Below are 72,089 nucleotides of genomic sequence, written 5' to 3' on the forward strand. Positions count from 1 at the left end.
CAAATTAGAGAAGAAGAAGGATAAAATTATTTTATTTGACTTTTTTGATATTTGGAATACAAATTTTCATTCTGATACTTAATGATTTGCTTGTGGTTTTCAAAATTTTGATTGATACTTTTGGCACTAAATTAACTCCATACAAGAGTGACATTCCACAGGATGCCTTTTCATTGGTTGTTGTGTTGTATTTTACCCAGATACAATAGTACTATTTTCTGATTGGCTATTGTGTACACCCTTTCTTTTTTTTTGATTGGCTGACAGGCTCTTGGGGCAAATCTTGTCCGACTTCAACGTCATAAAAGAGGCTTGTTTCCGACGGGAAGCGACGTTTTTCTGGACGTTTCGTGACGTTTTCATCCGAGTTCCGACTTGGAGAGAAATAGTCGAACGCACCATAATGTCACTCAACTCAACTTTCCGAGATCCGAGAGAAAAACGAACGCACCATTAGACTGTATGTGTTTTTAAGCCGGGGGGCGTGGCCTTATACGCATGCTGCCCGGACTGTTTTCCGTGTGAATGGCTGTGGGCGTGCCCTGCCTCGGGTCATTAGCAGATAATGAAGTGCGACAGAATTTCTGTGCCTCTCCTTGGTTTCACATGAATTACATAAACTGAAAATATTTATTTTTTAATTTAAATTGCTTTATTTAAAAGTAGACACTTTAAGCTTTCTATAGATATATTTCTCATGTCTGTCTGTGCAGTATTCGCGGAGTTTCAGTTCATTTTAGTGACGTGTTTCAAAAAGATTTTCACGGAGACAGACAGCTGAAAGCGCACCCTGTTTATTTTCTTTATTTTACAAAAGCACAATGTTTCGTGGATATTGTGAGTATACATGAATAAAAGTAGACCATTTACAGATTAAAATGATGTACTACACTTACGTGTATGATCAAACATGACGACGCATTTTAAGTTCTTTTCACGGTTCAGCTGGATAGGAGGTTCCAAACCGGCGAGGAGCAGCTGCTCGAGCAGGTGGGCGATAACCTGCGGCAGCTGAGGGAGAGAGAGGCAGTTTGGCTACCCCACCCGGGGTATGCCGCCCGAGAACCGCCCCCCGACTCGCTTCAGGCCACCTTTCCGGTCTCGAGAAGGACTACTCATCAAAAGCACAAAACTGAGCTTAACGCGGCTACGGCCGCTGAACTCCCCCGCTGTGGGGAACTGCCCTGGGTCCCAGAGGGCTCCGCTCACCCCCACGCAAAGAAAAAGCGCCGTGGAAAAGGGAAGAAAGCCGCCCCAACGCTCTTCCTGGGGGCGTGCTCGCTTCTCCCCGCCGGGGAAGACATCGCGGTCCCGCCTGTTACTACCGCCACAGCTCCGGGTAAGCCCCGCGTGGGGGAGAGGCCACCTCTGAGGGAGGCCTATAACTATCGGCCGGCAACTGGGACAAGGGGGAATGCGCGCTGTCTGGGATGCGATTCCTCGGATCCCCAAGGCCCTTAAAGGGGCAGCGCCCGTACGCCCGGCGCCGATCCTGGCGTCTATCGCGGACCTGCCTGCTCCGGACTTGCCAGCAGCACCGGCTGCTACTGACGCCGCTCTGCCCGCGGCACCGCCTGCAGCACCCGCTGCTACTGCCGCTGCTCTGCCCGCGGCACCGCCTGCTGCTGCTTCCGCCGCTTTGCCAGCGGCACCGCCTGTCCTGCCTGACGCGCCTGTCCTGCCTGTCTCGCCTGTCCTGCCGGCGCCTGATCTGCCTGTTTCGCCTGACCTGCCGCCCGCGTGATGGCGGTGCCTGCCGCGGCGCCCCCTGTTGGTCAGGGATTGGTGGTGCCGGCTGCAGCTCTGCCCGAGGTCCTGGCTTCACCTCCGCCTGCAGCTGAGGACACCGCTCTGCCTGCGGCACCCGCCGAGGCGCCCCCTGCTGGCCGCACGCCTGAGATGCCCGCAGAGGCGCCCCCTGCTGGCCGCACGCCTGAGGTGCCCACAGAGGCGCCCCCTGCTGGCCACGTGATGGCGGCGCCCGCCGAGGCACCCCCAGCTGGCCACACACTCGCGGCCCTACCTGAGGCCGCCTCTCACGTCCTGCCCGCGGCCCCGGTTCTGCCCGAGCCTCCACCCTCGGGGACCTCCCTCCTGACTCCCTTGCCCTTACCCCGGCAAGACCGATGCTCCCCAGGACCCCGCCTTTCAGTGTCCCGTAAGGGACGGGGACACAAGCGTCGGGCCTGGGTCCCGCCCGCCCTGCCCCCTGGCTTGCCCGTTCGGCCCCTGGCTGTGGCTCGGTGGCTGCCTGCGGGTCCTCCGGCTTGGGGTCGGCGGTCCCCTCCGGGTCCCCCCCTGGTTCCTCGGTGCCGGTCCTCGGTCCCGCCTCCGGCTCCGTGTCGGCCGCCTCCGGGCCCCCCTGCTCCGGCTTGGTGTCGGACGGCGCCTTCCCCGGCTCCGCCTCCGCCTGCCGCGGCTTCCCCCTCCTGCCTGCCTGCACCGGTGTTCCCTCCTGCTCCCTCCGTGTCCCCTCCGTCACTCCCTCGTCCCATTCCCTTGGCCCCTGGGTGGTCCCCTTCTGCTCCCTTCTCCCTCTCGCCTGCGACCCCACTGGCCGCTGCCCGTCGCCCGCCTGGGCTCCCTCGGGCTCCCCTTTGTCCCCCTTCCGTTCCAGTCTGGTCTCCCCTGTCTGCTCCTCCTCCCTTCGTCCCGCCTGTGTCTGTTCCTCGTCCCCCTCTGGTTCCTCTGTTCACTCCTGGCCCCTTCGTGTCGCCTGTGGGTGTTCCCTCTGTGTCCCCTTTCCTTGTCTGCCTGTCGGCATTCCCTGTTCTCTGTCGGGTCTTGTCTGTCTTCTTGTCCCTCGGCCTGTTCTGTGTCTCCGTTCTGTTCCCCGCCTTTGGTTGATGTTTTGCTTTTTGTCTTCCAGGTCCTGTTTCCTGCCCTCGTCTCGTCCGTCGCCTCCCCTCGGGCGTGCCCGGTGTGCGCGCCTTTGGGGGGGGGTTCTGTCACGCCCGGCTCCGTACGATCCTAGTGTGTGCCACGCCCCCTCATTATCAACGTGTGCTTCCCCGATTGTGCCCAGCTGTTTCCTGTTTCTTTTGCCTTGTCCTGTGTATATGAGTTTGCGTCTCCCTCAGGTTCCCAGACTTGTCATTGTATTGTCCGTGGATGTCTCTGTACGTCTGTCCTATGAGCAATAAAACCCTGTGTTCCCGAAGTTCCGGCTTCATTCGCCTGCTTCCCTGCTTCCCTGCTCGCCTGATCCCGAACGTGACACTAAGCATCCACATTTTAAATTCCTCAGTTTTTTTCTTTTGATGCTGCTAAAATAAAATTTCACTGAGAGCATTACGTGAAATTTAAAAAATCCTATTAGACCTACTTTGAATGAATGAATGAACAAATTTATTTGATTACCAATATTTACTTTATAGGCTTTTATACTTTAATTTACTTTATAGACTTGATATGCTACAACCATATAAAACTTGCTCACGTTTTGCTCTGGCTTCCGCCTGTTTGCGTAGCACTCTCATGTTTCTGTGAAAAGTGATTCCAAAGTGAATCTTTACTCACTGAAACAGATTCACCACACTGTTGTTCTTGCTCTACATTATTGTCATCTATACATTTGATAAGAGTAGTACACTTGTATGATTTATCAGTTTCCTTTGTGAAATACTTTGCGAATTCCATCTCAGCCAATTTGTGTAACAGTCTTGATAATTTTTTTCTTTCAATTATATTCATTATGTCTTAAAGTAATTATGACGATGCTATTTTTTCTTTTTTTATCAGACATCTAATTTTTTTAGGTTTTATTCACCTGACATGTTTCGACGTTCGCTGTCGTCTTCCTCAGAGTGTTACCGGATGTTATCGGTAGCTCATAGGTTATCAGCAGCCCGAGGACCATCAACCGCGATGAGGGAGCATACATGCTCTCACACACCTGGAGTGACATCCTACAGAGGACGAACAGACAGCTGAAGGCGTGACCGATCCGTCAATCCAGACGGGAAGGTCACGCCTTCGTGAACATCAGCTGATAACCTATGAGCTACCGATAACATCCGGTAACACTCTGAGGAAGACGACAGCGAACGTCGAAACATGTCAGGTGAATAAAACCTAAAAAAATTAGATGTCTGATAAAAAAAGAAAAAATAGCATCGTCATAGTCTTGATAATTGTACAGATGAATTCTAGGTCACGCCTCAGAATCGTAGTGTGAGCAGTATCAGAGCGAAATTGGAGTCAGACAGAGCGACCGCTCCAGCCTTAATTAAAAAACCGCTCGGCACTCTGACCAAATTCCACACTCTCTGCTCCTCACTCACGCTCCGCTCCACTCACATGCTCTGTAAGGCAGGCAAAACGGAGACGGACAATACAATGACAAGACTGGGGAAACAAACTGAAATGCAGACGAAATACAGAGGGCTAATGAAAACAACTAGAAACAGCTGATCACACGGGGATTCCACACGGGGTTAACGATGGGGCATGGCACACGGAAGGAGCAGACGATCGGGGCAGGACACATTGTTTGGATACATTTATTTTCTTACTTTACAAATTGCTGTTTTGATAAATGTGCTTTGATGTGTTTAGTACAGTATATGCTCTTCTTGTTTTATCCGGTTCATTTTGTGTTTAAATGCTAAAAAAAGCATATTTAAGTGTCATTTTTTGGGGCCGGGAACCAATTAATTGGTTTTCCATTATTTCTTATGGGGAAAATTCGATCAGAAAATGAACTTTTTAGGATTCGATCTGGAGTTCTGAATGGATTAAATTTGAGTTCTGAGGTACCACTGTACATTCGAAATGTAAAACAAACAGTTCTCAATCCGCACCATGTAAACAGTCGGCAACAACAGGTTCCTCACTGTTGGGAACCACACAGACTGACAAGGTGTGGCTTTCCCAGCACACTTTTAAAGCAGAGGGTCAGTACGCTGCCTGTGTTTTCTCTCCCTGCTCAACCAGAGAGCCCAGAGAATGACTGCTGCCTAACCCCCCCTCCCCCCGAATTAGCCTCCACAGCCCTTTGCTATCTGTTTCCTATGCATTTATTATTTCCTGTATTCCCAAATAAGCCTCACACCCCCGGGGCTTCTGGCACATTCTTGTCTACTGTGCTTCCTTGTTTTGTGTTCATATGAAACATTGCTGTAGGACTGGGTATAGTTGATTTTCTGGATTATGTATATTCATCTGTGTATTGAACAGACCAGCAAGTCAGAGTCACAGTTCTGCTGGTATTACCCCAGAAGTGTAGGCATTGTTTTCAAAAGAGAGTCCGTGATTTTAAAGAATGACCGACTGAAGGTAATTCGTTTTGAAACTAACCACTTTCAATGCTTTGCTTGCTTCAAAGCTCAAGATCATGGTTCTCTCTAGGAAAGAAATGTTATTTGCTTTAATATGAACTCATCATACTGTAAAAATTATCAGCAATGCTACTTGTCACAAAGTCTTAAGAAAGTTTCATACTTCATAGTTGACCTTCATTTAATCAGGCCAATCGTCATCATTTTTTTTTAGTATTTATTTATTTTATAACTAAAGCTTTAAATGTCTGGAAGTTCCATTATTTCCAAGTAGAAGCTGTCAGAATTACTTTTTTTTTTCAGAAATATTTACAACAGCAGCCGTCATTTATAGATGGATAAAATACATCGCATTGCATTGCAGGTTAGTGCAGCACCTTTCATATAATGCTGTGGTATATTTTAGAATCAGCATGTTATGGTTTTTGCAGGGCAGAGGTACTCATTCTGAAATATTCTGCAGGGTAAAATCAGGAGCCACTTGTGAACTACACAACATCTTTATAGTGGTGCCTCAGTACATAAAGAAAATATCAGATGCTGAACCCAGTGATCAGATGCAGTCAGCAGATTTTATATTGTAGGGACTGATGAAAAGCAGCACAAGTTCAATACAGTTTTAATTTGTTTTGCAGCATGCTCACAGATGCATTATCAAGCCACAAAGAACAGCTGCAGTCTAACTTGTTTCCTTTAATTCAAAAACGGACACAATATCAAAGCAAAGCAAACTCTTTGAAAAAATGGAAATGAATCAAACCTAACGCAACATCACCTTGAGAGAGATTTAGTGAGCAAACACTACAGTTAACTTATAGTTATGGAAACTCTAGGAAGCAGGCAATATTACTGTTTTAAAGGCAAAGTCTGCCTCACATTGTCCTGGTGGAAGGCAGGGAGAAATGCGGTGAGGTCCACCAGTGGTCTCTGATAAGCCGGATTTATCCTGCTCAGGTGGTAATCAATAATGAAGGTTTAGCAGTTTTTTTTTCCTGGGAATGACTACCCTGGCAAGCAGTATTAGAAGGGGAGCACAACTGGTGACTTGGTGGTATGTACCATAATTTTTCCCAAGTGGCATGTAATAAGCCAAATGTGCAGCTATTTAAGTCATTTAATTAAAGTATACATCATTAATTGCTGTTAATTGCAGCCAGTAATAGAATTTAGATTTAATTCAGTCTTTCTCCTCTGAGCAACATTTCAATTTTATTTATACAGCCCTTTCAACAAGGATAACAAGCACTGTTACACTTTACAGAATCCCAGACCTGTCCCCATAGAGTAAGGCTGACTCAGCGGTTCAAAGGAAAAACTGAGGAAGAAAGCAGTCCCGATGGAACGCTCCTCTGGCCGTCATCGGGCAGTACTTTATACGTTTATATACACTAGTGTGAGGAGAATTTGCAGTGGGACAGGCGGGCAGTGGGTCACGTAGGCAGTTAAGCAGGTAGATGGGCATGTGAGGTGGTTTAGGCAGCTGGTGGGCAGGTGTGGTGGCATAGGCAAGTCTCTAGAGAAATCCTCCAGCCAGTTGTCCCAGACCCAGAAGGAACCAGGCAGTATCAAGCCCAAAGAAAAGGAAAAACTCTGGGAAGAATGCTAAGCCCCAAGCAAACCCCAAATGCCTGCAACCCCCTACAGAGGCTCTGAAATCCTAAGCGGCCAGGAAGAGACTGTATACCCCAATACCAGGCCAAGAAGAGCCCTTATTCGAGTCCCAAGTTCCCAGCCTAGAAGAAGCCGTATTCCCAGTACTAGGCCAAGAAGAGGCCTTAAGCGAGTTCCAAGTTCCTGGCCAATAAAAGGCTGCAAACCCTGTACCAAGCCAAGGAGAGACCGTATTCGAGTCCCAAGTTCCTGGCCTAGAAGAGGCTGTATACTCAGTACCAGGTCCAAAAGAGGCCTTATCCGAGACACAAGTACAAAAGCTGAGTCCTCAGCTCCAGTTTCCCTCACAGTTCCTCCGGTGGTTGTCTCTATAGCTGTTCCTTTGGCTGTAAGCCCTATCAACAGCTCTTCCAATGTCTTCCCTGCTGCTTCTCCAACTACATTCTCCCCTGCTGTCCAGCCAAATGCATTTTGTCCACAAAATGACATTCTTTCGTTCACAAAATGCATTTTGTTCACAAAATGAATTTATTTAGTTGATAAAATACATTTTGTGAATGAAATGACTTTTTTCTGTCAAAGAAATGCAAGGTACTGATATCAGTTCTGTTTGATTTCTGTGCTTGAAAGAAAGTGAAGTCTTTCATGGACAAAATGTAACTGGAGTTTTTCTTTCTGTGGACTAAATGCAGCAAGGCATTACTTGATTTCATCATTAAATAATGCCTTTTGTGGCACAGATGTATTTTGAGCATGCATTATTTATTCTTTGAGCAGACTGTTAATCTTGCATCACTAAGCATTAATTCTCCTTATTTGTTTGATTGTGTATATGAGAAAACCATTGATTATTTGCATAAAGTTCAGAAGTCTCATAAAGCATTACAATCTGTTCATGATTTATGATCAATGCAATTGTTCATTTAACATAGCTTTACTGGGAGAAAAGAAACCTCTGCTATTGAAACAAAAAATTGAAAAAAAAAAACAGTTTAACAGATAAAACCAATAAAACAAATACTAAGGGTGTTAATAATGTTTTAATAATCTAGCAAACATAGTTTTTATGTGGCCTACGTGAAGTTCCAGTGTGGCCGATCCACTAAAATGAGTTTGACACCCCTGCCCTAGCCCCTCCCCCATACCTTTCCCCATCAGTAGTCTGTGTAACGAAAGTCCTTACATCTGGTTCACTGTAGAGTTCCCCATTCTGTCTGTGTTGTCTGATTTACTGAAGTTCAACCTGTCCATCCTATTCCCCAACTGGTGTAACATTCTGGTTCAGTCTTTCCTGTTTTCCCCCAGGTATCATTAAGGTCTAGTGGTTGTCTCTCAGTTCCTCTTCTGTGTACTTTGTCTTGGGCATGGTCCTGGCAGTGCCTCTTGTGCCTTGAATAGAAGTGTGTAGAAGGGGGTACTGTCAGGATTGGTCCCTGCTTTCTCCCAGTCAGTCCTTTGTTTCCTTAAGCTCCCTGCTCTCCCCTGTTGGACAGCATGTTTTGCTGGTCTTTTCTGGTGTGCTTAGTCCATGTATTCTCCCAGTGTCAATGTCTGTTGTAGTTCTCTGTTTGGCCATTGGGTGTCATTAGTCATCCTGTTCTGCTCCTTGTGTTCTCATAGGTCTTGCCCCAATCATAGTCCTCACAGTTTCCCCTTTTCCATAGGCTTAGCTTGTAGCTGAGAACTATGTCGCCCAGACCATCGTGAGTTTGAGAGTGGTCAGTCTGTTTTTGAGCTGAATCATTACTCCTATCCTCAGTCTGCATCCAAGTCTTATATTTCTTAGTCCCTAGGGTTTCAGTAATTGTTAATAACCCATACCTGTCCCTCTTCTAGACCTTGTTACTCATGTATATAAATCCCTGTCTGGTCCTCTTTTCTTCTATTACATGTGTTTGCCATTAGATGTTCCCCTTTGTAAACTCTTTTCTGAGTCTGTTTGACTACTCTGAGTTTCCTTGTGTTCAGTTAAATCTTGGACAGTTCTGATGTTGCCAACATGCCTTGGTTTAGGCCCTCTGGTCTCTTTTGTTTTAAGTGTTTTGTGTTGCTTTTTAAAATAAAGTCCCCTGAATTTGAAAGGTGCCCAGAGGACTGTCACTACGTAAGGCCCGACATAAAAGTAATTCTGCTCTAGTTTATGTGTTTAAGTTCACAAATATGATTGGTGTTCCAGGGTGCATGTTTTTTATTTCCATCTTCCTGATACAATTTGGTTTGATTGATGATTTTTGGTTGACTTGTCACCCATTGACCCTGCTGAGAAGCCCTTGATGGCAGAATGAGGGAGACCAGCTGATTAGGCCAGACATACCTGGGGCTGCTACATTTTTTCAAAATGAATACAATACTTTCAGTGATCAGTGGTCATGATCCCCATAAGTATGTAAGCTAAAAAAATGTTTACTATTTAATGAGGTTTTATAATGACCCATTCCGCAAACACATAAGCACTTGTGCACGGCCCAGAACTTTCTCTCAATAAAGATTGTCACTAGTTTTTGCAGGCCAGCACACTAACAATGTTCTATTAGTAGGGCATACAAGATGACTCATGGGTGGGTCCTAGGGTCAGGTGTAAACCACGGAGGGGGTATTAGCAGTAAATCATGCAGGCCTGAAAGCTGACCTCTCTAGATAACAATGCTTGTGAAATAACATCTGCCACTACAGACTAGAGTTGGATGTCTCGAGACCACTTTTACGCGGTCTTGGTCTTGTCACAGTCTCAGCGGTCTTTGGTCTTGGTCTTGTCTTGGTCTCGGATCCCTCGGTCTTGTCTTGGTCTCACTGTCTTGGTCTTGCTGTCTCAGATCGACATAGTGGTCGGGAGATTTGGAGCGAAAAGTATCCATGACACACAACGTAACATTCGATAATACAACATTATTATTATTTCGCCTTTTGCGCCCTTCAAATGCAAGAAATCAATGACATACATGCATTTTATTGTGATTCAGACATTGGCGCTCATCCAATCAAAATACGCGTTATACGTGCAAAATAATTGTAGCGCTAGTTAAATGTTAGTTAAATGTGTAATCACATGCCACTGCAGACATCAAGATGTCAGAATCTTTTAAGCACTTGTCCTTATTGTTATTAATGCACAATTTGATGTGCAGTTAGTATTGGTATATACTATATAGTATTTGTAGCTTGCATTTGATTCATGTGACGTGTGCGCATGTCTTTATATTGTTTGATTACAGTATTTTACTTGAAATTGTGTTGTTTGACTAAATAAATGTGACCATTGACTTTTAAATAACATCTGCATATCACGTTGTGTTGACTTAATTGCCTAATCCATTTCAGGGAAGTTGATATCATACAGTGTCATTTGGCTAGTACTACTACAATGGGACATGATGCAATTTCAAGTTTATAATTGTGTATCTTCAATTTGATGTTACAATTTCATCTACAAATTAAGTATAATTGAAATCAGTTACATACTTCCCATCCTTTAGACCAGGGGTACCCAAACTTATCCGCAAAGGGCCGGTGTGTATGCAGGTTTTTGGGATAATCTGTAGGTCAGCTGTTCAAGCCCAGGTGTGAGGACTCTTTCAGCCAATCAGTCCTCTAATTAGTAATCTAATTAGGGAGTTGCAGCGAAAACCCGCATACACACCGGCCCTTTGCATATAAGATTGGCTACCCCTGCTTTAGACAGTTGTCCAGATGACTTTGGGACCAGTCAGTTCCCGTCATGTCAGTCCTCAACAGCACACAAAAGTTAAGGGAGTCTTTTTTTTCGGTCTCGGTCTTGGTCTCGTCTAGACTTTGTCTTGGTCTTGACTCGTCCTGTCTTGGTCTTAGTCTTGGTCTTGTTTTGGTCTTGGTAGTGTCTTGGTCTTGGTTTAGGCGGTCTTGACTACAAGTCTACTACAGACTACATTTTCTTCTGGAGCAAAGTATGCCAGTGACACAGACATGAGAGGATCAGTGGTAGATCTTGCCTTGATGCTTCTGAATTGAGGCCATCACAGAAACCTTAAATGTTTTTCCTTCTTTAAAACAGTAACTCAGTTACCTTCAGCAAAAAATGCAAATGAAGGAAAAGCAAACATGGATTTACACATTTCATAAATCACAGCAGTCTAGCCTGCATACATTCTGTGTACTTCTGGAATCATAAATCACCAAGTGGAACAGTACACTGTTTGTGGAACTGGCAGGGAATCCATTAATGCCAGCCTTTAAGGATTTGTGCAAATTTTAACTTAGAACTCAGACTAGCTCACACTACTTCAGGCAATACTCTTTCCAAAAAATGGCTTGCTCCCATCTCATAACATGATCAAATGAGCAAGGTCATTGATGAACAGCCCATAATGTAAAGTGTGTTATCTGTCCTCTTAATATATCTTCCTCTAAAGACAGATGATTGTCACTAGAAATGACAATCTGACCCATTGATCTTTTTCTCTCTGTGTGCTACTGCAAACAAATGCAGTAACTTTTAACACGGTACCATGAAAATACCTTTTTTGGCAATAGGAGAGAACTATATGCCTGGAATCATGCATATTCTGTGTTTTTTTCTCCAGCTAAAACGGTGTCTGTTATTTTATTCTGTACTGCATATAAGGGCAATGTGTTGCATTTTGAGCCTTGAGTCCGACCCCAGGATATTAGTATGGCTGGATCTCCATGAGCAGCTTACAATTTTATAGCACAGTCCCAGCAGGAGATAGAGGGTGATGCACGCTTGGAGTTCACCATCCTTTCACTTGTACTCACTCCCCCTCCCTCTTCTATCAGTTATGGCGGACCTGGGCGTTAAAGGGGCTCATTACCACCCTGACACAGACAGTGCCACTCCAGAATACCAATAAGCAGAATACCATCAATCTCCTTCCCGCTCCCAACAGTCATTTTGATGATATTCCATATTACCAAGACATGTCAGATTCAGGTACATTTCAAATGGAACAAAGGACCTATTATGATAATGTCTGTTTATATTTCTCTTGCCACTCTTTATGACAGAAGACATCTTGCAGTTGGACACTTTTAGAAAGTGTAGAAGTTTATAAAACTTCCAGTGCATTATTCACCCTTTTCTGATTTGAGCCATCCCTACAGTATGATAGACGTCCTACATTGGTATTGTGATATGTGCATTTGTACAGTTTTACATGGTTTAATGACCAGGCCAATAGAATAGTATTTCCCCATTCTTACTTCCTTAGTTAACCCAGTTCTCTGTCCTCTTTAGGAAGATCAACTCACTTCTGGAACTCTCTTTAGCTAGATTGCCACACCCATGCCACACCTTGGGGATGTGCAACCAGTTTGTTATGCAGCGAGAAGATTCCAGATGTCTTCCTCCAGAAAGCTGAAATCGAGAATTTCTAGAGGCCCCCGGCAGGAAAGGTTACTGTTTCTGTAGTCAGAAACTCCAAAACATTTTTTCAGAGTTTTATTAAAACTGGGCCTATGTCAGCATCTGTGGGACTTGAATGACACAGCCTACCTGCATCACTTAACACCATACCCCCCAAGGAAAGTGATAGTGCTGCTGATGGTTTTTAAATCTGCCTTTGTGCAGCATTTGTTATCAAGATAAATGACACCCATTCCGACTTGGTTTCCAAAAAGATACATTTTTCAAACAATACCTTTAACAGTGGAAGCAATTTTCTCTAGTGCTCTGTTATTGCACAAGCATTTGCATATTTGCTTAACATACATTTTCATGGGTAAAAACCTTCAAAACAAATATACAACATAGATCCAAAAGCCTAGTAGCTAGATTTCATGTGGAATTTCACTTTTGTGTGGCCAATTCTGAAAAGCAGATGTCAGTTCTGCATTTTAATCATACTTCTATGCTGGGTACATATTATAATAATAATTGATACCTGGGGGGAAATTTTCTTTATGCCTCCCTCAACTTGCTCTTTGGAGAGTAAGCTGTAATCTGTGAAGGGCAGCCACCTGATGGGGTGCTCAGGGAGCTGGGGGTTAAGGGCCTTGCTCAAGAACCTGAGGATGTGCTGAGACTGGGTTTGAACCAACAACCTTCTGATTAAAGGCATACAGACTTAGCCCACTGAGCCACCTACTGCCCCCTCAGTATGTTTGAATTGAATATTCACATTATAAAATACTATGAAAATAATTGTTGGGTTAAAGTGGAGCTCAGTGCATGTTACTACAGTAAGGATGTCCCAATCCCAATTTTTCTGTAGGGTCACCGATCTGATCAATTCAATATTTTTATCTGCCGATTCCAAGTCCCGATCCAATATTTAATATACATACACCTACAGTAGGCTTTGTACATTCTTTGTCTGAGTAAGCCTCGTGATTTCACAGTATTCTTCATTACGGTGTTTCTGCAAGGGCCTAATTTGATTTGTTGTATTAAACCAGGGGTGCTGAACCTGATCCATGAAGAGCCGCTGTGGGTGCAGATTTTTGGGATGACAGCTGTTCTCCATGGATCAGGTCCCCCACCCCTGTATTAAACCATGCTCTTTTGCTACTTCATGGCATCGCAAACATTGCAGGTAGCTGCTGGACTACTTTAAGTTTCCAATTTAAAGAATTTCCACATGGCTGACATCTCAATAGCTTATAGTTTCAAGCTACATGCCTCAAGGTTACTGCAGCGTATGACAGAACCTTATAATCGGCGCAACTCACGTAAACTGGGCGGACACAGGAAATTAAATAGATCAGGGTTTGGATCGAGCTGTGGGAGCTGATACCAGTCAATTAAAAAATGCCTGGATTGGCTCCAATTCCAATGTTTGATATGGACTCGGGAGATCACTGCATATTACCATGTGCTCAAACCACTAAGGCCGTTGGTGTAGTACTTGCCTTGGCTTTGTGTGTGGGGAGTTTCCTTGCCTCATACCCTGTGTTTCCTGAGGTAAGTTCCAGCCTCGCTGCACCCCGGTACTGAATAAGCAGATATGGAAAATGGTTAATCCTAAATATGTCTCTGGTACATCGGACCTGATATGTTCAGCTGTATTTTTAATCCAATCACCATCTGCTGTTAGATTGGTCAGCAGAGACATATATTGTACCAGATGATCTTACCTGTGTGATCAAAGGCAAGTCTGGGGCAGTTTAGGAGAAAACAATATAACAGATCAACCATCTTGTGTAAGTTAATTAACTTTTTATCGCAAAATGTAATTAGAAAATTGTAAATTCCTAGACTTAAAATTTCTGCCAATCCCTGAAGGAAGTAGCAATGAAAAAGAACGACATTAGCTGAGGGCTGACTGTGGAAGAATCAGTAAGCTAATGAATCAGTGTACAGTTTGCCACTGTGGGTAACTCTGGCCTTGATGCAAAGCTGTCGTACCGGTGGGGGGGTGAGGGGGAGGTAGCATTTGTTGAGAAGCTGATAAGAGAGATTAATGGCATTGTCTGGGTGCCTGGCATACCAGCAGCAGCTGCGCAACCCAAAATGTTACTGCAATCTACACCATCTGCATCCTGGTGAAGACGAGGGTTGGCAGAAGGACGTGGTGCTGCAGGGATACTAAAGCTATTTCAGTCATTCCCTGGGTCTCAGGGACGCAATAAGTCGTGTTTCGAAGGATCTGCCAAATGAGAAATGGCTCCAGTGTACAATGCTAACCAACTGTAGCACGAGGTATTTGGGACTCTGGTTAATAAAAAAGACTCTAAAATGATAATGCCAAAACTTCTCGTACTCTTACATCCACCTTCATACCTTAGACGGAGAAAGTGTATGAACTATATTTCCTGCCATTACCATAATATCGTAAATATCAATCAATAATTAAGAAGGTAACATTTCACTTGAAGAAAGCTGCTGCTCAACTTCAGTCATACTTGGAGACACACAACATACTGGATAGATTCTCGTAGGGCTTCCGTCCGGAACACGGTGAAACTGCCTTAACTAAAGTTATATATAACATAACAATGGCAAACGGTTGCTGACAATGCGACTGTGCTAATGCTTCTGGGCCTTAGTGCAGTCTTTGACATGGTCTACCATTTTACTCTATTACATAGACTTGAATTTGATATTGGTTGTGTGGAATGCTGTTGAAAAGGTTTAAATCATATTGGACTAATCGATATTAATATGTTCAAGTGTCAAATAACTGTAATCTGTGTCCCCAGTCAAATATGGGGTACCACAGGGATCAGTGCTTGGTCCTTTATTGTTTTCTCTCTACATGCTGCCATTACGTAATATAATGAGAAAACATAATGCTAATTATCACTCCTATGCTGACAACACCCAAATTTCAGTTACGCATATTGACACCGCATCTATTGTCCATCCACTCATCCGTTTTCTGCAACCGCTTATCCTATTCAGGTTTGCTGTCATCTTTTGTCACTTTAGCTAATTTCTTTAATGAAGCAATGACCTGGATGAGTGGAAACGTTTTTATCACTAAATGTGTAAAAAAACAAAGGTTCTGCTGTTTGGAGGCAAGTCCTCGGGTACGAATGCTATAATCTCCGTACTCCACTCTGAAGGGCTGAACTTTTCCTTCAGCAGCTCAGCCTGTAACCTATGTGTCATCTTAGATACAAACATTTTAGATACAAATATTCAGATCACATGTGGATGCAGTATCAGCAACAAACAACAACAAACAAATGTATTTTTGTATAGCGCATTATCACAACATCCCCACCCAAAGCCCCCAGTGAGTAAGCCATAGCAGACAGTGGCAAGGAAAAACTCCTGAGAAGGAAGAAACTTTGGGAGGGACCAGACTCATAGGGGGGAGCCCATCCTCCAGGGGCCGGCAGGGAGAGTCAAATAGGAGAGATGGCTAAGTGCCGAGTCATACTGTCCAAATCATAAAATTTGAGACACAACCGGGGAGCAGGGGGGAGATGAGAAGCCCGTGCCGACGCTCCCTCCAATTGCCAGGCAACCAGAAGTAAGGCAGCGAGTCATACATGGAAGATGACACAGGCAGAACGGCGAGCTGGATGCACGGACGTCATTAGTAGTGGCGACGTCACATGTAGCAGGGTGTGCTGGACATCTTGATAGATTGAGGTCTCCAGGCAGCTCCCCCCAGGAGGAGTAGGGGAAATAAAATGTGCAATTAGTCAAAGTAGGGGAGAGTATAGGCAGTGCTAACAGTTAGGTGAGTGCAATATGAAGTGCAATGTGCAAGCTCCGGCAGATATGGCTATGGCAGCATAAGTAGGAGGGAGAGGCAGGTGGGAATGCAGGTATGGGGAGTCCCTGAAATGTCAACACTCCAATCCCACAAGTGATTGTGAAGCTAGAGTGACAGCACTGTCAATTCAGTTTATCCAAAGCCAATGGCACTGATCCCCACCCAGCTCTACACCTCACATTATACTGTAGGTCTAATTATAGGCAGTGGTGGCTTGATGGTTAAAGAAGCGCACTTGTAATTGAAAGATTGCAGGTTTGAATCCCCGACCAGCAAAGGCACCACTGAGGTATCCTGAGCAAGGTACCGTCCCCAAGCACTGCTCCCCGGGCGCTGAATTAGCTGCCCCCTGCTATGTCACAAAAGTCACGTATGGGTTAAATGCAGAGAACACATTTTGTTGTGGTGTGTTGACAATGACCACTGATCACCAAATTCTAAATTAAACAGGTGTGTTTTTAATCTAAACTTGAATATTGAGAGTGAGCCTGAAACCCGCACATCCGGTGGAAGACCATTCCACAGCTGAGGAGCTCTATAGGAGAAAGATCTGCAGCCTGCAGTAGCTCTTTCTACCCTATCGAAGGTGTGCTTCCTACAGCTACGCAACATTGCCAAATTGCGATGATTTCTTACTATTCAAGATACTGAAAAATTGATGCATGCCTTTGTATACAATAGGTTAGACTCCCGTAATGCTGTATAATCTGGGAGCACATGCCGCATATTAAACACCTGGCATTCAAAATGCAAAAGCTCGAATTGTCACCAGGAACAGGAAGTTTGAACACATAACCCCAACTCTTAGTTCCCTACAGTGGCTTCCTGATAGGTTCAGGACTGACTTTAAAGTTCTCCTACTTACATATAAAGCAGTTAAAGGTCTAGAACCTACCTACTTAACAGGATTACTTCAAGTTGACAAGCTTTTGTTACTTTGGTCCTGGATGTGGTTGGTAGATCTTTTCAGTTTCATTTTCAGAATAGAAAGTTAAATTGAGAAAATCCACAGTAATAATGAGGGCACAAAATAGATGAGTTTTCTATGCAGTACTTATATGCCCATTCTGTCTTTTACCATGTGGGAGTTTGTTTGCTTAATGAAGGTACTCATTTTGTGGAGTTTTAATGTAGTAGACAAACCATCTTGAATTTAGTTCTGCATGACCTCCGTAGAACTAAAGAAACCACTTTGCATTTTCTCCCTACCCTGTGATGAAGCTCCCCCGCCCCCCCACCCCCCAAGTGAGGTGGCACCAAACACACACCCCTCGTCACCAGTGTTCCTGCAATGCCCCCCCCTCTCTAAAGCCTCAACGCACCATGCTGGGTTTTACATTTATATCCCCAGAGCCCTGTACTGATCAGCCAGATTTTTTGCAGCTGAACAATAAATTATCTGTCATGTAATAATAGTCTTTAATGCGAATTCTCTCATTGCTCATGGCCTCTGAGATCATGCAGTGCTTATGGCACTGAGAGCATCTGAGAAGTCAGTGGGGGGAGACGGGCGCCCCAACTGTCCAAACATGATTTCTAATCCTAACTTGTACATAACGTTAAACAAAAATGCTTGCTAAATGCATGAATATAAGTGGCCAACTTAAAAAATACCCTGCTTAATCCTATCAGAAGTAAGAAAATGAAATAGATCAGGGTTTGGATCGAGCTGTGGGAGCTGATACCAGTCAATTAAAAAATGCCTGGATTGGCTCCAATTCCAATGTTTTTTTTGGGGGGGGGGGTATATGACCTGTTGCTTTATTTGTTTGGGTTCTTTCATTGATCAGCTTATTTGCTTTTGCTGTTTCAGTTTTTCGAGTCTACATATTTTCCCCGATGAAGTATACTGTTTTTTGTTGTTGTTGTTTTTTTGTCAGCATACTAGGATGGTGAAAAGAGGAAGACTTTGGCAAATAGCTCATTTAGTGCTCCTCTGTCTGATAGGCAAAGCCCCGTTTTCAAAATCAACTTGAATAAAGGCTGTGGCTTTGAGTATACTGCATTTAGCAAGATACTATTTGGCAGGACACTTTAACCCATTTTTGAAGTGAAATATATACTGAAGAGGTTAGGGTTAAGTACTTTTAGTAAAATTACGACAGCGGTTACCCTTATGTTTATTTAAATAGAACTTAAAATAAATACATCTAAACGTTTACCTACATTGCCTGTGTTCAACAATGTAATGGGTCACAATGGGTCCCTTTGATGGAGTGTAGGTACCACAGGTGGAGGTACAGTTCCAAATAGAAGCTCAGTAGTGATCTCTCAGCCCTTTGTCAGTTATGGCTTTATCTCTGATATTCACCATAATGACATTTGAAATTGAAGTGCCATCACAATGACAATGGACTGTCTCAGTGCTGCAAGTGAGTGAATGAATCCTTCTGAGTGATCGGACCGCTTGCCAGACTGTCAAAGAAAGCTTGGAAAATGGATTTTTCTGCATCGACACCAACAGCACCACCCTGCACTTCCAGTGTTTACTCCTCATAGTCTGACTTCTGTACACATTAATGATTTCTGAAGGTGGAATAGTTTTGAATAACAACATTGTTACATTTTTCTAACCATCCTGGCTTTCTACAAAATAATTCTTTGCCAGAAGAATTAAAAAAAAAACTATGAATATAATTATAATATTTGACAATATAATATTTGAACGGGACATCTTTATGTGTTAAATATAATTTGTTCCCTAATCCCTGCAGCATTTATTAATATTTCTCATATATGTAGCATGTTATATTATTTAACATACTCTATTGTACAACTCAGATAAGCTTGTGGCTTAGGGGTTCTGGCCAGAGAATGGTGCTGATTACATTAAATAATAATTAATGCCCTGTTTTTCCCTGGTAAACAGAGTGGGAATTTTAAAGAATTGGGGTTAAATGCCCTCGAGTTGGGTCTGTAGAAAACATTGCTATGAAAGCCTCCTTTCCTATAATCTGTGTGACTTTGCTGTAATGGTTCTGTCAATGGTGGCACACTGAAGAATTTCTTTATGAGGGCAGCCATGACAGAGATGAAGGAGAGCGTAAAGATTAGCAATATCTCAAATAACCCATAGATGCATTAAAGGGTAAATTGCACTTATAATCAGTATGTTATTTATCGTATTATGCTAATGGTTGCATTGGGACTACACTGGATGTTGCATATTATTGCCGAGCCCGGGGCTAGCCAAATCACCTCTTCTGAGGGCAGTTTGTGGTTGTATGGGTTAGGATTCACAATCAGAAGGTCACTAGTTCAAATCCAGAGTGATGCCACTGTTGGACCCATAAGCAAGGCATTTAACCCCAATTGCTCCAGAAGTGCTGGACCTGAGCAACCCTACGCTGTGTGTCTCATGGAGAACAAGGCGTGACAGATGAAAAGACAATTTCCCTACAACGATGAATAAAGTATCTTTGTACAGTATCAGTCAAACACGCCACGCTGCCTATATTGCACTTGAGGGTAGTTAGACAGGCCTGTATGCTTCAGAGACCAATTTTCAGAGATAATTTGGATTTTTTTGGAGATACTGACTGAGCCCAGTTTGCATAAGATAGTTGACCATCTCCCTTTCTTTGAGTCCGCGAATACTTCTTCAAGCCGAATTTAGTTTGCTGGCCGGGTTATACCACTAAAGTATTACAGAGAGAATACAGGATTCCAGTAGCATTAATAATAGTAGCTGTAATAACTTGTCCCCCTTCATCCCCTTCACTCCCCTTCTCTCTACTTCTGCCGCTTCTGAACGGAAACCCAAACAAGCCTTGTGCTATTACCGCGGTACCTTGAAGTAATACTGACTGCTGTGGTGTTGCTTAATGCAGTGGAAACTTACTTAACAACTTTGGCTTGGCGCCTAATGGTAAAGCATATGAAAGAGGAGATGCATTTAAATGCTTTGTGCGTGTTTTTCTTTTGGACAGCGAGCTTGTCTATGTTCTAGTGGGGGGGGCGGTGATCTTTCCATGCTGTTCTTCTTTGGCAGGAAGAAAAGAGGCTGACAGGAGGAATTAAGTGGTATCAGTCAAAACCTGTGCTTGCTATCAAGAACAGATTAGCAAAGAAGAACTGAGCATGCCCAAACCCAAACATATTTACAGTATACTAGCATTCTGAAACAACTTTTTGTAGACCCATAAAAACACAAAAAAAAAACAGAAAGAAAACCCTGAGAAGAGTCAACGTATGTGCAAGTAAATACAAAGGCTCCAATCAGCTGCTGGTTTTCAGGCTGAGTGCCTCATTTAGCGAATCATTTATGTCCTGCCACAAATGCATCAGTAGTTCACTATTCCTGTCAGGTCTTAAGCTCTACTATGCAGTTTTATGGCTCATCACAAGTCTGTTTCTGATTGTTTGCTCAGAGACATTCACACCAGTGGCCTGCTGGAGGTCATTCTGTAGGGCTCTGGCAGTGCTCTTCCTGTTCCTCCTTGCACAAAGAAGCAGATACTGGTCCTACTTATGGGTTAAGTACATTGACACAGTTTAATTCCTTTATATGTAATTTGTCCATCTATCCATCAAGACGCTCATGTCCTATGCAGGGTCTATAACTTATTCTGGAAGCTATGAGCACAAGGCTGGGAATAATGACATTGAAATGGTTTTGATAGTTACTTTAAAGTCTGAGACCCACTTAGATCCTGTTTTGTTTGTGACAGGCCCTGAGCCATGGCACAGTCCACAGCTGGAACATCCAAGGATGGATCATAGCATGGATTGAATCCAACATTTGGTGCCTAGGAGTAGTGCCGAACGGTGACATCCAGGTGGCTTGGTGCAATCTGAATTAAAACTGCCAACAGGAAAGTCATAACCAGGAACTAGAATGAGATAGAATTCTAGAGTTGAAAGTATATCCATAAACTGAGGGTCAAAGGCTAGAGACAAAGTTCAGAACCATACAATGAGCTAAGATCGAGAAAAATGGATACGTCATGGATGTTGATGGACAGCTGCTAACTAGTGGCAATACTTAACAGTGGACTTCTGTAGGTCTTTTGTTTATGTTCTTGGTTCAAGTGGACACTTCCTCAAATATGCTGCCAGGGTTCCCCCTGCTGGGCAGAAGCCTAATAGTAGCCCTTCAGTGATAGAGGGAATAGATGTTATGAGGGAATAGAAAGCTCCTTCCCTGTAACATGATCCTCTAGGTCTGGTTTGCCTGGATGATCCTGCAGTTAAAAGGCAAGCATGTGGTGCTCCAGGCCATCAAGTTATCTGCAGACTGTGAAATACAGGGGTTGTGTATTTGTAGTCAAAGCATATATTAAACTATAGAATTGTTTGGATATCTTCCTAACTACAAAATGTCCTAGCCATACTGAACATTCAAGGCAATAGTAAGTGTGTTATTAGCTGGACAACTGCAAAAGTTCTTCCTCTTGCAGTGAAGGGAGAGGACATGCCAGCCCCTCCATGCATGCCAGAGCAGTCCTGAGGCCGCAGAAGTGATGAAACTTCTGCTCCACCTGACCTGCCTAACTTTATGCAGAGCAAAATTAAGGACTGTAGAGTACATCCCTCATCCGAACAGGCTAATTCTCTCATCAGGGAAATGAGGAATGAGAGAGGTTCCATTTCAACCCTTCTATCTTGATAAAGTCTGGTATTCCACTGCAAAATCTGTAGAGCAGCTAGGACTCTCCCAATAAGCAAGAAAATGATAAAGGGAATCCTGGCCCTTGCCATGGCCTGCTCCCACAGTCAGTTGCAAAAAATTTTAGCTAAAAACTAGATCCCCTTCCTAAGTTTCTTACCTGCAAATCCACATTGCTGTGAGGGTACAGTGTCCCAGGGAGGAGTAATGTTTCCTTGTGGGTGCAGAACTCTAGAATCCAAATCCTTTTAACAGTGTAAAGTAGCTGTGCTACCACTTTGAATAATATCTGATGATGCTGCTTCTGGTTGCCAAGCATAGATCCCTGTTTACTAAGGACCAAGTTGAACATTTAAGCATCCAATGGATCCAAGTTTCCTTCAGTGATATCTTCCTCAGTCTTTTTGGTTACAAACATTTGGATGGTTTTCCTTAGGGAAGTTATTCTGAAGCAGTAGTTATCTCCTTTTGGTCCATGGCTTCGTAAGGTTTAGGAAGAGGATGAGGGATGTACTCTACAGTCCTTAATTTTGCTCTTTGTAGCAATATTTTGCAGGATCACTTCTGCGAGCTCAGGGCTGCTCTGGCATACATGGAGGGGGTGGCATGTGGCATATGACTCATTGAATCAACTGAATTTGTCAGCTAATATTGATGTTGGAAGGCTTGACTGGCTTCTGACATTTGATATTGGAAATGAAACCTCAAAGACAAATGCTGCAGAAAAGTTTGTTTCCAAGGAAACATTCATCAAGTAATAAGATTGCATTGGAGGCTAAGGATGACGTTAAAAGTTTCTTCCAGTATTTTAACTCTAAAAGAGCTCTAAAAGCTGAAATTACTAATCTGCAGGATAGTAAGGGTCTTATAATTGAAAACGACATTGATATAGTAAATGAGTTCAATGATAGTTTTGCACGGGTATTCACTGTTGAGGACACTAGTAACTTACCAGTTCTTATTACTAATCCAGCATCGTCTATAACTAATATACACTTCTCAAAAAAATTAAAGGAACGCTTTGAAAACACATCAGATCTCAATGGGGGAAAAAATCATGCTGTATATTTATACTGATATGGACTGGGTAATGTTTTAGGAACAAAAGGATGCTACATCGTTTGATAGAAAAGAAAATCATCAACCTACAGAGGGATGAAATCAAAAACGACCCGAAAATCAAAGTGAATAAATGATGCGGTAGGCTGGTCCATTTTGCTGAAATTTCATTGCAGCAACTCAAAATCGTACTCTGTAGTTTGTATGGCCCCCACGTGCTTGTAGGCATGCCTGATAATGTCGGGGCATGCTCCTAATAATTCATCCCGATACCTAATGGCAGTCAAGGTGTCATTGTCTAGCCTGTAGAGGTCTGTGTGTCCCTCCATGGATATGCCACCCCAGACCATCACTGACCCAACACAAAAACGGTCTTGCTGAACAATATCACAGGCAGCATAATGTTCTCCACAGCTTCTCCAGACCCTTTTACTTCTGTCACATGTGCTCAGTGTGAACCTGCTCTCATGTGTGAAAAGCACAGGGCGCCAGTGGTGGACCTGCCAATTCTGGTATTCTATGGAAAATGCTCATCGAGCTCCACGGTGCCGGGCAGTGAACACAGGGCCCACTAGAGGACGTCGGGCCCTCAGGCCACCCTCATGAAGTCTGTTTCTGATTGTTTGCTCAGAGACATGCACACCAGTGGCCTGCTGGAGGTCATTCTGTAGGGCTCTGGCAGTGCTCTTCCTGTTCCTCCTTGCACAAAGAAGCAGATACTGGTCCTAGTTATGGGTTAAGGACTTTCTACGGCCCTGTCCATCTCTCCTATAGTAACTCTCCTGGAATGTCCTCCATGGCCTTGAGACTGGGCTGGGAGACACAGTAAACCTTCTGGCAATGGCACATATTGATGCACCATCCTGGAGGAGTCGGACTACCTGTGCAACCTCTGTAAGGTCCAGGTATCGCCTCATGCTACCAGTAGTGACACTGACCGTAGCCAAATGCAAAACTAGTGGAAAAAACTGTCAGAAAAGATGAGGAGGGAAAAATGTCAGTGGCCTCCACCTGTTAAACCATTCCTGTTTTGCGGGTCGTCTCATTGTTGCCCCTCTAGTGCACCTGTTGTTAATTTCATTAACACCAAAACAGTTGAAAATAAATAAATCACAGGGCCCTGATGGCATCTTACCTATAGTGTTAAAAGAGATGAGGGATATTATTTGCCGACCCTTAACTTTACTGTTTCAAAAATCCTTATCTGAAGGTGTGGTACCTTCTGATTGGAAGCATGCCAATATAACGCCCATTTTCAAAAAAGGGGATAGAAGTAATTTGTCAAACTATAGGCCAATCAGTCTAACTTGTATAACTGGTAAAGTTATGGAGGCTATAATCAAAGAGAAAATGGTAGATTACCTGGACTCAAATAACATTTTGAGGGATAGCCAGCATGGATTTAGGAGAGGAAATCTGTTGGAGTTTTTTGAGGAAGCTACTCAGGAAGTTGATGATAAGAAGGCCTATGATGTCATCTACTTAGATTTCCAAAAGGCTTTTGATGTTGTCTCCCACAAGAGGCTCTCACTTAAACTCAAAGCGACAGGTATTTTAGGAACTGTAGCGACCTGAATTGATAACTGGTTAACAGATAGGAAGCAGCGAGTAGTTATAAGAGGCACTGCGTTCATAGTGGGGTACCGCAGGGTTCAATTTTAGGACCACTATTGTTCCTAATTTGCATAAATGATATAGACACCAATATATACAGTAAACTGGTGAAATTTGCAGATGACACCAAGGTGGGTGGTGTAGCAGATACTGAACTAGCGGCTCAGCAGCTACAGCAGGATCTTGATTTAATTAGTGACTGGGCCGATACCTGGCAGATGAAATTTAACATAGACAAATGTAAAGTACAGGTATTTTATGGGACCTACTGAAATAAAGGTAGCTGATTATGAGAAAGACCTTGGTGTGTATGTTGATGCTTCCATGTCTCATTCTCGCCAGTGCGGGGAAGCAATAAAAAAGGCCAATAGGATGTTGGGGTATATCTCCAGGTGTGTGGAGTTTAAGTCAAGGGAGGTAATGCTATGATTATACAATTCCTTGGTGAGACCTCACCTAGAATATTGTGTGCAGGTTTGGTCACCATATCTTAAAAAGGATATTGCGGCCTTAGAAAAGCTGCAGCGTAGGGCAACAAAAATGATTCCTGGTCTTAGAGGAATATCATACAAGGAAAGGTTAGTTGAGCTAAATCTGTTCAGCCTCAAGCAAAGGAGACTGAGGGGGGACATGATCCAGGTCTATAAGATTCTAACAGGTTTGGATGCTGTTCAACCGAATAGTTACTTCAGCATTAGTTCAAATACAAGAACTCGTGGCCATAGGTGGAAATTAGCGGGAGAACATTTCAAACTGGATTTAAGGAAGCACTTCTTTACACAGCGTGTAGTCAGAGTATGGAATGGTCTTCCTGATAACATAGTGCAAGCTGAATCCTTGGGTTCCTTTAAATCAGAGCTAGATAAGATTTTAACAACTCTGAGCTATTAGTTAAGTTCTCCCCAAGCGAGTTCGATGGGCCGAATGGCCTCCTCTCATTTGTATAGTTCTTATGTTCTTATCAAGTGTTCGAAAAATATGTTCAGCTCAGTGTTACATGAGTTTCATCTACACTGATGTATTTACCAGACACCTTTGTCCAAAGTGATGTAGGACTACAGGTGAGAAAAACTTGGGGTAGGAGTAGGTGATCCAGCATCCAAAAGCCATGAAGCAGACAGGGTCAAAGTCCTTACTCAAGGGCTGAACACAGTAGTATGATATATTCTGCCAGCCATAGGATTGGAACCTACAATCTTCCAGACAAAGTTATAGATCCCTTACCTACTGAACTGTACACCATGAAAATACTCTGAAAGAAACAAAAAGGCTTCACTTTCAAGGTGATACTACTAAACATTTCCCCAGAATAATTTCATACCCACGGTCCTGTGTCACATATGCAATTTTCTGCATCTCTCATCCAAACACTGGGACTGTGTGTGTAATTTCATCTCCAGACTTAAGAGAACAATTAACACAAATTTTTCAGAAGACCTATATCCTCAGTCTGTCCATCCATGCTAAGGAGACAACTTACAGATGAAAGATATTATGATAGAGCGGTTAGCCCACTTTCATCATGCTGCATGGCTAACCCTGAACTCAGGTGTCCATGTGCCAGACAGACAGTCTGGGTCAGGCAGGATGTGAGCCATGAGTGACCTTCAGTCTTTGATACCGGTTCCCTCCTGCTCTCACAGATGTCACCCAAGGGCTAACAGGTGAAACCTTTCCATAAGGCTCTGGAGGAGCAGATTTGCCTGAGTCCTGCTGTAGTGTCTGTACTGCTTAAGTTAAGTGAAAGGGGACCTTTATCACAGAGTTTTATACATTAGCCATAAGCTCAAACGTAGACCCTGCATATACAACTGGCAAATTTAATTCAATGTCTTCATTCATCAAAATCTTTCAAGTGAGGACAGTGTTCTTTATAAATATTTCCATAAACGTTTATGCAATCTGTTTTTTTTTTATTTGCACAGTTGCTTTGTTAATTGGGTCATTGATCTAAGACTGCTCTTTCACAGTGGAAGTCATTCTCATGGCTCTTTTTTCATGTGCAGCACATTTGAAAAAGCTTACAAGAGTCTGGCGTTTAATTTCTGATATGGAGCATGGTGAGGAATATTGCACTCTTATGTAATTCATAGCAGTATCATTACAAAAGTTGTCTAAGACAAACAGAACCTGCACCGCTAAGGTGCATTTATGATGTGTTGAGGTGAGGCTATCACACCATCTACTGGTTAGAGTAGGAACACCTTGTAATCTGTTTCACTCCTCAGCTACAAAACCAGGGGTTCCACCAGTCAGTGCTGTGGTACAAAAAGCGTAACTGGTGCCATGATGGTGCCAGATGTCTTCTAGGATTTACATTTATGGCAAAACACACAGTACCACAACAATAACACAACAGTAGCCTGTCATGGTGCTGGAAAGGGTGATGTGTGGCTCAGTGGGTTACGTCACCATGCTAGTGCTCAGAAGGACACTGGGCATAAATTCCAGGGGAGCCCATCTGCAGGCTGTAGTGGGGAGGGGACACAATGACATTAACTTGTGCACTGGCTAATCTACAAGAGACACCACAGGTGACTCCTGACATTTTCCAACACACGCAGGCACAAAGATTTCTCTGTTCTTTGAATTGCTGAGCCACTGAGTTTGCCTGTTCAACTTTGCGATGATTAGACTGCACAAACTATGAGGATCCTAAAGTGGATAATTACGTCATCATTATATTTGGCCGTTTCTCTGAAATGAAATGCTCAACATAGTGCAACATGGAATTTTTGACAGAACCCATCTACAGTATTACAGGGTTTTGTAATTGATACAGAAATACAGCAATATTCTGATATGATGCCCCTTAGCTTGTCCTTGGTTAAAATTCTGATCCTGCAAAACCATATACATCCAACAGATGTTCTTTGGTTCTCTAAAAAAGATGACCCCCCCCCAAACAATTTGAATTCAGCCACTGAAGCATGACTATACTTCTAAGCAAATGAGTCAAGCTGCATTAGTTCATTTTTACAGGTCTGAGAACATCTGCAGTTTTTTTCTTAACTGAGCTGGCACACAGCCAGGGGACCAACAATAAGATTATTATCTTGTCCAGGTAAAGTTTCATTGGCAGCTGTAGAAGCAGGACACCTTACATCTGAACCTGTCACTGTTCATGCCATCAACGTCAGCTGGGCTATTTCTGCAGCGTCATGCTCAGAAAAATGCAGCAACTATGGTAATTACATGGTTGGCTAAGTAAGCCATGTTCAGCATTCAGCATGTTTTTGTTGGGAGAGATTGACAAGTTAGAGAAAGTCTTGGTAATTACTGCATGATTATTGGTCAAGCTGTTCCAGATAGAACAGAACAGGTAAGAGGCAGAGGTCTTTCCAGCACAATTTGAGTATGTTTCTGACTAGAGTATACATCTTGAAAGGCTCCAGGCAGTTTTTTATTGGTGAGGGATGTCTGCCCTGTCAGCTCTGCAAGCTGCAGGCTGTCAATGCTGGCTTATTGATTATGATATTTGCTCACATTCAATAATTACCTAATAGCAATATGATTAAATTGCTTGACCTTCAGAAGACTCTCTCTTACATATGCCAAATTTGTTGCTAAAAGAACAAATTTATGACACTTTTAATGAAAGCATATACTCTAATTTTTTTATTAATTGCTTTAATTATGGCTGTGAGGCAGGATTATATCATTCTGTATATTTATCTCTATTTCCTAGCCTGCTGACATAATTCACTATCTGCTCTGTAGCTGTCCCTGCATTTGCTTGTTCAGTGCCATATGGGGAAAGAGCCACTGAGCACTTCATAATCCCCAGTGGTCACAGTGCTTAAACAATGTAAACTGTACTGTCAGGGATAGGGTGCAAGGATAATTGCTGTGTCTATAAGTGCAGAAATTGGGCGACAACAGTGTCCAACCTTTGCTTTGGCAGCTGCTCGGTTTGTATTCGCTTGATTGCACCGATCTTTTGCTGCTATTTCTGGACAGCTACAGAAATCAGTAAGTTTACTATACCATATTGTTCCTTGTCATTGCGCAGATCAGTGGAAAATAGATTTCACACAGTCCTGCAGCTCTGCAAAGGCTGCTGCTTCAGTGAGAAAATCCTTTGGATGTGCTCTCTGTCGACCACTAATGTTAGGAGCCAGGGAGAAATAATATACAATTAAATATCTGAGAAGACTGCAGGTGCTTAGAATGCCTTATTACACAGACAAATCAGAGTGCTGCTAGGGGGGTTTAGGGAGGTTTAGCTGGCATATTACAATCTGAATGAATTCTCAGTGTCTTTCCATTCTTATTTTAGCAATCTACTGGCAGTTAAAGGTCACACAACTTAGCTGTCTCAGGGAGGAAATCCAAACTGTCCACTTGGCAGGGAAGGAAGGAAACGGTGATCTTGTGGGATTGTTAAAGACTGGCAAAGGATGCCCTTTTTTATTTTTACGAATTTCACACCTGAACAGCCATATGCAGGCCATTGGAAGCACTGCTGCAACATTCATCTCTGCAGTTTGAGTACTTACTCATGGCCTAAGCTTTAAGCATGTCTGCAGTTTAAATAAACTTGCGATTTCCCTGCCTGAGGTACAGCAGGAGAGCGTCTTTGCGGTGTTTAAAAGGGCCACTAGGTGACACCAAGGTGACACCACTATTCTTGGTCTGTTTTTTCCCCCTGAAAGTATGATTCTGGGTATATATTGCTAAGAGACAGGTACACAGTCCTGGGACAGTCATATCCTGTCCTCTGGCCTCTGATCCTCATTGGAATTGGCGCTTTGAACAAAAATGCCTGCTAAATATATATATTTTTAAATGGTACATATATTCACACTGGCATTATTTTTCAGTTTCAGTGGCTTTCTTAAAACTCTTTATTGGTCAGTGGAAAGGGTGTACTTGCTTAGTATAAGCACTATAGTGTTTACTTAGGGCGGCTTCACGGGATGAGAAGGGTAATACTTTACAGCTAAGTTGGCTCCTTAATAATTCTATTCCTGTGATTGCATCTGTCTGCTAAATATACAGATGTATATTTGTACAATGTAATAGAAGATGGCCTTATGTGGGCACATATGGTATTGTTTAATGCATTCCATTCCTTCTAGTGATGCCCTGACCGGCAGCCAATTTCACATCCCCTTTAGTAAAACAACTTTGTTTTATCGTGATGGATTCATATGTTCCCCATAGCAAGGAAAAATCCAACAACTAAACTAGGGAATATTTTGTTTCTTTGCTTAGGAAAAAAAATACTGTAAATTTGTAAGGTATCTCTCCTGTGTTGTTCTGAGTTAACATGCCATAAGTTCCTGCAGAAGTGAAAAAGAACAATGCTTTTTTTTTCAGGAATGACTCGGAAAGTGTTATAACTTCCTCTTCTTAATACGAGACACCAGAGTGCTAAATCAGACACAGTCAGCTGGTGCCTTGTTCCTTGCTTCATGGACATGCACAGCTGGTGTGCTGTTCTTAAGTTTTTCCATGCATGATGATTTTTGGTTGTGTTTCAGGCCCACTTTGTTTTTATTTTATCCTTGGGTTACTCACCCAAATGATTTTTTTTTGTCTGCCAAAGTATAAAATGTTAATAAACCTGTCATACTTCTATAGTAAGGCTATACAAAAATAAGGTGATTGAATTCCATATAGAAAAATTAATTTCTGCCATCTATTACCATAGAAAAAGTTAAATATTTTTTTGGGTTTAGCCTGATGACGTAAACTGTAATGTCAAGACATGCATGAGTCAAATGTCAGATTTGAAGAGGCAGCTTATCATATCATCAGTGAAATGTGATAATGGGTGTCAATTAATTTATCGCCCTCGTGGGCAGTTATTAACTTCAAAGGGTGAATCTGCTGACTGACACTGCCAAAATTGAATTCAATGATATGTGAGGCATGCTTTGCATATGTCAGTTAGATTGAGCTGTCATCAAAGGGAGTATCGAAGCATATGGGGCTTATACATCTACAGATTGCAGGAATTTCATTATCGCTCATGGGAAAATCAGCAAGGGCTGCAGATGCCTTGTGGTTTCGCTTCTCCATCGATGAAGAAAAAAATTCTCTTAGGCTGGAAGAATATCGCAAGGTTATTCGTGAGTGTTTGCCAGACATTCAGTGTCGTTGTCAATTTGGTAAGAGGTTCAATACAAACTTCAATGGACAAAAGAAAAAGAAAGATTTCTAATTTAAAAATAGGTAACAATTGCCTGTTGGTCACATCAACATATAGTGGGCAGTTCTGAAGTAGGACGAATTACCACTTTTATGAGCTCTAACCCAAAAGCAATCAAGCAAAAATTAAGCAAAAAACTTGAATTCCTTAGTTTAGCTAATAATACAGGGACTTGAATGGTGTAACTTCATTGTATCTGATAAGATAGAACAAGATCTCAGTTGGTTGGAAGTAAAATAACATCAGCATTGCCTGCCATTACAAATTCACACAGAAAACTTCCACATCCTTACAGTAAGAGGATTTGTCTCTCCTTTAGGTAAACATTCTCATTGCACTCTGAAATCTAGTAATCGAACTCCCTCGCTATCATTGAATGGTGGAGTCCCAAAGGCAAATAATGACTTAGAACCTTCGAAGGTAACAACCACTTTCATATGAAAGCGGACAATTAATTTCCATTATTATTCTGAGAACACATCATTATGCTGACAGCACTACCTTTCAGTTACATGTAATGAGAATTTCAACGACCTTCTTGGGAAACAATTTCAATTAAGAAAAAAAAAGGATAACTGAAAATGTTCTGTCACTAAACCCTAAAAAAAGATTCTATTACTTAAAAGTAATAACATAGATAAAACTGCATTATTATCAGCTCTGGTAGCTTAAATTTTTGTTTTGCTGTTTTTCCCCAGAACTTTTCAACTCAGGCATGCCCTTGAATACTGATGTTAATTGCATATCTAATTATTGTTTTCTGCAGCTTAGAAATATTGCAAAAATTTCTCTTAATAGAGAAAAGAATTATGTGCTCGCCTACAGCACACTAGACTGTAATTTCTTAGTCTCAAACTGGACAAATCATACCCTTTCTGTTGTACAGTGCATTACATAGTCTGCACTTGTAACCAAATATTCTGCACCAATAACCAAAAATACGATGACGTTACACCTGTAGACTTCCTGGTAAGTTCAAGGATAGACTTTGAAAATTCTTCTTCTTGCATATAAATAACTGAAAGATCTGGTTCCCGCTTATCTTACAGAGATGATTAATATGTTTAATTCAGACCACACTCTGAGACTGCAGGATGTAATTCCTCGAATAAATAAATGCTTGCCAGTAGATCCTTCAGTTATGAGGCTGCCAGAAAAAGTAAGGCATTCTTCTTATGCCTAAGAATTTCTTTTCTTTTTTCATCTGTGTCCAGTGTAAGCATCCACTGAGAATGTGCTACAGTTCTTGGAACCTCAACCAACACCACATATGGAATACTGGGAATTCCTGGGTGTCCCTCCAGGGTGCTGAGTGGGGTCCTGCCACTCCATTCATAATTTTAATTCTAACAACAATTACACTCTTATTAGGACCAAGGGGGCTAACAATACACATGCAGCATCCTACACTGCAAGGAAAGATTCAAGCAGAATTGTCCAGCCACATAAATTAGGGAAGTTTCACTCAGATGACAATGTGAAATTACAATTCTCTACTAATATCTGTCATTCTCCTGAAGAACTCAAAATATTTCTGTGAGTAGCACCTAAATCAGGGGTGGGCAATCTTATCTGCAAATGGCCAATGTGTATGCAGGTTTTTGGGATAACCTTTAGGTCAGCTGTTCAAACCCAGGTGTGAGGACTCTTCAGCCAATCAGTCCTCTAATTAGTAATCTAATTAGAGAGCTGCAGCGAAAACCCACATACACAGCGGCCCTTTCTGGGTAAGACTGGCCACCCCAGACCTAAAGGGACAATAGTTCCTGATTGCTGTTAATGATTAACATTAAGGAGATTATAACACCTTACACAAGAACTCATTATAGACTCAAGTCACAGCCCCCTCCCCAAACCCCCATATACGTTTCAGGAGACCCCATAACTGTCACCGAGAACTCAAACTTCTTGGCACCAAATAGCAATACACTCAAATGGAACATCAACATAGACCACAATACCAACAGAGACTGTTTTTTTTCTAAAAGTTCATTGTGAAATGAAACCTTCGGTTTTACAAAGGCATCACTGAAAGCACACTCATTCATCCATAACAGTTTGGTTTGGTAGCCCAGACATGCAATAAACTCCAGCATATTTTCAATAAATCATACATAACTATTGGCATTCCCCTCCCACCAGTAGAATCACTATCACAATTGCACAATCAGGGCAAAAAATAATAATAATAATCTCCGAACCCTCTCACTCTGTCCACTGCCTCTTCTAGCTGATGCCCTGCAGGGGACGCTATTGGTCCCTGCCAGCCAAAACATCCTGTTTTAAAAACAGTTTTTTTCTGCACTGCAATAAGAACTCTGAGCACTTTTCTCTAACCCTGAAAGAGGTTACATTTGCACTTAAATCTCCTGTGTCAATCCTGTGTCGATATTCCCTGAGAATATTATCTGTGAATTGTGGCTTTTGGTATCTGTAAATATTGTCTGTTCTGCTAGTCACTGTTTTTAATGTCTACTGTCATGCTGATAGTCTAATGTAATGTTAATATCTGTCTACGTTAAAGTTATGATTTACCTACAACGCTGTACCAAAAGCAAATTCCACTGACTTGGGTCAGGTCCCTGCGGTCATTAAAATGATTCTGATTCTGATTTTACTAACTTAGAAAATGTACTATCCTTTCTCATATTTGGTTTGCTCCTTTTTCTTCCTGTTTTTGCTTTTGCAGCTGTGACTTATGGGAATGGATTTTGTAGCCCAGCAATAAATCTGAGCTGCTACTCCCAGACTGTACTTACTGTGCCAGCCAGCATACACTTGTTTACATGTTCAGTCAAATCCCGATTAGTATTCTAATCCTAGGGTCTGCTCCAATGACTCATCTCAACCATTATGAGTCTCTGCTTTTTTATGTTCCATGACAACGTTGGCTTTGTTTCCTTTAATTACAGTGCATTATTATTTTTAACCTTTTGTCTGTGTCGACATCATATACTCAAAGGCCATATTGAGGCTAAGCCTTAGTACAAATTGCTTTTGATCTTGAGGCCCACAACACTTCACACAACCTGCAGAAAGTTTTCAAACTTTATGGTGAAGATGATTAATGAGACTCAAAGGAAATGCATTCCATATTGATTAGCTATTCTTTGTGGAAAAGATGGGCAGAACTTCAGCATGCTAATCCAGAAACTCCCTGGGTACAACTAGGTTGCCTGTATAGTGAGTGGGATTCAGATTAGTTCTGATAGATAAGTTAAAATGAGTGGCATGTAAGAATAAAGTCTAGATTAAGCTAATTTCTCAAGGAGCCTTTTATCCATTACTGCTAATCTGCTATTGGAATTATTTTCTTTGCTGAATTCTGACTCTTGCTGCAGAGTGTAACCCCGGTGGCCATACACAGTAAGTTCTCAATAAAGGCTAAAAATCAGCTTTGCTTATTGAAAAGCCAGCTGAAGCTACTGCGGGCTTCTGCAACCTCATTTTGGACTCATCAATACATGAAATTGCAAAGGGATCTTGTCAAACTGCATAACAGATTTTTTAGGCATTATAAAGCAAAACGAAACAAAAAAATTCTTCTGCTTTATATCCACTGCACAGTTTTTTTTTTAAGTCGGAGCCAATTTACTGTTGTCAGTATTATATAATATTGAAAGAGACACTCACTATCACTCCCTAGCTAGAGAAAAAAACACATGTGGAATGTTGCCATCCTAAAAAAACAACCCTCCATAGCATGATATCATATTTCATGCAGAATGTGTAACACATGGGTTTGAATTTTTCATTTAGTCGAGGGCATTTCTTTGTTTTTTTTTTTTAAACATCTTCATACAGTGGTAATGAAAATGGGATTATAACGACGATTCTGGTTTCTTCTGAGGGGAAGTTACTGCAGAAATGTTCTGACTAGCCTTGGATTAATTTTAGTTCACCACCTTCAGCAGAGTGAGTTTCAATATTCATTGGCATGTTATTCAGTGGAAATAAGAAGCACAAATACAGAACATGTGATATTAATATAATCTCTATAATCTGACATGGTAGTCTGATAATTCCTCTACCGCCATGAACAAGGAATGTCCCTCAGGAGAACCTGTCATCACATTGCCTTCAGAACTCTGGGCCTCTCAGTATTTCACGCTGGAGATCCCGTCAGTGCAAACACCTAGCAATCCACAGCCTTTGACAATCCGGGTGGAGGCCTTCCTTAGCTTCCTTTTGTGGTCTTTCATTTTGGATCTGGACTATGAAAGATTTTTCATTCTGGATCTGAAGACTTGTTTAGCTGGATTTTTTTTTTTAACAGAAACAGAAAATATATTTTCACTTGATGAAGTATTGTTATGGCCAAAGAAGCTTTCATATAAGAGGATTCAGTAGGGTTAGAAGTGTCTTTTTTGTTGTAATCACTGTCATTGTAAACAATGCTGATTTTTTTAGATAATTGTCCTTTTTGTAATCATTTAAGTTTGCTGTATTGGAAAACAAGCCACGAAGTCCCCAAAGGGACAGTATCAATGAATAATGCCTAGTGGTTTTGATATTAAAAGGGCAAAGATTTGAATCATAAAATGATCTTCGTATATTTTCGCAACACTGTTTTGTCACAGGGGGGCCTGGAAGACATCACAGTCACAATGTCGGTGTATCACAGGGCATATACTGCACACACATAGTCATACTCGAGACACATCGACATTGCAAACCCATGCAAGACAGGGCAAACCTGCCAGCCTCACACACACACAGAGCAGGGCTGGGATTTGAACCCCCAGTGCTGGATGTGTGAGCCAGTGTGCCACCCCTTTCAGTTCAGGAAAAACAATTTTCTTCATAGCTGAAAGGGGGCCACTGGCCTTCGAAGACAAAGAATGTGAAGAGCAGAATCTGCAGTCCAGTATGAATCCAACTGGCTCTGCAGATGGTCATGTTGACTCTGGAAAACTATCAACCTGTTGCAGTCCAGAAAACCCTTTTAGCACTAGGACCATGTATGATCAGTCTGAGAAAGAAAAACTTTGAAGCTTTGCTTTTTTTTCTTTGGCAGCCTTTTGTCAGAGAGGCAAATAGGAGTCAGCAGTGCAGTAAGCAGACACTGCTACTCAGAGGTCTGAGAGAAATGCGTTCACTGCACAGGCACCATCAAGGCAGCCAGGAACACCGGAAATTTTTGTGCTGCTTCACCGCCAACAGCCTGCGACCTCCCCTCCTAAAAGCTCCACTCTACAGAGGCATGCCTAAAGGGGTGGCAGGCATAAGGATGGGACGGAGCCCATACTGCCTCCAGCTGTAGGACGACAAATGGGCAGAACCACCGGGCATCACCTCGCCTAAGGCCATCTCTTCTGTCTCCCACTTGCGCAAGGCGACCAGCACTCAGCAAGCATGATAAGTCTGTTTTGATGTTTCACACTCACTAACTTCTCAGCAAGATCTGTGGCTATTTATATTTGTCAACAGTTTGGTCTTCTCTGGTTGGGTTCTCGTCCGGCCATGTGGCCCGCTACCGGGATATGGTCCGTTGGGTTGTTGCTGGCAGTGAGCTGCATGCCGGCCGAGGCTCAGGCCCAAGATGCTGGTACCCCATGGAGACAGATGATCCAGTGGGAGAACAACGGTCAGGTGTTCAGCCTGCTGAACAGTGGTGCGGAGTACATGGCTGCAGGCCGCCAGGATGACCAGAGGCACCGGGTATTGCTAGCCAATGCATCACCCCGCAGATCACAAGGTGGCTACGTGCGTAGGCAGGCCCCCCCTAGGGGCGGCATGGAAACAGTGCGGGGCCAGGCAAGGCATCCTTTTGGCTTTGGGCAGGTGCCTGAGAATTGGCGCCAGGGGGCGCTAGGTACGGGTGAGCCCAACAACCGCTTCCAATCTTCCTCCAGCGTTCGATTCAGACCCTCTGGGGGCTCATCTTCTTCATCATCCTCATCATCCTTCTCACAGTCGTCCTTTACTTATCCATCCTACCCACAATACCCTTTTCCTCAGCAGCCATCCTATCCTGTGCCATACGACCCAAGTGCAGCGGAGGCACCTGGCCGGGGATATGATGTACCCTTCCAGAGGGGTTCCAGCTACTCTGATGGCTCTCGTGGGGGGTTTGTTGGTGGGGGATACACTTCCTCTGGCTTTAATATGGGCAGATATGATGCCAGTGGTCTTGTGCCATTGGGACCTCGTCCTCCTTCGGGGGAAAACAGTGAGGATAACTACCGTTTCTACCAGTCCTACGGCTCATCCTATTTGCCCAACTCAGCAGTTCCAGCCCAGCCATCATACTCTGATGGTCTGGACCGTCGCTATACTCATAGTCTATACAACGAGGAGCCCACTGGCGCCAGACCGGACACTAATGTACCGCCTGCTGCTAACCCTGTCCCTAATGCTGCTCCAGTCAACCCACCTGTGGACAGAACACCTCTGCGCAGCCCCCAGTACGAGCAGTTCCCCCCATTTGGCAGAAGACCCCCCCAGCCTCCTGTTATCCAACCCTTACCAGCTGGTAGGAACCCCCAGTTACCCAACATGGCACTGGAAAACCCAAGCATCAACGTTGGGAGTGTTTACCGACCAGAGCAAAGAGGTAAGTGTCTCCTGACAACACATGGAGAAATCCATGGAGGTTTAATATACATAGTCTAACTCATATTCAAGCCTTCAAACACATCTTGAGCGCACATACTGAAGTATACCATATGCACACAGTTTCAGATATAGCATACCCTGAATGCATCTACAAAGTAACTATTTGTTAAAACTAGATAGGATAGGACAGATTTTTTTTTATAGCTGGTTCCTTTATCTTTATCCCATCCCTATTGATATAAGCCTCCTAAATAAGTGAATGAGGTATTAGTCTTTTATGTGGAATGTGGAATTATGGTTATGTGATTGTGTTATAGTGTTATTTTTGTGACTCACTTTACTGCAAAGCAAATTTACCTTTGGGTACGAATAAAGTTGAACTGAACTGAAAATTGGTTTAACTTTAAAAAGATGCTCAAGCATGAAATCTTACTACTATTTTTGGCAAGTCAATACTGTTAGCTGTTTGGTCTGTATATATAATTCTATCACTAGTCAGTGATATGTTTTGTGTATTTCTGTAGATATTCAAATGTAGCAGTAATTTTTTGTAACATAGTTATCAGTACTGTTATGAGGCAGTAATTTTATTATATGTGTTGTAATAATTAACAGTTTGCAGTGTGTGTTATCTACAAGTGGTTTTCACTATGGGGTAGTATACTGACCGCTTTCTGAGATAACTATTCTGCAGGGTTTTTTTTTGTATTATTTTTTAGGATTAATTCCTTGTTGGTATTTCTTAGTTCTAGATATTTTAGTTTGTAGTCATTGCAGATATCTTTGGCAGAGCATAGACAGGAATAGGGATTATGGCTTTAAGTCCGCAGCTGCAGGGCAATGTGAAGCAGACACATGTGTTGAGTTAAATCCAGACTCCTTACTGAATTAGGCAAAGGAAACAGGGGAACAGGGAGTGAGATCTGGGAGAAAAGCGCTTTTGCACTTTTCTTCTCTATTTCCTGGCAGTGTTCATAAATCTGTAGCTGAAAGATGGCTGATTCTAAAGCTCTTTTCTTTTCAGATGGGACATCCTGGGTACTTCTGTGGTTCTCCTCCCACAAAGTACTTTATGAACCTTTTTTTTGTAATCTGGCAAAGGAATGTAGAACAAGTCTGATCCTACTGATTCAAAAGGCCAACTTGTTAAGATGTAACACCACCCAGTTCCATCAGAAATGCTTTAAAACAACCATCAGCCCAGATTAAAACTGTGCCTTTACTGAGAGAAATCTCTGAAAGAGGATTTGCAGTCTTTTCACTAAGATTTTAGTGATTTTTTGGAATAAAGGGTGTATGACTTGGCTTAGTATTGGGGGAATGAAGAACTTTCCAAATCAATGATATTCATATACTGAAATATACTGCACAGGCTTGTTGCTTAATTCAAAACAACACCACTACTTTATCCTCTTTCGCCTCATGTGAGTAATTGATCGTTTCTATTATGAAACCTGCTCGTTGATGGAGGGGGGTGGTAACAGGAGCAGCCAACTTAACTTACTGACAAGGACAAATGTATGTAGAGTTGCTCCAGGCGTAAACAAGGAGAAGCGGGAATTTCCAGTGTGACAGCTGCATGGATAACGTGTGACCGGCATTCCTGGCACATTCCAGTTGATTTCTGGAATAGCTATGCATCAGCCTGACTTCACATTTGTCTCTTTTCCATGCTCTCTGTGTATTATTTAGGCAGACAATTTTTTTTTCTTTTTAAAGTACTTGCTGCCTTTCCTTGACTTACATATTCCTAGCATGTATGTGTGTGTTATGGAATTGAATAGCAATAGAAGATGTTGTTACACAAAGAGCATTAAGGTTATCCAAAGCCAAACCAAGAAGATCATTAATTTTCCTCTGATTTATGCCGGTGAGAATAGGTGAATACTGGGCTTCACAAACAGCTAGATGTATGCTATGCCTCCAGGAGCGCAGCTCAAATATGTAACACATATTATCGTGTTTCTTTTCTCCTTTTCTGAATGTGACTTTTTATGTATAGGTAGAAAATCAAATGCCAAAATTAAACAAAGAATCCATCATTTTACTAGTGTACCTATAAAAAAATTGTGTACCTAGTAAAAGCAACCTGGTAATCAGTTTTTTATGTAAATATTGCCTTGTCCCTGTTTTGCACTGTAGGGTTAAAACGGAGACTGCTCCCAATTCAGATCTGTTTTTCTGAGAGGAATAATCAGGTTTTTGTTCTGTTAGCCCAGTGCTTACTGCAAGAAGAGGAAATATGCAGTTCCTGTCGATTAAGTAAGCAGAGAACAAGGTTTTAGAAGAGCCAGCTCCCTCAAGCGCTTTCCACGATCTCTCGCCCATCTATACTCTTACTTATGCTACACATAATCCCCCCCCCCACACACACACACACAAACCCTCATTCACCTCAAGCACTTTGACACAATCATTCAATATTTACAGCGTTTGCTGTAAATCTCAGGGAAACTGGTGTGGATCGCGTAGTTTACAGGAGGCACTCTAGGTAGTTGCCTTTCGCCCATGGGATTGCTTTCTGACAAGGGTCACAAACAGCATGTGTAAGCAATTACGAGAACCAGAGACAGCTTGCTGGAATATGACAGCTATCTCTGATGAGGTTGCCATGGTTATTACTCTGTTCTTCTTGTTTCAGGGTCTACAGTAGCCAATGGACATTGTCCAAGTTAAATAAGGACACATCCCTTTAGTATGAGAATCAGAATCAATTTAATAATTATCAATTTACTTAACATCACAATGCCAAAAATGATAGCTACCTAAATTTATAGTGCTGTCATATAACCCCAATTTAATATCAAAGATTAACCAAAGTCATCTTCAATGTTACCACATGTGTCATGTGTTTTATGACTGAAGGAAGCAGTAAAGTCTATTCCTCATTCTCTACTATAGAAGAAACCAACAAAACTCCCTGAAACCCTGAAGCTTTACAACACTTGTACTGTTTCTGTAACTGTCCTAGTTGTATCAAAAGATAAAATTAGATCATCCCTATACACTATACCTTAGATTAAAAAGTTACTGCATTAAATATTACTAAATACAGCATAAACTGGGTATGCTGCTGGGTATATCAAAATGTCTAAATTTGCGCAATTATTAAAAAAAAATAAACAATGCTGCATTCACTACCACTGTGTTCTCTAAAAGTGGGAAAAATGCAATGTAATGAAATATAACCCTAGTTTTTAGTTGCTTATTGAGATTATTACCATATTAAATCTTTCTTGTTATGTATGCCTGAAGGACATACTAGAATTATCTATAATTTAAAACTAACAGAGTATTAATTAAAGTAGAATTATTGAGGATTCTTGCTGATTATGCACAGCATTTTTTGTACAATAATAAGTCTCCAGAGGAAGAATAAATTACAAAAGAACAGAATATAAATTCTGCAGTAAAATTTCGAATAATGGAAAACATTCTTAAGTCTGGGGAGAATATCACAGACAGAACACAAACATATCTGAACACCCATTAAACAGACAAAATATGAGATTATTCAGTATGAACGCTGTTGCCTATTTGACACAGAAGGTCAAGCCCGGTGTGCAATTTCACATTCCTGCGTTTGTGTGTTGTCCACAATGATGCTGTGTGTCACGATCTGCTCCGTTCGATCCCGGGGTGCCACCGTGGCCACCTCGGGATCGAACGGAGCAGATCGTGACACTGTGCAGCTTAGTCTTCAATTCTGACAGATACGAAGAACACAATGCCTATTATAAACAGAGTAAAAATTATTCAGCAGGTTTCTCACATCAGGTTTGCCATCAATGCACGGCATTCACAGGCTATGCTCCCCAAATGTGCTATTATTTCCCTCCCAAATGCCACCCACCAAGAACACCATCTTTTATTTTATTTAAATCTTATTGTTTAATATTGGTGTTCACCCTACAATAAATCTCAGATGCATGGCTACTGATTGTCTACAAAGCTGACATTTTTTTTACGACAGTGACACGGTTTCAAATTTACTTAATTATTTGTCCTTAATTATTTGTATTCAAGGAAACTGCCCTATTAAAATGGAATGACCTGACTCTGGTTCTACTGTGTTTTACTAGGTTTGCCAGATCTGGTTCCAGATCCCAACTACGTGCAGGCCTCTACATATGTCCAGCGTGCTCACCTGTACTCGCTGCGTTGTGCTGCAGAGGAGAAGTGTCTGGCAAGGTGAGAGTCTCTGCATTACCCCTGGCTTTACAACACGGACGAAAATTCCTCTAGCATTGAACCCACATCTTGTCAATCAGCACTGGCACAGTGGATAGACTAACCAATTAGGTGACTGAAATCGATTTTAAAATTTGATTCCAGCCCATTTATTATGCCATTTTAAACATTTGTATAGCACTTGTGAGGTTCAATTTGCCTAAACTGGTTTAGTGTGCATCTCTCTCATGCATTTTAATTCATGACTCTTATCTATGTGATTCCCTCATCTTCTTAATGTGTTGAAGTCATCAGGGTCATCAGAAAGGCATGGATACCATGGCAGATTCAGGCGGACCAACACTTGAAAGTTCTTGGAAATGTAAAATCATATGTAAATGTGGGTGGCATGGGCCCAAGGTGACTTTTCTGTCAGGGAGCCCAGAATTTCTAGGTACACCCCTGGTAGTCAAGGAAAGCAGATGGTTTCATTTTTCCCGCATTACCAACTGCTCCCACACTGAGTTGCCTTTCTGCCACTAGGTGTCATTTTTGAGTCTAACCCTTGGTGTTTTAGAATTTCAAGTTAAGTGTTTCCTTTACAATGAAAAAGGAGACAGTTGTGCGCTGTTCAAAACCTGAAGAAAACTTAAACCTTAACCAACGCGGTGGAACAAGGGATTAACCCTAATATGTGTGAAATTCTTTATAATCTTTGCCATTATTGTTTATCTTGATGTTTAGCAGAGCATGCTTGTGATCGAAAGGTTGCTGGTTCGAATCCCCGACCAACAAGGTACCACTGAGGTACCCTGAGCAAGGTACCACCCCCAAGCACTGCTCTCCGGGCCTTCAATAATAGCCGCCACTATTATGTCACATATGGACTAAATGCAGAGGGTACAATTCATTGTTGTGCACTGTGTGTTGTGGTGTGTCAACAATGACAATAAATTGCTTTCGACATGGATAAATAACAGGTTATACAAATGCAAGTACAAAAATCAAGCCTTGATACATCTCATTCCTACAATTGCCCTCTGTTGATTGTCTGTGGAAATTAGGGTGATCATCATTACAGATCTTGACCGATGATAACCTGATCTGCATCATACAGATGGAGTTTTTGTAAGTTCAGGTCCTTACAGCCAGTTCATGGTCAACTCTTGCTTGTTTTCATCACAGCTCTGCCTATGGTTCCGAAACAACAGACTACGACATGAGAGTTCTTCTGCGCTTCCCTCAGAGGGTTAAAAACCAGGGGGCGGCTGACTTCTTGCCTAACCGTCCTCGGCACACCTGGGAGTGGCACAGCTGTCATCAGTGAGTACAGGATGTCGCTACATTTTGGTGCCTGGGGATGAAGGAAGGGACGGTTCTTTCTGATTCCTTAGTGATCTACCCAATTCTTTAATAGATATGTTTATAGCCTAATTTTAAGGGAGGGGGAGTGTCTCAGAGTCTGCTAGCCATTTGTAAAAGGGGCAAATTGTTTTTTTTTTTTACTGAAATGCTGAGGTTGTGAAATGAAAAGCTTTTTTCCACAAAAAACAGAGCTGTATAGAGCTTGGCTGAAGCTTACCTCTGAAGAGTCATCTCCGCTTAAACCATCCTGTCTGGCTCCAGTTCTTTTTTTGTAAATAGCTGTGGTTTGGCCAATTAAGTTATGTCCCCACAGACTTGTGTTTTCAGTCAGTTTGGTGCTTTCAATGTAATCACTATTCCAAGACTCCCACCAAGCTCAGAAAGGATGCCAGTGACATTTAGACTTTCTGGTATAATAGTCTGGGATCTCCAGCTATCACTGGCCCATGCCACGTCATCCTAATCACAGTGCAAAGTTAAACAACCATTAACAGATTAGGATTTTTGCTGGGTGACGTTGAGCCACAGTTTCTTTATTTGTTCCTATAATGACTCGCCAGTTACACCAGGCAACTTAGTGAGTGAGAACTGAATAAACAACTGCTCTGTTTTCCTGACACCAGCTGCCCTTGTCTGACAGTAAGGATGTGGGCTGGCAGAACAGAGACGCAGTCTTACGTACCATATCCCAGAATTGGCCCTTCAGGAACAGCATACCGATGCTAATACAAATTCAGAGGCCGAACCTCATTCTTACTGTGTCCTGGTCTTACCACAAATTCTCCAGCTATATCAAAGTGGAAATGTATACTGTCCATACCGAAGCAATCACCAAAATTTAGCATAACAGAACCATATATACAGTAACAATCATATCTATAATAACAGGGATGCATAGGTGAATACTGAATGTGACCTGCAAGAGGTTTGCTAGAAAGTCAAATTGAAGGCATGTTATAAATCTTATTTCATGTACAGTATGGCTATGGTGATCTGCTAATCATCATACCACGGCCAGTTATTTTGCGACAGTATTCTGCCACACAAACATCTGCATATTGTCACGACTGGACGTGAGCACGGACCGGGGAAGCAGGAAGGTAGGAGCAGGGAGACGAGGAATCGGGGAAACTAGGGTTCTATTCGAGGAAAACAACAAAGCGAGGTACGAAGACGGACGGCAGACTTAACGCGGACTTAAATACACAGGACTTAATGGAAATAACAAGAAACAGCTGGTAACATCGGGATTTCACATGAGGTTAACGAGGGGGCGTGACACACAGGAGGCTCGGACGAGCCGGGTGTGACAGAACCCCCCCCCCCCCCCAAAGGCGCACACCGGCCATGCCTAAGGGGAGCGAAGGGACGATACCGGGGACACGGGACCTGGAAATCAAAAGCAAGACCAATAACGGGGTACCAAGAACAGGATGGACACACAGAACAGGCACAAAGGTAACAACTAAGACAACAACTGACAAATCACAGGAAAAGGTATCAACCACGCTGGGGTGTTGGTTGGGGTGACCCCCCAGAGGGAATCACCAGGGAAGTCAGGGTAATCCCCCGAGGGGTCCCATTCGAGCTCCTCCTCCGCTTCCACTAAAGGAGGAGGAGCGATGTTCTGACAGTTGGGGACCTCCTCGGGGACGGCGGTCCCGGCCATGGGAGCTGGGTCCGGAAGATAGAGAACCTCCTCCGGGATGCGGACTGGGGTCATGGGAGCAGGGTGTACGGGACCAAGGTCAGGAGCCGGAGGGTCAGGAACTGGAGGACCAGGAACCGGGGCAACTGTAGCCGGAACCACAGGGACTTGAGCAGAAACCGCGGGAAGCAGAGCTGGTGGATCAGGAACTACAACAGGTACCACCGGTGCAGAAACTGCGGGGGTGGAGCTGGTGGGTCAGGAACCGCAGGGGCCAGAGCAGGTATCGCTGGCACCGGAACTGTGGGGGCCAGAGCAGGCACCGCCGGTGCAGGAACTGTGGGGGGGGGGCTGTGCCGGGGTTTGCGCCTTAGAAGAGGCCGCCGCCTTCTTCGTGAAGCTGGGGATCCTCGGAATGGCATCCTCCATCGCGGTCGCGAACACTGCCGGGTTCTGACGCCCAGAAGTGGAAGAAGCGGCGATGGAGACAGCTCCCAGGAAGATCACCAACTTGTCTTCCGACCTCCAGTCTTTCTGCTTCTTTTTTCTCCGGTTTGATGTTTTCGGCGGAGTCCAGGGTGCCTCAGGGAGCTCTGATGGCGGATCCGAAGGTAGCTCGTTGTTAAGAGTTAAGAGTTATCTGCCAGGCCTTTAACTCCGCCACCCTCTGTAACAGCTGCCGGAGATTGTCGCGCACCTCCACAGCAAGGTGCGTGTCTTCAGCCAGGGACATCCCTTCTAGGATGTCATTCGTTATGTCATTCTGATCACAAACATAAAAACTTATAATATATATTTAATATAAAACGTGTTAGTATTAGTCATAATGCGTTATCATTTCTCTGACTCAGTTAACACGTGCATTACCATATACAGTGGTACCTCAGAACTGGAATTTTATCTGTTCAGAACTCCGGATCAAATCCTAAAAAGTTCGAGTTGTGATCGAATTTTCCCCATAAGAAATATTGGAAAACTAATGAATTGGTTCCCGGCCCCAAAAAATTTTTTTTTAGTATTTAAACACAAAATGAACCGGATAAAACAAGAAGAGCATACAGTATACTGTACTAAACACATCTAAGCACATTTATCAAAGCAGTAATTTGTAAAGTAAGAAAATAAATGTATCCAAACAATGTGTAAAGTTAAAAAAAAACAATGTGTCCTGCCCTGATCATCCACTCCTTCCATGTGCCACACCCTCTCGTTAACCCCTTGTGGAATCCCCATGTGATCAGCTGTTTCTGTTTGTTGTCATTAGTCCTCTGTATTTAGTCCGCGTTTCAGTTTGTTTCCCCAGTCCGGTCATTGTATTGTCCGTCTGCGTAATTAAACCTTACCTGTAATTAAACCCCGTATTTCCCGATACCCTGACGTCTGCGCCTTTGTTTCATTTCCGTCACCGCTTGGCAGGATAATATTATTATACTTAAATGTATTAATGGTTTATTATTAATATTAAATTAATTAATAAGAAATCTTTATTTTTAAATGTATTTTATTATATAATAATAATTACTGTTACTGTCTATCATTGTCTAAATGTATTTTTACTGTCTAAATATATCTATTCAGCTAGTGTAAACATGCACGATGCTATCACAGCGAATGTGAGGCTGAGACTGAAGCGTTACCCTTTGTTTGTGCTGAGAGACGTGCCGTGTGACTCATTTCCCCGCACGTACAAGTTATCCTAGGTCGGCGTTTACGGTTTGACATCGAGTTCTAGCTAATTTTTTTCAAACTGGTTGGTTCGACTTTTAAGAAAATCAAGTTCTAATGAGTTTGAGAACTGAGGTACCACTGTATGTTAATTTTGATACCCCAATGGAAGAATAATATGAGCAAATAGTTTATTTTATCTTTTATTGAAGGCTAACACTTTAAAATGCGGGCCTTTCCAGTTAAGTGCAGTTTTACGGCTTGTTAGGCTTCTGTTTTTAAAGCCATTTGTCAAATACAATATGTGAACGAAAGTATTTAGATACCAGGCCATTACACCTACAGGAATTTTTTATGACATTCCACTTTAAATCCATAGACATCACTTTAGAGTTGCCCCCCATCCTTTGCAGCTATAACAGCTGTCACTCTTTTGGGAAGGCTTTCCAGAGGATTTTGTGTGTCTGTGGGAATTTTTGACCATTCATCCAGAAGAGCATTTTTGAGGTCAGGCACTGAGACTGGCTGTGAAGGCCTGGTTCTCAGTCTTGATTTAAGTTCATCCCAAAGTGTCTGACGGGATTGAGGTCAGGGCTCTGTGCAAACCAGTCAAGTTCTTCCACACTAAAGTCACCCAACCATGTCTTATGGACCTTGCACTGTAGCACAGTCATGCTGGAACAGGAAATAGCCTTCCCCAAACTGTTCTCACAAAAGTTGGAAGCATAGAATTGTCCAAAACGTCTTGGTATGCTGAAGCATTAACAGTTCCCATCACTGGAAGTTATGGGCTTAGCCCAACCCCTGAAAAACAACCCCATACCATTTTCCCTCCACCACCAAACTTTATGTGATTCATCACTTCACAGAACACATTTCCACTGTTCCAGAGTCCAGTGGCGGTGTACTTTATACCATTCCATCCAACACTTGGCATTGCATTTGGAGATGTGAGGCTTGCATGCAGCTGCTCAACCATGGAAGCCCATTTCATGAAGCTCCTGGCACAGTTTTTGTACTGGGGTTAATGCCAGATGAAGTTTGGAACTCTGTAGTTATTGAGTCAACAGAGTGTTGGCAACTTTTATGCACTATATGCCTCAGCACTCAGCGATCTCGCTCTGATACTTTACGTGGTCTGCCACTTCGTGGCTGAGTTTCTGTTCTTCCTAAATACTTCCACTTTGCAGTAATAACACTTACAGCTGACTGAAATATCTAGCAGGGAAGAAATTTCACAAGCTTACTTATTGCAAAGGTGGCATTCTGTGACAGTACCACACTTGAATTCACTGAGCTTTTCAGAACGACACATTCACAAATCTTTGTAAAATTGACTGCATGGCTAGGTACTTGATTTTATGCTGTGGCAATGGGTCTGAATGAAACACCTGAATTCAGTGATTAAGAGATGTGTTCCAATACTTTTTTGACTTAACATTCTCCTTATGTTTTGAGAGCAATGTCATGAACTGAGAAAAAATGTAGTGGAGTGAAACCCTATTAAGTCATAGCTGCTTTAATTGATCCATGCAATATTGAAATAGGCATAATTAATTTTTGACAATATTTTGTAATTCTTTGGAATACATAAACATCTACAATGAATGAATATACAAACTATATTTTTTATAGTATTGCAAAATGATTGTATGTGCAATTAATCATATGATTAATGTGTTTAATTAATCATGTGATTAACTGCAGGTGTATGATTAATTGCTATTTTAAAAAAAAGTGACAGCCCTAAAAATAACCTATTTTCACAGCATCTTTTTGTAATAAATTTATTTATTTTGTTTAAGCCTCTGAGTTTCAGATTATGGTTGATGTATATATTTTTGGGCTTAGTTTCTCCACCTGGTCACCATAAGGTCCCTCATGAAAACCCATTAAAAAGGCAGGTTTAGATTAACACACTGGTACTTGACATACCATTCCTCATTGTGCCCCAGAATCTCATTTCATAGTGAATGCTGTGTTGGGGTCCTGACAGCTCAGGAAGGAGGACCCCTAGCCCTCATCTGATTCGCCTGTCTTTTTCATAGTTTCAACATTTCATAGATGTTGCTCACTCACAAGAAACAAACACTTGCCTTTACTGATACAGAATGTTCCAGCCTTAAAAATTAAGGAAGAACGGAAGTCATCTCAGTTCCCTGCTATTTTGCACGTAGTAAATCATGATGTACACCGTGTGATCGGTAAATAAGCGTCTCTTCGGTTTTACGTTACTTTCACTCTCCAAACTCGGCACCACCTTTACCAAGCTGATCTTTCTGCAGTGGAAAGTGAAGAGAGCTGGAACTGCGCCATAACTAGTCTCTCTTTACGGTATGGCTCAGGTACAAGTCACCATTTGACTGCACCACTGGAAAGTACCTTCCCCCATCTCAACATCTCAGGTGTTAGACAAGCTTTAAATGTGAAGGACAGACAATATTCTCATTATTTGCTTGGCTCGCCCTGGAAAGGAATATTATAGAAGCAGCTGTGCCTAGGGTTTTCGAGCAGAAATGCTATTTGAGCATTTTTTTTAACTGATCCTTGGCTATGTCTATAATTACTGACATGGTTTGCTCAGTGGAAATCATCAGCCACATACATCCCTTTTGGACAGATTTCATGTAACAGTAAAAAGAGTTTGGTCACTGTGCTTGGCGCGTAATGATAATTGCCATTACCTGAGTGGTTTGATTTTCGATTGCTCTCCCACCTAGACAGCCCGCCATGTGAAAAACAAAGAGGCATGTCCTCACGCACACGAGACTGTGAAGCAGCAGGCAGTCATCAGAACATACAGCTGTGCCGCTAATATTTACGCGAATACATACCAATGTGGCACGTAAACACCAATCACACATAAATATATTCTCTGACCAGAACAGCCAAACTTTTACAGCGGTGTGCATATGCAGGCATGCACACACACACACACACACACATGCAGTGACTCTCAGGTGAGCACAAGCACAGACACAGACACTCTACACAAACACACAAATCCTGTAGTACTGTAGGAGAGATTAAGCTAACACAAACTGAAGCAGAGACATTTGCTTAGGCCTTGTACATCATTACTGTTAATGTCTTATTTTAGTGTTAATTGTTACTATTAAGATGTGCTCTTCATGGGTATTTCTGAAGTTTTGCAGTTCTTAGGAATGTTCATTATGTGAAGTACTGCTTCTTGGACATGCAGGTTCTCTTAAAATATCCCTACAGAATCCATTCATACATCTGTCCAAAGTTTATACATCATACTAAGGTAGATGGTAATGAAAAAGTATCCCAAAACACCCTATTTCCGTATACAAGAGGGCTATGTTATTCATTTTGTTATGTTTTCCATTCATTTCTCCCTATGACCCCGACCCCCTCTACAGGCATTACCACAGCATGGATGAGTTCAGCCATTACGACTTGCTGGAAGTCAACAGTGGGCGGAAAGTGGCTGAAGGCCACAAGGCCAGTTTTTGCTTGGAGGACACTACCTGTGACTTTGGGCACCTGAAACGATATGCCTGCACATCCCACACTCAAGTGAGTGTAATGCTATCTGTGTAAAAGCAATGCAATCCCTCACTAACATTCTGTAGTGTTTCATCTTTAGTTGGCTTAGTAAATGCTTTTAAATTAGTGGTTTACTTCAGTATATCCAAATCCAGTCCTTGGGGACCTACAGACAGTCCATGTTTTACCAGGAGCTGGGAGGGAGCAAAAACATGGACTATCTGACAGGAAACTTGGAGGGAGCAAAAATCTGGACCGGCTGTGGGTCCCTGAGGACCGGATTGGGAAAGTCTGATTTATTGAATCAATATGAATGCATCAGTGCTAAGAGTCATACAGTAGGCAGGTCTTCTCTACATGGCTAGAGAGGCTAGCAACAGGGGTACATAAAATTCTGGGGTTTGGGGGGCACATACTTCAGTCTTGTTTTGTGATCCCAGTTGTAGTACTTCTGAAGACCCAATATCCATTTTGTTTCTCTGTGTGTATCTCTTGCGCTAAAGCCAAAATGGCTGCTTATTTTTCTTCCTCTTTGCTGTTTTATTAAAGTCAAATAAAGCCCCTATTCCATCCTTATATCCCCAAGCAAGTCTTTCAGAGTCTCACAGATTTTCTCTCATCAGGGTCTGAGCCCAGGATGCTATGACACCTACAATGCTGACATTGACTGCCAGTGGATCGATATTACTGATGTCAAACCAGGAAACTACATATTGAAGGTAGTGTGGAGAAGAGGCTTACACATGCAACTGCCATTATTTTGCTCTCTAATCGCTCCTTCTGGTGAAGGTCAGCTGAGCAAGCAGCTCTACCCTTTGTGTCATTGCAGCTCCAGGTGAATCCCAAGTACCTGGTGCTAGAAGCAGACTTCACCAACAATGTGATCAGGTGTAACATTTACTACTCAGGACAATTTGTCACCACCACAAACTGCAAGATCACACAGTGAGTCTGACCTGCCTCTTACGAGGTCGCACTGCTATGCGGAGTGTAAGGAGAATGTGTTGAGTGATCTATGTGGAGAGGTGCATCTCCATAGCTTTATCTTCTCTTTACATAGTCATCCATCAGCATGCAGTAGCACAAGTGCCAATATACAAGGCTCATTAAAGCTGTGAAACTGTTACATCTATGTAAATCTGAGTTCCCTCAGCTCATCTGGGATGATCTCAGCAATTTCATTAAACCAAATCCCTGTCATTGAGTCTATGAAATGTATAAATTTCATGAATCATTTAACAGCCATCAAGCTGAGATATGATGTGCCTATCTCCAATTTCGAAGAGATGAGCTGTTGGTCCTTGGTAATTAGGTCAGCGATGCTCGTCAACAGTGCCCATGCTGAATAGTAGGACACATGCAGAAATATCATTGAGGTATAATATACTTCCTGTGCTGCCACAGTGGAATAGAAATTACCCACAGTATGCATATAATTTATTTGCTGGAAAACAGTGCAATATGTTGGGAGTGCCTTATATAAATTAATTTACAACGAAGGGACATTTTTTTCATTAAGTTAATTGCTAAGCCCAGAAGTTTCATCAACCAAGCCAAGGCCAAATTCGAAATCAGGGTAGTATGAGGTCAGATTTGAACAGAGTTGGAGCAGGAGGACAATAAAACTATGTGAAGCGTACCATGTAAAAACAAGAAAAGGTATCAGCACGGATGTTAAACTTGGTCACCTCAATAAATAAATGACATTTAGCTTAAGTTGTATTCTATCTGGCTTTAAACAATCACATACTTATACTGGAATCTTGTTTCAATATAAAATCGTGCAGATGAATTACTGTATTTTCCTCTAAGATTTAACTTTGTGCTTATTCTTTTATTAATAAGGGATGCTGCTGCGTGCATTGCTCTGATAAAGATGCTCCTGTGTTTCTTTTCACTTAAAAGGTCCTGATCTCCTGTTCTCCTAAGTAGACCACCCATCACCCCAGAAGAGCGGAGCATATGTGTTGGGGCTGCTGTTCCAACTTTGATCTTTATTCCCGTGAGCCTATGGCAAATTGAGGGTTATGCAGTGATGATTAGATAAGCTGACACTAAGAAGACAGAGTAAAGCAAACACTTTTTCAGGATCCAGCAAATGCTCTGTTCTTTATTCCTCTTTGTATCTCTGACCTAAGAGCATCTTCGAAAACACAGAAATATGGCACAAACCTGGTAAGCTATTCACCTGGAGATGTATCATTTGCCATCAAATAAAGTATAAGAAAAGCTGGATGGAAATTAGTGGTTACGCCTATATCAGAGTTACATCTGAATCCAACAAAATGGTTCTTCTGCCCCTTGCATCTGTTTCAGGGGAAATGAGATGTCAGTGACCAATGACTGAAAGGGACTGCTATTCTTGTTTTAATGTTTTGCTTCTCTATGTAACATTTAATAAAACAATGAAACTCAGAGCACATCTGGGAACACGTTGTGAGATGATCTGTGTGAAGAAGTCAGCACTTGTACGCTCCAGTTACTACATTCCTAAACATGGCCAAGCATAAATATGGTGTTGCCCTTTTACAGGGAAACTGTAAGTCATCGCCACTCTTTCAGTGCTTTGAGTAACAGTAAAGAAGACGAAGTGGTCAAGCTGTCTTTAGAAATATCCATGATCTGGACTGCTACTGTAGATCTAAACTCTTTGATCAGTTACAGTACTTTTAAAGGGGTACTTAACCCAATAAACATTCGTCAAATGCGGAACAGTCTATCTTAAGCAAGAACGAGTATCACAATTTACCCACTGTTGCATGAGATTGTAGAGAACTCTTTTTTAGTTTTCTTGATTGTATTTGCTTCATATTTTTTTTTGTTGAAAACTGTTCTTCTGTACTGTATCTGATTTGTTGCTGTATTTTTAAACATCCTAGAATTTATTCTTAATATTTCATAACCAATCAATGTTTCGGTAATGTGTTTGCCACACTACACTAGGGGGGAGGGGGAGTTAATGAAAAACTACTGGTAAATCACATTTATAGACGTATCAGTTGCTAGGCTTGGTGTTGCATAGAGCTACAATACTGTATGTACCTACCTCTGAAGAAATGAGCTAATGTTTTCAGCAAAATGCATGGTTTATACTGAGAACTCCTTGTACAAGTACCTCAGAAAAATATACATGCTCTGGGAAAGTGGGAAATGACGTACAAAGAACACAAATTCTGAACATTAGCTATTATAATTCTATAGTATAAATACTTTGTGCACTTTCTCTTCAACCATGGGCTAAGTTTCTTAGCAACTTTTGAGATTCACATATTTGCAAGTTCATTATTGGACCAGTAATGAGGTGTGTAGCTCTGCATCATTAGCTCAAACTACTACAACTGCTGTGATCTGCCGTTGGGGTAATTTGCTTGAGATCTGTATGATTTTCCCTACCTAAAATGATATTCTCCATTTAGAATAAAGAAATGTACTACAAGAAAGTGTCATGTGAAAATTCTGCTTGAATTAAGACTGATGACATTAGGGTATCCAGAAATGCTTCAGATGGCTTTTTGGTTTGGTTGAAAGGATTTATTGAGTTGGTTGGTTTAGAGATTATAGTTAGGGTGGTTAGTGGTTTCTCCAGACAGTGTCGAACAGCCCTCCTTGACTCTAGACTTTCCCACAAATTAAAAAAAATTAAATAAAACATGCCTCAGACACAGTTCCTCCATCAGTCTACTATCATTCATAGATATACTTTCTGATGGTAATAAATATGCATTACTTTAAATACAATCTATTTTCACATAAAAGTATATCACAATTCATATCTCACATTGATTTGACATGCTTTGAATTGCTCGATCTTATATAAAAGGTTGTACATCTGTGAGGAGGTCAGGCAGATTGTTTGTGCTGTCTGTTTCTGGGGTTACTGTACAGGGGTATAGGATTGCGGAAAATGCCTTCACCTTAAGAGAAAATGTATTTGTGTCTGAGTGTCCATGCATGGATGCCCATTTTTCCTAACCTTGTGGAGACATTTTTTGGACGTCAAGACAAGATAATCCTTTAAAAATAATAATTTAAAAAAGTTGTATTGAGTCTTATATTGCATTAAAGATTCAACGTGTCGACAATAACAAGCGGACAAGCACACATGTGCAGAGTAACCGCGTAACATAGCTCATTAATGCAAACAGCCTGCTCCTCTTAATAGTGATTCATGTGTCTGCAACTGAATATATACCATACTATGCAAAAGTCTTAGGCAGCCAAAGACAATGATGCTTAAATGATTTTTATAATGGTGTAAAACTATGCTATTATGCCTGCCAAAGTGTGTTAAATTATCTATTTCAAAACCTCTGCTAAAATCACCCCATTATTTCCAGCAACCATCCATACACCCATGTATTTATTGACTTGACCACTAGCACACCTTCTATGGCTAATCAATATCTCAGTAACTTTTTTTTTTTTTAACAAATGAGTTAATTAATTGAGTTGGTGGTGAAATTTTATAAATACATGGAATGGCTGGTGTACCCCTTAGGAGAGGTTTGTGAACTGAAGCGACTTTCATCTAGCCATCCAACTAGATATTAGTAACTTTTTGTACATCAGAAGAAATTTTTAGTTTTTATTGTGTTACTCTTAATTTCCTTATGCTCGGTGGTTAAATTGTGTTTCTTGATCTAAACCAATATGAACTTACTGCCCAGTAGCCTGAAACATTTCCTTTGACTGACTTCTTTTGACTTTTGCGCAGTACTGTACAACATGCAGACAGGCTCAGTGCAGCTACACTTTTATTTAGCAAATGCTAAGTTTTCCAAAGCAATGTACGAGTGAGAATTAGAAAGCAGGATTAGCCAGCAACTGAGGTTAAGGGCCCTGGTCAAGGGCCCAGCGGTGATACGATTACTCAGCTGGCCATGGAATTTAAACCCACAGCCTTCTAGACATATGTAGACACCCCTAACCCACTGAGATACACATCACACCACCATGACAGAGGTCAGAGGAGGGTGGTCAGACTCATTAAAGCTAAGAAGAAGAACACGAGTACAAGAGTAACAGTTGAGTATAAGTCTGGTGCAGAAAGGCATCTTTGTATGCACCAAGAATCAGATACATATTTAGCAGACACCTTTATCCAAAGTTATGTACAGTTAGGAAACAGGGTCCACAATGGTCCTGGAGCAATAGAGGTTAAGGGCCTTGATTAAGGGCCCAACACTGAAATCACTCTGCTGAACACGGTATTCAAACTGGTGACCTTCAAGTATCTAAACCCATTGTGTCACACACCATGCACATCAGCTGTGTTAGCTCATCAACTCTGTAAATGGTTCTGGAAATGAAATAGGGCCTTACATGGTACTATGTAGAGGTTCCAAAATATGTGGAACCTGATTTGTTTGTTCTGCAACCCACATATACAGCCATATGATCTCTGTGGTATATTACTCCAGCTGAGTAGTTCAGGCTTATTTTATTGAAAATTCCTCACTCTTCTGGCCAAGCCTGGACTAGGAATATGAGACATAGTGTTGAAATTTAAAACAAGGCAGTTAAATAAAATGAAAGCAGAAAGAAATGAAAATACCCCAACAAGAATTTTCCTGCTTTTTGAAGAGTGAAAGAGGAAGGAGAATAAAGTTTTCAAAAATTGCCAATGACAGGTTATTAAAAGGTTCTCCAAACAATACAGAGATGGATTGCATCCCTTTGAAGAATCAGATGAAGATGAAAGAGAGAGAGAGGGGGGGGGGGGGGGGAATCATTCCCTGCACAAAAGCAGCAAAAATACTGACAGCTCTGAGTGAGTGCATCTTTTGTGCAGTATACAGACTGGCTGGTCTCACAAGGACCAAAAAATTCCCAAAGGAATGCCATTTATTTGGGACTCTTATTTTTCTGGTGTTCTATTTTCAAATGCAGCTTCATTTTATCCTAATATATGTGTACATATATACAGTATGTATACAAATATGCATTTCAAGTCATATGATTTGGTTTTTAACCTATGGCTATAACCCTCTATAGCCCAGGTTGTCATGGGACCAAAAAAGTGGCCACTGTTGGAGTGAATTATCATTTAGTTATTATTGTAACTGCAATTGTATGTGTGATGTGATCTAATTATGATGCAATGTGAATGAGTAGACGGTACTTAATTGGTAGACAGTGTCTGGCGACACACTGAAAACAACTATAATTCAATACAGGGCATAGTTGTCTCAGTCCCTTTGAGACTGTTTGCACGTTAACTTGAAACACAACTCAACAATGCCCTTGTTTGCACAACTATAAACACCCTCTGGCTGTAATCAGTTGGAGCGAGGAACTTGATGCTAGGCTGAGCAGAAATGTAGCTGTGCAGAATGGGCCTAAGGTTCTTGGGAGGACAGGCATGGTGCCGCAGACAGAACCAAAGAACCCCGGATTGCAGCGCCCCCTTGAAGATCTCAACACATTTGAGGTCAGGCGTATTAAGCAGGGTGTTTGTCTGGTAATGTCTCCTAAACAGAACGGATTAAGCAGTGCTGTGATTTAGACTGTATAAACAAACTGTCTGAAATACTTCTCAAATTCTGTGTGCTCAGACTGGGTCAGTTGAGGTCTATCACCTCCCTCTCACTCTGAAGCATGGAATGTGAGAAAGAAGTAGATGGAGAATCAGAGTCAGGAGGAGACCCCTTAAAACAGTCCTGCTTGATTTCTACTGCTGACTGAGGCAAGAAGAGGAAGACTATGGTCCGTCTGCCAGATGTTGGTGCTGCGTTGACTTGTTTACTTCATTTCATTCTTCCTTACTCTCTCTCTCTCAGGTAAATGCTGTCAAATACAAAAATGCTTGACAGTATTATTATTTTTAATGGAATCAAGTAAATTTAACAATAACATTATCTATACCAAAACAATTCCAAAATACTTTGTGGATAGCTATTTGCTCTGTTTATGTTTCCTCTACACTCTGTCCCTCTCCCCCTGAGACTATCCCAGCTAGTTTCAGGGACAATGTGGAAATAGCTGCTCCCTTATTCCCGAATGCCTGCTTTGAGCTTGAGGTGTTGGCTCCGAGTTGTGTGCAGGACATCCTGTGAGCTTGCCAGATGCTCCCTTCCTTAGTCTAACCATCAGAGGGCCAGAAAAAAACAGAGATGCTCTGTCCATCGCCATGCTTAGAAAGGATGTAGGAAGTATGTAACCTCCTAGGTCCATGCCGCAGACATGAGGCTTCTGTCATTATCACTGCTATAGGTGATTAATCTCCTTGATGCCACTTTTCTCGCAAGTTAATGGAATCACTTATAAAGAACCTTCACCAAGTTGGGGGGAGAAGCATGGATTTAGGGGTGAAAATGAAGATAGACAAGCAGTCATACAGAAGCTGTGTCCCAATTCAGGGGCTGTAACCTTCGAAGGACGTAGTCTCCATAGCCGTTGCTAGGCTGTGTGTTTTTCAGATCCATGCAATGAATCATGGGATAGAGGATGGATCCTTAGCAGCCTAGGAAAAGAAGGATGCATTTCTAGGCTGCGTTTGAAGAAGCCTACAAAATGGGACAGCCTTTTCGTGCTGCTGTGGCGAATTTAGTCTTCAAATGCATTGGAAGGAATAAATGGCGGCTGAAAGATACTCGAAGGATTTGAGAAAACAGAATGCATTGTTCTTTTCTTTTTTTAATGACCCATTCCCTACCTGAGTTACGCTTGACTAAAAGCAAGCCCAAGAATGATGCATTGAGTCCACCTTAAGAAACTCCTCTGTTAAGCAACACAGATGTGTTGAAAGTAGTATACATTAAGTGAAGTGTCGAAGTACCAAAGCCATGAGTAGCATGCCTAATGGTCTAAATCAGGGGTCTCAAACTCCAGTCCTGGGGGGCCGGAGCCCTACACAGTTTTTGCTTCACCCTCATTTAACACACCTGATTCAACTCCTTGTGCTAATTACCACACAGCTCTTGAGCTGAATTATTTGTGGTGGAGGGGGATAGAACTAAGCTACACAGGGCTCCGGCCCCCCAGGACTGGAGTTTGAGACCCCTGGTCTAAATGGATCATGTAACATCCCTGAGCTGCACCCTGCATGTCCCTCCTCTGCTCTCTACAGTACGCAGGGGGGCGCAATATGGACCAAAAACCATATCTTGGTATTAGCAACCGTCTTAAGGTGGTGAATGTTGAAACCTCCATCCAAAATGACCGGTGACCTGTTTTGTGATTGACCAGGATTGTGCTTGATTAGATTTACACTCTTTTGCACTTCCTGAGCATCCCGGATGTTTTACCTGTTTTTATGAACCTGAATTTTTCAACAAAAAAAATTCCCGACCTGCATCTTACAACCCAAATTTTCTATTTTTTTTTACCATATCAACAATATAATATAATAACAATATCAACTCAAGTTCTTTCATTCACATTTAGGTAAACATATTAAAATTCAGGTTCTGGTATTCAGGTCATGAAATTCATGATCAGATTAACACATTCAAATCTGGGTTGTGGTGAGTCCGATTTGATGCCATATTCCCCCAGCTATATGGAAAATCTGAAACTTTAGGCTGCCACATTGTCTCCTTGTTCTTTTCATTCTTTCTCATTAAAAAAAAACAGATTGAAAAGGATTTTTTAGGAGAATGGACAGACCTCCAAGATCAAAGATAACCAGACAGGTCTTAGCCTTGCCCACTCCTCTGAAGGTATATCTGTGCAAAAGTTTTTGGGAGTCCAGTCACAATCAGAGTCGCTTTGTTTAGCAGAATCGTCACTTGCCGTTGATTCTCACAGCTATGAAGATAGAAAAAGACACCTACCTGCCTTGCCTGTGACGCTACATGTTGGAAGCAACTGCCATCCACTGCTGTCATGAAGAATAACTGTACCTCTTTTTAAACTTGTATTTACATATACCACTAAATAGCCTCAAGCATTATATGCTCCTGTATTTCAGCTTTCCGCTATTAGTTCAATATTCCCTTATGATCTAACATTGACCTATGGATAGACATTAAATAAGAAACTGTTCTGTTAAACAATGGCACAATTTGCAAATTTACCCATCAAAAAAAGAAAAGCCTGAAAGCCATTGAAATGCACTAAACTGATTTATTACTGGCTGCAAATAAACAAAAGAAAAATGGACCACACACAAGCTCAACAGCAGGGTGAGAACAACATGCTTTACTAATCCAGCAAGGCACCCACGCATAAAACCAAAACACACAGATTATGCTTATTTTAGGCTGATAAGCAGAACCAAGACACAACACTTGTGATTAATTGGAGATACTGGTTACCATTACAGTCTAAACACAAGATTTTGCATTGTCTCTCTTTTCTGAAAATGAGCTGGAACTAGGCTGTCCAACCCTTACCTCACTTCCCACTCCATACCAAATGACTGGAGCAAAGGAACAAACAGTCATGAATAAATATCACGCAGATGTGTCCTGTTAAGGTAACCACCCATGTTCCTCTATGGATGTCAACAGACCCTCCAGAACTTTTTAACATCAGTCAGCCCTGAATTCTGCTTCTATGAAAAAGGCGTCTTCTCTAATAAACATGGCCTAAAGCTTGTCTTTTGTAAAGCTGACCTATTTCAGCACAAGATGTGTTTACCATATGAGATTATGTACATTTAATTAGGTTTCCATTGCAAATGCTGGCAAAACACAGTGTTGGAGGACCTTTCAGGTCAACCGTGAAATCAGCATTCGCAAAATGGGCTGCAGCTTGTTACATGATGGTGAAATGCAGTGTTTTGGGAACTGTTTTGTTCTGAGTCAAACCGGCACCACCCAAGCCCACTCATACACATTGCTGAGATGATGTCATTTGTGAGCCATGATCACTAAACCAAACAACTAGGAGTGCTGACTTCATCTCTTTATAATGGGGTTTATTCATCATTTTTAATCTGAGCCAGTGCTATACTTTCCTTAAAATATTCAGTTGTTGCTGGGCATTCGCAGTTAATGCACAGCATCACAGCATCATAGGAGCCTGCGTCACTGTGTCATCTTTAAGTGATTCCATCACAAATGCATGGGCAGGGGTGAAATGGAGACAAGTCCTTTTAAAGCGCTTTTAAATGTAATGCAGAATGATGTCCCGTCTCCATAATTGACCAGGGTGGAGCTGTGGAGTGTTTTAATGAATAGTTGGACAAGTTAGACAGGCTCACAGAGAATACACTAGCAGTGTCGATCGCACAGCTTCTCATGCTTGCCAGAGCCAAAGGTTTTTTTCTGGGAAATGCCAGAAAGGAAAATGAGTCACACACTGCCCTCTTTTGGACAGCAAGCTGAACTGCTTGGTTGCACTCTGAATTCATGCACTAAAACAACAGTGCTATCCATTACAAAGAACTAATGCACTCAATTAACTTTGTTCTTTTTAAGTTGACTTACCATCCAAACTACTATCCTGCTCAGAGTTACTAGGTTCCTGGTGCCCATGCCAGGCAGCACAAGACACAAGACTGGCGTACAACCTGGATACCAGTCCATCACAGGGCACATACCCACACCCTCTTGTACACCATCATAAACAATTTAGCAATATCAATTCACCTAATTGCATCTTGTTGGACACGCGGAACCGGGCCAGGACTTAAGCCTCTGACCCTGGAGATGTAGGACGACAGCACACCCACAATGAATTGGCACACTTGACTATTTCATGGATATACAACGGCATTTATAATTCAGACTCATTATATGAATATTAACAAAGCTGAGTACTAAACAGAAAAACAGAGAGTAGGTGTTCATAGGGTGCGTGAATGTGGACAGGGAGGAAACTCATTCATAGACCATTAAGGCAGAAGAAGACTAATGTAGCTGGACAGTGGGACAAGCTTCATTGACATTTAAAGGTTTAAGAGGATGATGAAAGGTAGAAATAGATAACAGAGAAACCTAACACTATTTTGAATTTTATAGAATTATTCTTATTTGTAAACTATATATACTGTACATGTATGTGTGTGTATAAATATATACACACACACACACAGACATACATACATACATATACACACACTGTATATATACATACACCACAGTACAAAAGGCAAAAGTCTTAGGCAGTCAAAACAAATGTTTAAAGCTATTTATATTGGTAGTTGTTTTTGCCGGGGGCTCCAGTTTCCTCCCACGGTCCAGAAGCGTGCAGGATAGGTTGTTTGGTGAGTCTAAATTGGCCCTGTAGTTGTGTGAGTGTACGTGTGAGTGTGAAAACTAAAAAAAAAATCTTCTCCAAAAAGTTATTTATCTAGTTGCACGGCTAGATGAACACCGCTTCAGTTCCCAAACCTCTCCTAAGGGGCACCTCAGCCATTCCATGTGTTTATTAAATTTCACCACCAGCTCACTTAATTAAATTAATTCACTAGTTATAAAAGTCAATGAAATATGAATTAGTTATATGAGGAATGTTATTATATATGTGGGTTTCAGATGGTCGCTGGATATAAAGGGGTAATTTTAGCAGAGGTTTTGAAAAGCTAACACACGTTGTCAGGCAAAATAGCATAGTTTTACACCACTATAAAGATCATTTAAACATCATTGTCTTTGCCTGTATACATATATATTCCCATGTATATATACGTTTCTATATAATAAATCACACACACACACACATACAGGGGTTGGACAATGAAACTGAAATACTGGGCAAAATGGTGTTTGCAGTTTCACTCCTATATATGTGTGGCCTGCTGGCCAGTTTTCACATTCCATCAGTAAAAGGAGAGTGTGAAAGTTGAATTAGCAGAGCAAAAGCACAAGAGTACATAAAATATTGCAACCCAAACAACATAATGGGGGACATATCAGAGTTCAAAAAGGACAAATTGTTGGTGTGTGTCTCACTGGCACATCTGTGCTGCTGTACAGAAACATTCAGAATACATTTTTTTTTTTTTATGAATGTCATGACCGAAGAAGTAAAATTGGCCAATGCAGTGAGTAAAACATAACCGTAAGAAAATGACAACCAAATAATCAAAGTGACAGCACCCTTATTTGCCGTCATAATGACACAGTATGCTTTGAAATTCAAGTACTAAAGAAGTCATCAGTGCCCTGCTTCAATGGCTGCTGCCCTGTGGCACTCACACCTGTTATCATGAAGTGCTTGAAGACACTAGTCACGGGCAGACCCAAAGTGGCCAATCGGGAGACTCGGGAGAATTACCCAAAGTGGCCAATCGGGAGACTCGGGAGAATTACCCAGAGTGGCCAACAGGGAGACTCGGGAGAATTACCCAGAGTGGCCAACAGGGAGACTTGGGAGAATTCCCGGTGGGCTGCTTAGCTATTGTGCCAGTCATAAACTAAATAATTTAGCAACTTTAAAATTCTACAGCACTTCAGAAAGCTAACCAGCGAGTTTTCTCACACGCACGCACAGCCACACACACACACACACTATAGACCATGATTGCTCTGCATAGAAAAGCGTGTAAACGAGCAGTACATGCGTATGTCTGATCGTTTGTCATTTAGAACTGAGTGAGCACGGTGCTCGGTTGCAGAGGTGCCTAAATTAGTTGCTTGCTCTTGCTAATCACTGGAAGTTTCGATTGGTGTTTCAGAGACCGAGCAGGGCTAAAAAAGTCAGACTGCTTAAACACTTCAATATGCTATTTATTATTTGTTTTCCTCTTGAAATTTCAGTAATAAATTTATTGGGATAATAAGATCTGTGGCATCATTTATCAATTTTTTAATTTTTAAAGTTACTGACTAATGGTTTTGCCGTCAGAAATTGCTCAAACCACATCATTAAACTTGCTAATGACACAATAGTGATGGGTCACATCAGCAGCAATAATAACAATAATACAAACAATAAATTGTTACATAATGTGGACAAACCAAAGCAGACGATAGTTGACTTGAGGAGGACCCACTCGTAACTGCATATCAATGGTTTCAGCATGGAGAAAGTCATGAGCTCTAAATATATGGGTGTGCATATCATGGAGAACCTCAACTGGATCCTCAACACCACCTCATTAGTCACGAAAGGATGTCCTACCCCACCCCTCCACGGACTCTTTGCCCCCCAGACATCTGGAAAAACGTACTGTGGCATCTCCAGTTCTGCCAAACTTGGTAGCAGCTTCTTCCCCGAGTCAGTCTACTCATCACCCTGATGTCCCCCAACATCCCAATTCAACAAAGAGCATTTTCTCTGCCACCCAAGCCCCGACTTTCACTGCCAACTTTATTGCATTACTATCTCTTTTCTGGACTGTTCTTGAAAACAGCGGCACAATTTATCATTCACAGAGTGCTTCTATTGATGTAATGTTCACTATATTTATGCTGCTACATTGTCTTATGCTGCTACTCTGGAAGGGTCTGTAAGGGTTCGTGTCCTTTACGCTCCCGCATACCGACGATGACCTGTATAATTAGTGTCTACTGTGTAATTATTTATACTGTGTTGTATATTCATTGAATCATGCTGCACTTTTTTTAAATATACAATTTTGTGCATTGTATTGTCATGCCATTTGACCTATACATGGTCCTGTGTATGTATAGCTTCTGTCCTGTCTTGTATGTTGTACCATGGACCTAGAGGCAGGCAATTTAATCCCTATATATATAATTGCATACGGATGATACTAAAGATAATGTTTTGACTTTAAATTGTCCAAAGTGGCATACAGTATGTGTCAATATTTCCAAAACAGCACCTTCAAGTGGTCATTCTGCAGGAACTGAGCACATTAGATAGATGCACAGACATCTGCATTTAGTGTATCTGCCCATTTAGAAAGACTGGTGTCACATTACAGGTGTATTTGTTGAACAGCCAATGTTAAATTTTAGAGGTAATTGTTTTTCTGGAAGCAGGTTGATGGCCCTTCTGGAATTTGCCTGACAGATCTGTTCTTGTTAGCTAGTAACAAAGACAACACTAAATACAGCAGTTCAGAACCCCCAGTTAACAAAGCAACAAATTAAAGACTCCAGTAACATGTTAAGCACTATCAGGGCCTGATGTATAACAACACTGTAGTAGTGTGCGGCTCAGCAGGTATGGAGGCTGCAGGTTTGAATCTCTGGATCAGCAGAGTGATGTCATCATCGGGCCCCTCAAAAAGCCCCTTAAACCCCAATCACTCGTCAGCTAGACAAAAATGTAAATATGGCTCTCATCTTATTTTAGGGTGAAATTCGTAATATTTTTCTATATATGTGTTAAAATCATTCACAGTATATTCAAAGTCACACTTAGGAGTGTACAGGCTATTAATTAACCAACTTCTTCACCTGCAGTGTCGATTCTCAGAGTGTAACAGGAGGGATGTAGTAGTTACTGGGCTATGATCTTAAATTGGTGTCAACAAGGTACATTATAACTTGTCACCTAAAGCCACAAACACAGGCTGTTGTCTTTACTGGGTTGGGGTATGTTACACCAGCAAAGTTGAGTCTGGTTTTGTTCCAAAGTCGGGAATGGTTTGGTATTCCATACATCATACCTACAATAATAAGATACTTTATCTGAAATGTTGCAGACAAGCCTCAGAGGGTACAGACCAGGGGTCTCAAACTCAAATTACCTGGGGAGCACTGGCTGGGAGGTCTTCTGTAAAGGGGGCTATTTTTGATGCGCAAAAAGAGAAATGTCAAAGAGGAAAGTATAATGTAACATCTCTATTCTGTTGAATATTCCACTGGGATGTGGCCCGCAGGCCAGTAGTTTGAGGCCACTGGGATAGGCTATGGCTTCTCTAAGCCACAGGAAGTCATATCATGAGAGTAATACTGGGAGAAAATGAGACATGTGACCGAACAAACTGCATTTCTATAGAGTAGCTTAAGAGAGTCACAAGACAATGGGGTGCGGAGCCTGTGAAGATGGACTCATCTCACATAAAAAGTGTTACTTCTCAAGGTATGACTGTGACACTCAGCACTGAATGGGTCAAGGTCCCTCTACCAAAACTGAACAATAAAGAAAAACACAAATATAAAGAAATTAAAGTATAAGAAATGAGACATGTTTACAGTTCATTTTACTATGTCTATGCAATGTGCCCGTTTTCCTGAGAATTGAAACCCTTAATAACTACAGGGACAGAGAATTCCTTATTATAACAGGTTGGAATAATCCCCTACTTACGTTCTTCTCTTAAACAACTATATGTTGGCACCTTCACAATCTACATATATGAATTTTGATTATATTTTATGATGATGCTACATGGAAAAAGAAGCAAATACTTGTGAACTCCAGGTTAAATAAACAACATTAAAATAAAATAAAATATAGTGGACAGTACAGGAATCTACATAAAAGCACTAAAAAGTACAAAAAAATTGAAACATAAAAAAAATCTAAATTGTACAGTATTTGCTAATCATAACAAACCATGATGAATAACGATGCTTTTTGTGTATTCATTATATTTCATGTACTTCATTTAATTGCTAATTAACTGCTAACTGCTGCTTGCAAGGTTTGCCTAGTTTGGTATGAAATGCTGCTAATCACGTATTATCTGATAAATTTCCATTCATACGGCAGTGAATAAAATCCACCTGTCATCTGCCAACTCCCAAGCCGCGGGTAAGTGGTGCGACCTGAGAGCCGTGAGCCTCACACACATCTGATTCTCACTGAGTTGAACCAGGGGCTCAGAGACGAGTCGGGGGGGAAAGACATTCTGCAAAATCTGCCACAGAAATGGGAGGCTTGGATGGGTCACTCAGGCATGGAGGGGGGAGGGTGCAGGTTGTGTCAGGTGAGTCTTGTCGCAGCCACGTCATAAACTAGTTTCAGAAAGCAACTAGGCACACTTCAGAAAAAAACAGAGCAGGGGATATTCAGTGCTGATGTAACCAGGGATGTTGAATGGATTTTATCAGTCAATTCTTTTCTAACCCTACTCATCCCCCCCCCCCCGCAAACCCGCTGGTGCCCTACATCTGATTGTCATAATTGTAGTCATAGTCGGGCGCACTGGAGTACTCCTGCTGGTGGGCGGCGCCCTGCACTGCCCCCACGGCCGCCTGCTGCGCCGCCTGCTGCACGTGAGGGTTCTTCCATGCGCCAGTGGCCCATTCCTCCTGGGCCTTGCTCATGCTGCCACCACTACCGCGGTAGAAGTTGTGCACCTGCGGGGAGATGATCAGAGGAATGTGCAAAGCGGAGAGACAGCCAAGACATCTAAGGAGCACATTTCCAAAATTCTCTCTGTCCACGGGGTATGTTTTTGAGGAAATTTCCGGGGACATAATGATTAAATGAAAATTTAATAACAGTTCTTCACTGGATTACAAGAGCATTGAGTGAGGTTTGGTAGCATATGATGAGGAAGCCTGACTTTAGGTCATTGGCAGTCTCCTCTCAAAAACAACCCTAAAACGGTCTGAGTGATTTTTGAAAATTTGCATTTCAATTGTCAATTTTGTTTTTTCCTCTTTATTTGTTTATGTTCTGCTGCTGATGTCTCTGGCATTTTGGTTGTTTTTTTAATTTGATACATAATAATTTATCTTCCACTTTTAATTACTGGTACAGCTGAATATTTACCCAAAACAACTGAGACGAGAACACTATTTAATCAAGTATAACACAGAAGTTCCCCTCAAGATTTAAAGTTCTTTATGATATACATCTAATGCTACGTTCACACCGCGAGCGTCAAAGACGCCAGCCGTCGCTCCTGCCGCCCTGAACGCGACGCTAGCCAACGCCGGAGACGCTCTCTGACGTCATAGAGTGGGCGGGGACAAGGCCGCTCAGAATGCCAGGCTCTGAGAACTTTTTAAAGGGGCCGCAAAACAAACAAACGTGTAGCTTATATCTTTGCGCCGACTCCTGATAGGACATAATTTGTCAAATAAATATTGTTATGAGCCAGTTATTTGCATTCCCACTTAAAATCACGCGTTCTGGAGGGAAAATGTTACATATAAATAGTGTAGCGCTTCTTTTCAAATTTACCTTGGATCACAATGGATGATCGCCAAGTAGTTGCTTGTGCTTTATGTTTCTTTAGTTAACATAAATAGTACTTAAAATGTATCACGACAGTTCTACACATAATTATGTTTTGACAAACACTAATGCTATAAATAGGTATAACATTACAGATAATTTGCACTGTTTTCTCTGCTATGGCGCCTAAATTACTACTGATCAAAAAAATATATTATGCACTCTCACCTGGAACACCGATTGTTTCGGACACTCTGGTCCATGCCTCATTTTTTTTTATTTATGTCCCTGTATGCAAACAGAGACACATCATATATAACTGGGTACCCGGCCACAGCAATAATAAGTCTCTCCTCCATTGTGCCTAGGAACGGTTGGGTCGGAACAAAAGTTTACACGCTTATGTTCTGCGGCGCTCTCTTTAGCGGAGCATCTCTACATTCCCATTGGTTGCTGCCCAACGGCGTCACAGCTCATTACCATAAAGTTCACTGGGATTCAACTTCTGTCTGACGCTCCCGCCGCCCAGATCGCGACGCGCCGCACCGCGCCGCGCCGCTCCTCGACGCCTCCCGACGCTCCCTCCCATACAGAATGAATGACTTCCGGTCGCTTTGACGCTCTCGCCGCTCGCAGTGTGAACGTAGCATAAGACTAATTCTTTATGTGCTGGAACACCTATGACTCCAGGAACCATTTGTTAAGCATTGTTAAACTTCTGTTACATTTGTAATCAACGTAACATGTTATGGACCACGAGCCAGCCCATGTTTTTGCTCCCTCCCGGCTCCCGGCAGGGATCTGGGGAGGAGCTAAAATGTGGACTGTCTGGCTGGGAGTAGAGAGGGAGCAGAAACGTAGACTGTCTGGTGGTCCCCAAGGACACTGCTCTGAAAGCCTCTGCAGCCTACCCTGGTGAGCGCGATGAAGGAGAGCACTGCCACGGCCGTGAACATCACAGTAGGGATCAGCATGACCACAGCAGAGCCGATGTTGGTGCCAAAGAAGGTGATTGTGGCGAGCCAACCACTGTGGGGGCAGAAAGAATAACATGCTCAAAGATCTTGAGTGTAAGACACTTGAATGAGAAGATAGGAGATCATAATTTGGGTAAGATGAGTATCGTTACAAAGCACTAAAATGTGGATGAATTCTATCAACAAATCAGAAGATGCAGCTAACCAAAAAGCCCAGAAGGAAAGCTGAGACTGCCTTAATGGCGATGTCTAAACTAAATGACCTTGCAGAAATGCAGTACAGTAAAATCCCGTTATAGTGGACTCACTTATAACAGAATATCGTCTATAACGGACCCACTGGTCCTGGCCGTGCGCCTTTACGAACGTGCAGAAAAAGCATCGGATGTAGCGGACTCGCATATAATGGAATTTCGCCCCCAGGGCTGCTTTTAGCTGTAGTTCTGTTCGGCTATAACGGACACGCAGCTCCGCCTACAAGGCGTGTGGCGTGCCGGTGATATCCAGCGCAGATACGTAGTCGGGATTATTAATAGTCACGCATCTGATCAGGTAAAGTTGGATTACTACATGTACAATATAATAATCTATACCACAAGTGTGTCTGCTGGGTTGTGACATGAGTAAATGGAGTCCTGTAGTTGTGTTCTGTGCACACAGCAACTCTTGATATAATGGACTTTGGATATAATGCACTGTTTTGCCAGGTCCCTTGAAGTCCGTTATAACGGGATTTTACTGTATATACAAGGACGGAGAAGTGTTTGTGATGGTTCTTTCCTGAACCTTAGGGCGGGCATATGATCAGGAATTGAAGTCCCAGGTGTCAGGATCTGTCTCTACTGTGCCCGTCATGTTGCCGTTTGGCCAGCAGATGTTGCTGGCCATCCCGTCTTCCTCCCTATTCCCAAGTCTAATGTGCTCATCAAGTGATTCATAACTCGCACCGGGTCCTTGTTTAACCTCTTCACCAGGGTACATAAGTACCTACCCTTGCCCTGGTTTTCTGCCAGTCATTGTTAGTGTTGTGCTTGTGTACATACTTGTGGATGTTAGTGTTGCAGCCAGTGCCTCCTGTTAGTTCCCACTCTTGGTTTGTCAGTGTCAGTGCTAGTGTTTTGTGTTGCCATTCACCCTGTGCTTTGGTCAACCCTGTCCCCTCCTAATTGATTCTCCATGCCTCTTGTTCTGACCCTCATGGTACTTTTGTTTCTTGCCCTTTTGTAAGTTTCGTTCTGTAATAAAGTCATCTTCAGTATATTTAAAAGCCTGTGTATGGATCGTCTCTCCCTTCCGGTTGCCCAGTCATGACACTTGATTTTACTACTAGGGCATGAGTACACGGCTCCTCCGTTTAGCCCTCAAGCTGGAGCCAATCTGAGTGCTTACCACACACCCCAGCCAGGAATTCCCACTGTCTGGATGATGCTGATCACCACCTGGGCCATAAAGACGAAGAAAAATGCCATGAAGTTGAAGGAGCTGTCAGTCCTGTGTGGGGGAAGAAAAAATGTGTTTTCAGCCATGTTGCCCCCATGTGGACATGATCCAGCAGGGCCAATTCAGTCTGGGCAAGTGCTGTGAAATACAACTGTGGCTCAGCGGTATATGCAGTTGTTTTATTTTAATACCTAAAAGTAAAACACAAATATTTTGCAGTGATGGATTTGCTGTAACCTTCCACTTGAAACTATTTTAGGAAGTAGGCTCAGATTTCTCTGACTACAAATTCCTCATATTTATCTGACTCTGAGTTTGGTGGATTGTATTCCTCAAATTTCTCTGACTGGATTTGGCGGCTGCTATTCCTCACATTTCTTTGACTGTGAAGTTAGTAGGTTCCCTGCGCAGCTTGCCAGTCATGACAAACGCATCAACAAAAGACAATCAGCAGTTTTGTTTTTTGTTGTCCCTTAGCCTCCTCCTGCTCTCGACCCTCTCAACACAGATCTGTAAACCTGACAAATTTCAAGCAATCCTGATGTATTATTGAAATAGGTTTCTGTGGCCAACCCATGGAGGGAAGGGAAGGGAAATAGCACAACAAGCCCTGACCCACTAGGTTTAAGGTCCCAGATATACTACTGAGAAAGGTACTTGAATAGCTATAAAACCTAAAAACGGGAATATATCTGACAGTTCCTGACAGAAAAGTCATGCCATAATAAAGACTTAAAAGAATTTAGGACAACGTGTGCTAGGGCTGCACAATATCACATCAGGATTATATGGCGCATGCGCAATAATCACCAAGGCTTTTGATGTTGGGCATAAATATTTGCCCAGACACCGGGTTTTCAGTACTATACAGACATTTACTTGCAGCCACAGTTTGGTAGTTATGCCTAAAATATTAGAAATATGTATAAATTCGGCATATCCTTATGTTTAATGACCTTGTGAAACTTGCAAACAGTACCGCCACACCACCAACGTCTTTTTACCTTGTTTATCCACAATATCTCCTCCTTTAAAAGATGCTGTGGCTGCAGAGCCATCCCTTTCTTCACCACTATTTCAGTGCATATTGCTTCCATGATATACCAAAAACAATAGCATGTGGTGTGCTAAACTAAACGAATTTAATAAACATAAGATAGGATACCCTGAATTTATATAGATTACTATCTTTTGCCATCACAATATGCCTCTCATTATTATTTTAGGAGCACTACTAATCTGCTGACCAAATTGTGAGCACAAGTAAACTCCATATCGTACCGAAAAGCAGGCATTCGCACAAATGTTTTGCCCGTCATCTATAGCTCTGGTGATTATTGCACATGTGGCACATAATCACTATTACATCGCAAAGTGATATCATGCAGCCCTGAAATGTGCAAACAGAAAGCAAGGGCTAGAAGCAAACAATGGATCTTTTGGAGGAACATCCAAGCCCTGGTGTAACCCACATACTTGAAGGCCTTGTAGATTGGTCGAAACCAGCAGACATAGGAGCAGGGTGTGAAGAGAATGAGCCAGATGATGGACATCCCAAAGTTGGTGGCTCCTCCTCCCCCACACATCCAGGCAAAGCAGCCAATCAAATTGACGGCCAGTGTGGTACTGTTTACTGCAAGAGCACAGACAGCATGTTCTCAGCGGACCACCCATAACATGGGATACAGAATCAGCAGCCCCAGAGACACACAGAGCTGGCTGAGGTCTCTCTCGAGGACTCAACAGAGAGCTACAGGGAAGACCCAGCCTTATAAATCCCTATCCCACTGAATTTTCACTTTACTGGTCAAAGACACAGGAAGTGAAATGAGTGAAAAACTGTGACGCTTATGTAGTTTGACATTTAACTGTTAACGTTCATTGCTGGTTCTGACAGAACATTTCTCTCTGTGCAATAATCCATTCTATAATCCAGAGGAGTAATGGGCCCCTGCTTCACGGCAGTCAAACTATTCTTATTAAATTACACTTAGAGTGCACGTAGTTTACATCACACCTCATAATGTAACACAAGAGCAGAGGGCAAGCTAATCATAGAAGAGAGTTAGTGAAAGAAAATCAAGACCACAGCACCACAAAAGTCTGAAGGCAGGCACAAGCCAAAATCGCTCACTGTGTACGGAAACAGTAATCACCCCGAAAAACAAAAGAGACAGGATACAGGATACCTTTTTACAGACTTATGCAGCAGATCTGTAAAAAAGTAAAAGGCCAATACGACAACAAAGTCTGATAAGACAGAAAGACATTCCGAGACTGACATCACAAATTTTATTTTTACCAGAATGACTCCCAGTTTCCTATGCATTGCAGTATCGACACCTGAAGGACTGGATGCTGTTAAAAAAGTAACAAGACCGACCCTATGAGCCTGGTGAAGGAGAGCAGAACAGACACAAACATGCCAGCAGCCTGCAGCGAATGTCTACTCACAAATCCACAGATGGTAGAGCCTCTTGCACATGGTTCGGTGCATCTCGGGGATTTCGTTGAAGTCCTGGTAGAAGCATGGCTTCACGGGAATGAACCCAGGCAGAGGAGGGAAGTTGTTTTCTGCCACAAACAGGACAGTAACTTTACAACTTTACAACACTGTGGGATAACTGAATGCTATACAGCATGACAGTCTCAGCATTTAACAGGACTATTACAAGTTTTATCAGGAAGTGTTAACATATTTTCATAATTAGTCATTGTCTAAATACTGAGAATTCCACACATTATTCAACAACATTTAAAAATATTTCACAGTATTACCTGCCATTAAGTAAACTGGATGTATTCCTCTGGTTAGTCTCTTAATAGCTTTCTTTTTTCTTTCCTGAAGCTGACAAAAATGAAAATAAAGATCCATCATTGTAGCAGAGGAAACACAGTACCCCATACCCAAACCTTATGTGGAAGGGGTGCAAAGGCGTACATGCCATCCTGACATAAACAGAACACATCACACTACATATATCCTATACCCGGCAGATGGCCCCTTTTACGCGTTAAGCCATTTTGTTGTTGAAATAAGTGAGATGAAAATATTGCAAATCGTAAAGCTGTCTTTGAATGTGCATGATTTCGCTGCAAATTCGAGTGGGCCTGAAACAGAAAAAAAGACCTCTGAACAGTCATCACTGTCGCACATTTTAAAAGGGGGGGGGATTCACAACCACTACACACGTCGTGTTAGTGCATAGCCGAAGACCGCATAACGGCAAAGTCAAAAACAGACCAAAAATAAATTAATTTCGGCATAGCTGGAGCATGCACAAGTCAGACACAAAACAATAATCTGTGATTCTCCTATTATGATTCTCCGG

General features: G+C 42.1%; 2 protein-coding genes across 4 annotated transcripts in view; one reads left to right on the forward strand and one right to left on the reverse strand.

Annotated features, from left to right (window-relative positions):
- The first annotated feature begins 3,999 nt into the window (after window positions 1-3,999).
- LOC111848085 (lysyl oxidase homolog 1-like) lies at window positions 4,000-52,845 on the forward strand. 2 transcript variants are annotated; one of them, XM_072717807.1, is made up of 7 exons: window positions 4,000-4,063; window positions 41,127-41,235; window positions 42,400-42,537; window positions 49,279-49,435; window positions 50,029-50,124; window positions 50,235-50,350; window positions 51,311-52,845. In XM_072717807.1, the coding sequence occupies exons 1-7, from the start codon at window positions 4,057-4,059 to the stop codon at window positions 51,315-51,317; spliced, it is 630 nt and encodes a 209-aa protein (XP_072573908.1). In that variant the 5' UTR covers window positions 4,000-4,056; the 3' UTR covers window positions 51,318-52,845. The 2 variants fall into 2 exon arrangements, with proteins under 2 accessions (XP_072573908.1, XP_023675590.2); XM_023819822.2 differs by lacking the exon at window positions 4,000-4,063 and adding an exon at window positions 35,495-37,042.
- A 9,156-nt stretch (window positions 52,846-62,001) lies between these two features.
- The window catches only part of LOC111848052 (secretory carrier-associated membrane protein 5), a 10,387-nt gene continuing 299 nt past the window's right edge, over window positions 62,002-72,089 (reverse strand). For both annotated transcript variants that reach the window (XM_023819760.2, XM_023819759.2), the window contains exons 2-7: window positions 71,536-71,605; window positions 71,212-71,331; window positions 70,234-70,390; window positions 68,707-68,808; window positions 67,252-67,369; window positions 62,002-65,514 (exon numbers count right to left, since the gene is read on the reverse strand). In XM_023819760.2, the coding sequence (XP_023675528.1) occupies window positions 65,320-65,514; window positions 67,252-67,369; window positions 68,707-68,808; window positions 70,234-70,390; window positions 71,212-71,331; window positions 71,536-71,542 (699 nt within the window). In that variant the 5' untranslated portion in view covers window positions 71,543-71,605 and the 3' untranslated portion in view covers window positions 62,002-65,319. The remainder of the gene's footprint in view (window positions 65,515-67,251; window positions 67,370-68,706; window positions 68,809-70,233; window positions 70,391-71,211; window positions 71,332-71,535; window positions 71,606-72,089) is intronic.

This window comes from Paramormyrops kingsleyae, chromosome 11, assembly GCF_048594095.1.
Source record: "Paramormyrops kingsleyae isolate MSU_618 chromosome 11, PKINGS_0.4, whole genome shotgun sequence".
NCBI lineage: Eukaryota > Metazoa > Chordata > Actinopteri > Osteoglossiformes > Mormyridae > Paramormyrops > Paramormyrops kingsleyae.

What these genes read in the sequence shown, in the direction of transcription:
- LOC111848085 (XM_023819822.2), top strand. Translation starts at nt 35,950, where the DNA reads ATGTGGCCCGCTACCGGGATATGGTCCGTTGGGTTGTTGCTGGCAGTG. An exon ending in GAGGAGAAGTGTCTGGCAAG is followed by an intron (nt 41,236 to 42,399) that starts GTGAGAGTCTCT and finishes TTTTCATCACAG; the next exon opens with CTCTGCCTATGGTTCCGAAA. An exon ending in CAGGAAACTACATATTGAAG is followed by an intron (nt 50,125 to 50,234) that starts GTAGTGTGGAGA and finishes GTGTCATTGCAG; the next exon opens with CTCCAGGTGAATCCCAAGTA.